At 44.3% G+C, this 72,089-nt stretch overlaps 2 pseudogenes; both read left to right on the forward strand.

The window, feature by feature from the left end:
• The first annotated feature begins 7,310 nt into the window (after window positions 1–7,310).
• On the forward strand, window positions 7,311–49,503 carry LOC115478295 (annotated as a pseudogene).
• A 13,345-nt stretch (window positions 49,504–62,848) lies between these two features.
• LOC115463087 lies at window positions 62,849–71,888 on the forward strand (annotated as a pseudogene).
• Window positions 71,889–72,089: the final 201 nt, after the last annotated feature.

The following is a 72,089-nucleotide window of genomic DNA, read 5'->3' on the forward strand; positions in this document are numbered from 1 at the left end:
GGGTTTGTGCTGAGCAGGTAGGAGACTGGCAGGTGGTGGGCAGCAGGGGATGCAGTGCCAGGCAATGCCACACACACACACACACACACGCCTGGCACTGCTCAATCCATTCCCTGCTGTAGCCCCTCAGGCTCTTCTTCCTCATTCTCCTCCCCTCACTGGCAGGAGGTGGGCAGCAGGGAATGCAGTGCCAGGCAATGCCACACACACAGAAAGCTTTTCTTCCTCATTCTCCTCCCCTCACACTGGCAGGAGGTGGGCAGCAGGGGATGCAGTGCCAGGCAATGCCACACACACTGCTCAATCCATTCCCTGCTGTAGCCCTCAGGCTCTTCCTGATTCTCCTCCCCTTACACAGCAGCTGCTGCTCTTCTTCCTGATTCTCCTCCCCTCACTGGCAGGAGGTGGGCAGCAGGGGATGCAGTGCCAGGCAATGCCACACACACACAAGAAGAAATGAGCCTGGCACTGCTCAATCCATTCCCTGCTGTAGCTCCTCAGGCTCTTCTTCCTCATTCTCCTCCCCTCACTGGCAGGAGGTGGGCAGCAGGGGATGCAGTGCCAGGCAATGCCACACACACACAAGAAGAAATGAGCCTGGCACTGCTCAATCCATTCCCTGCTGTAGCCCCTCAGGCTCTTCTTCCTCATTCTCCTTCCCTCACTGGCAGGAGGTGGGCAGCAGGGGATGCAGTGCCAGGCAATGCCACACACACACAAGAAGAAATGAGCCTGGCATTGCTCAATCCATTCCCTGCTGTAGCTCCTCAGGCTCTTCTTCCTCATTCTCCTCCCCTCACTGGCAGGAGGTGGGCAGCAGGGGATGCAGTGCCAGGCAATGCCACACACACAAGAAAAAATGAGCCTGGCACTGCTCAATCCATTCCCTGCTGTAGCCCCTCAGGCTCTTCTTCCTCATTCTCCTCCCCTCACTGGCAGGAGGTGGGCAGCAGGGGATGCAGTGCCAAGCAATGCCACACACACACAAGAAGAAATGAGCCTGGCACTTCCCTTTCTTCCCTGCCTGTGTTCCGCCCTCGCCGACGTTACGTCACACAAGGGCGGGACACAGGCAGAGAAGGAAAGCCGACGGGAGCTCAGCTGATCTGTGTGCTACCTGCGTTTTGCCGATGTAAGTTCAATACCGAAGAGAGGGGCTGGGTGCAGGGGGAGGGGCAGCAGCGAGGGGAGGGTGCCTTGCCAAAACCCCATACTAGCCCGTTTTAACGAGCTCAACGGCTAGTGAGAAGAGAGTTGACATTTGGTGTTACAGAAGGATGTTGGATTGCATGGTAATGGAATACATGATAGTAATATAATAGAAGGCATTGTTAACATTTCTGGATATATGTATGAGTTTCACATGATTTTTTCTTTGTGGTATATCTTGTCAAAGAGATGGGTCTTTAGTAGTTTACGGAAGTTGGTCATGCAATCTATTAACTTCTGGGTATCTGCATATAGTCCTTAATTAAATTATTAACAAGACTCAGATTTTAGGAGGAAGTGACGTCAGCTCCTGGAGATGGCTGTTTAGCTAAATTGAAGTGATCTGTCTTCAGATAACGAAATCGCAAGCGCTATGGCGGCGAAGAAGAAGCTGGCCAAATTCAAATTCGCGTCCGAGGCTCCGAAACCGAGCGGGAGTGCAGGAGCGCGAACGATGACACGAGGCTCCAAAATGGCGGTCGAGGACTACGAATCTGACCCGGACCTCGAGGAGAACGGGGCAAGTGACACAGAAATCTGCAAACAGGATTTTGTAAGGTGGTTTAAAGAGATAAAGACTGAACTGGTAACAACTAGGCGCAGCCTGCACACAGCAGTTGCGGAGTTGCGGGAGGAAATGAAAGAGGTCGGTAACCGGCTGGCAGAGGCGGAGGAAAAGACTGAAGCTGTCTCAGCAGAGGTTCGGGATTTGCAGAAGTCTCTTAAATTGGAACAGCAATCTAAGCTAGAGATGGAGATGTTGCTGGAGGACTTGGAGAATCGCTCACGGCGGTGCAATTTGAGATTCAAGGGGGTTCCGGAGGAAGACCAATTTAAGGACGCGGCCCAGACGGTTAAGGATATATGCGCCTTCTTATTACAGCAGGACACCAGCTCTGAAGAAGAAGTAAGGGGGGAGCCGGTGGAAATCGAGAGGGCCCATAGGAGTCTGGGGCCCCAACGAGGTGGAATGCCGAGAGACATAGTAGCTTGCTTTCACAAGTTTACTGTGAAGGAAGCGGTGTGGCGGAAAGCGAGAAATATGGGAGAAATAGAATGGAAAAATGGGAAAATCAAAGTGTTCCAGGATTTGGCAAAGAAAACACTACAAAGGAGGAGAGACTTCAAAGAAGTCACGACATACCTTCAGAAGGCTGGTCTGAGGTATCGGTGGTTACATCCCTTTGGAATACAAATTACTGTTGGGAATAACACCTGCAGACTACAAACTCATCTGGGGGCATGGAAACTCCTGCGTGACATGGGGTGTACAGATTTGCCGAGAGAGGTGGAGGATACACAGCTGCAGAAGCCGCGTAGCCCGGCTCGAAAGGAGCAGAATGGATGGCAGAAGGTTACCAGACAGAAGGAATATCGATCACAGTCCGTGGGGCGATCAGAGCTTGAAAATGAAGATGGTACCTGAAGAAAGTCAAGTACAGACTTTTAGGTTTGAACTTTGGTCTGAAGACAGACAAGCGGGGTGACCTGCAGGTTGTTATTGGTTGTTGTATTATGGGATAGAGTTGCAGGGGGGGAAGAAAGGTCGGGGAATGCTGATGATTGAGTTAATGGTTACTAAGCTGACCTCTGGGGAGGGCTCACTTCCTGAGGGGCAAAACTGGCAGACGGGGGTGATGGCCAGTTGAGGGCAAGGCCCATAATTGGGAGGACGGGTTGAGGGGGGTTAAGGGTGGGGTCATGGAATATAAACGGTTTGAACATTATTTTTAGGGAGCTGCACAGAATGAGCTGGGACATAGTTTTCCTACAAGAAACACACATTAGGTCACAAGATACACATTTAATACTCAACAAAGGTATGGGAGAAGGCTTCACGCTGGCGGACCCCAAGGGGAGCAAAACGGGGGGGTTGGCAATTTTTGTGAAGGATCATTTGCAATTTGTTAAAGAGGACATCTATAAAGAAGGGGAAGGGAGATGCATCGCCATTAAGGGGAGAACAAATGAGGGCCCACTCACACTTATCAATGTTTATGCACCCAATGCAGGTCAGGGGAGGTTTTATGATCATCTCAGGCAAGAATTAGCGAATTTCGTGGAGGGTAAGATTCTCCTGGGGGGGGATTTTAATTATACGGTAGAAGAGATTGACCATTCTAAAAGGGGAGTGGGTGGGGGGGGGGGGGAGCTAATCGATGTATGCTGCGTAAATTGATGAGGGACTTAGATCTAATCGATGTGTGGCGACTCCAGCACCCAGCCCAAAGAACATATACCCATTACTCTCATGCTCAGAGCTCCTATGCACGAATTGATATGATATGGTGTAGTAGGGAGCTATGGGGCGCAATCCATCAGACAGAGATTGAGAGCATTCATGCCTCAGATCATGCCCCAGTCTGGATCGCACTGAAGGGGATGGGACGTAAGGGTATGGGAAAGCTGTGGCGCCTTAACGAAACTTTACTAGATCAAACGGCAGACTGTCAGGAAATTCGAGAAGCCATTAAAGAATATCTAGAATTTAATGACAACGGAGAGGTGGGGGTGGGAACTTTGTGGGATGCACTGAAGGTGGTGACCCGGGGACACCTTATTCGAAAAGGGGCTTTTAGGAAAAAGGAACGAGAACAACATGAACTACAGGTGCGGAAAGAGGTGGCAAGACAGGAAGTTAGACACCAGAGGGTTGGGGGAGATCAGTATTTGGAAGAACTCCTTAAGTGGAGAACGGAATTACAGACTATTCAGATGAAAAAGATGGAGTTCCATAGAAGTTTAATGCAACAGAATTTTTTTGAATTTAGTAATAGGGCGGGAAACATGCTAGCAAGGAGGCTTAGGGAACGAAGGATAAAAAATACAATTGTAAAAATTAAGGGGGTAAATGATGTGCTCCACTATCAGGATGACGAAATTAGAGAACAATTCGTGAACTTCTATGCTAAATTGTATGCTAAGGGAGCAGGGACTCAGAAACATGATATCCATGAGTTCTTACAGGAATTAGACCTACCAAAGATAACAGCTTTCAGTCATAAGAGGTTTGAAGAGTGGGAAGTCACCTGGATTGGACGGTTATACTGCTAAATTCTATAAGATCTTTCAGCAGGAATTAGGGCCGCTTTTGGTAAGGGTAGGGAATGTATGTTTTGTTGAAGGCAATCCGCCACTGAGCATGCGGGAGGCAGGGATCTCAGTACTACTAAAACAGGGACGAGACCCTACGGTTTGTGGGTCATATAGACCGATATCCCTGCTTAACGTTGATGTTAAGATCCTAGCAAAGGTAATAGCGGAGCGATTGAAGGTATTGCTTCCCTCGCTTATACATACAGATCAGTCAGGTTTCATAATGCATCGACAAGTGAGCGATAACATAAGGCGAACTCTAAATATCATTTGGGGAGCACAGAAAAGGGGGGACTCTTTGGCACTGCTCACAGTCGATGCTGAGAAAGCTTTTGACAGAGTCGAATGGGAGTATTTATGGGAGGTAATGCTGGAAATGGGGCTAGGAAACCTGTTTGTGGGGTGGGTGAAAGGGCTGTATACGACACCGGTGGCCCGGATCAAAGTTAATGGGGGCTGGTCAAATTCATTTGCCATTCAAAGAGGAACGCGGCAGGGCTGCCCCCTCTCTCCGTTGTTATTTGCTATTTCTATAGAGCCACTCGCACAAAGAATTAGAAAGCTAAGAGATGCTAAAGGGGTCCGAATGGGGGGGGAGAGACCACAAAATGGCATTATTTGCCGACGACATATTGTTTTATGTGGGCTACCCGCTCCTGACGTTACCTATAATAGTGAGGGAATTGAAATCCTTTGGAATCCTATCGGGCTTTAAGGTAAATTTGGATAAGTCCGAATTAATGGGCATCACGATATCAGATCCAGAGATGGAACAGTTGGGGAGTAACTTTGATTTCAGGGTGACAGCCACTAGCTTTAAATATCTAGGTATTAACATCTCGAGAGATCTTAATAGTTTATATATGCTGAATTATTTACCCCTCTTTAGAGAAATCAGAAAGGACTTACGTAGATGGAAGCAGGGTTGGTTGTCCTGGTGGGGTAGGATAGCAGCCATAAAAATGAACATCCTTCCCCGGCTGCTATTCCTGTTTCAGACATTGCCTATTCTAGTCCCTAAAGGGGAGATGTGTAAATTGCAAGCGGAGCTGGGTGGATTTGTATGGGGTGGGAAACAGGCCCGTTTGTCTAGGAAGCTCATGTGGCGGACTGTGGAACAGGGAGGAAGGGGCATGCCGAATATCCTTTGGTACTATTGGGCAGCCCAATTGCAGCAGATAGGATTGTGGAGTAAAGTGGACCTCTCACCAATAACCAATTTGGAGCAGATCTTTGTACGGGGGGAAATTTGGATGCGCTTCTGTGGGGTTCTACCCCGGATGTAGAGTATAAGAGGATGGCCTTGAATCCCTTTGTATCCCATTTGCAGAGATTATGGGGAGTTCTTAAGAAAAGATTGAGGAAAACCCGGAATAGATCCACATATGCTTGGATAACACAAGAGCCAGGGTTTTTGGGAGGGAAAGAAAATCGGGTGCTCCTCACATGGTTTCAAAAGGGGCTGATTCGGTTTCGGGAACTCCTGGAAAATGGGGCGATCAAAAGTTTTGAGGTACTTAGGAGGGAATATGATCTACCTGCGTCAGACATATTTGCATATATGCAGGTGAAGGATTATATGTGGAGGGAGATAGGGATGAAAGAGGATCCAACCATAACTGAAAAATTTGAAAATTTGTGGGGTATCATAGATCTACAGGGGAGAGGGATTTCTAAACTTTATGATTATATTAGGGGAGGGGACTTTGTAAAATTACCGTACATGAAGGCGTGGGAGAGGGATCTGGATACTGAATTGACTGAAATAGAATGGAGGCGAATTTGCTTAGAGGCCAAGAAAGCATCTATATGTGTTCTTATTAAGGAGAATGCATATAAGGTACTAAGCAGATGGTACTTCACACTGGATAAAATAAAAGCAATGTTTCCAGATGCCTCAGACACATGTTGGAGATGTAAGAATGGGAGGGGAACATATTTCCTTATTTGGTGGGAGTGCCCGGTACTACAGGTATTTTGGGGGGAAGTAACTGGCTTGCTAACTACAATGTTGGGCAATACGGTTCCATGTGATCCTAAGTGGTGCTTGTTGGGTTGGGGCAATAGGAGGGGGAAGAGATGGCAATGCAGAATAAAACAAATGGGTATGGCTGCGGCGAAAACCATTGTGGCCTTAAATTGGAAACAAACAAAGGGTCCTACGGGGAAGGATTGGGTGGAGAGGCTTAAGATAATAGCGGCTATGGAAAAGATGATGGACAGACGGAGATATTGTTCCACTGCAGACGAATGGATGCAATTGGAGATACTCTTTACTGGGAACATAGAGAGTAGGGCTGGTTAAGCTACAGTTTTGAAGGGTGGGAAGGATGGGGGGGGAGGGGGAAAACACTTGTGGAACTTGATTGAATTTTGACGTTGGAAAGTTGTGGGAGTCATGGGCTCCAAACTGTTGTTATATTGATTGATGTTCAATAAAAATTTATAAATTAAAAAAAAAAAAGACTCAGATTTGATTACTTACAACACGTGATGCACCTGATAATTCTACAGTGTTTCAGTTTGAAAATGAATCAATTCCTATATCGTTCTGTTGAGATAGAAGTAAGGTTTGTTACATTGCTGGTTTACCAGAATAAGTTGCCAATGCGAATAAGAAATATTAAAGAATTTAAAAAAGAGCTCGGGACATGGGTATTTATGCCGACTTACAGCTGGGATGATGAATGATGGTCTAGTACTTGTTTCAGTATTTTGTGTTTGAAGATATCTTGTAATTTTGTATGTAATTTTAAATTTGCCTTTAAATTACGTATTGTAGATAAAGCAATTTTTTTAAATATGTGCAGCTACAATCCCGAAACAAAGGCATGAGGGAGGTAACATGTCAGGAGCTGAAATCTAATGCATTCTGAGCACCTTTCTGTGTCCCTGAGTGTGTTTCTGGTTTGTGTTTCAGATGCGGGTGACGTTTGAGGACATCACTGTCTCTTTCTCCCAGGAGGAGTGGGAGTATTTAGATGAAGGGCAGAAGGAACTTTACAGGGAGGTGATGAAGGAGAATTATGAGACTCTGATTTCTCTAGGTAAGGATTTCCTCTTATTCCCCCTGTTAAAATCCCTTCTCAATCACATTAAGGAGTGACTGTCAGTGGGTGAGTCTCAATGCAGGATGCCTTGGGTGACATAATGAGCGATGGCGAGGTGACCCACTCTATATACAATGCAAGCGAGCAAGAGGAAGTCAGCAACAGAAACCAAATGGCCTAGTGGTTAGAGTGGTAGACTTTGGTCCTGGGGAACTGGATTCGATTCCCACTGCAGGCACAAGCAGCTCCTTGTGACTCTGGGCAAGTCACTTAACCCTCCATTGCCCCATGTAAGCCGCATTGAGCCTGCTATGAATGAGAAAGCACGGGGTACAAATGTAATAAAAAAAAAAATACAAGTGGACCATGGATGGACCTGACAGGCGAAGCCTTAGGCAGAAGGAAGCAAAGTTTATTGAAGGACCTGGCACGGCCTGTGTTTCAGCAAAGTGTATTCATCTGGGGTCTATACATACAAATAAAGCATTAACACTATTAGTACAGAAAATATATAGTAAAAACTTACATATTAATTGTAAAAAATAAAAAGTCACAATACAATAAATGAAATGTGGATTACATTTATTCAAACACGGCAAGACCCGAGCAACCACAACATGACGCCCACCACGGAAGCCTAAGAGAACGTAAAAAGGTTGTTTTACCTGCAGCGCATAAATAAGCCTTGGACTGTACCAGAGGATGTGGTGAAAGGAACTACGATAGACGGGTTCAAAAGAGGAAAATCCATAAAAGCATTTTTAGTCAGGTAGACTTGGCAGAGCCATTGCTCGTCTGTGGAAAATGAACCATGAGAAATAGATCCACTTTTTGGGATCTGCCAGGCACTTGTGACCAGACTGGCCACCATTGGAGATAGGATCAGGACTCCGATGGCTGTTATACCGATGTGGAAAGACCAATAAGGAGCTTTTACTTGAGGGAGATCATGTACTCTATCTGCATCTCTGGTGATATGTTGTATTTTCTGCATCGAGGGAATGTAAAGGGGTCTGTGTATTACTAAGGGGGCATTATACTACTACTACTATAAATCATTTTTATAGCGCTACCAGTCGTACGCAGCGCTTCACAATTGAACATGAAGAAAAGACAGTCCCTGCTCCAAAGAGCTTACAATCTAAATCAGGACGGACAGACAGGACCAATAAGGGACAAGGGTAGGACAGAAGGACACATAGGGAAAGGGACTATTGAAGAGACGAAGACAAGGTTACGAGCAAGTGACAAGTTAGGAGTCAAAAGCAGCAGCAAACAGGCCTTTAGCCCGGATTTGAAGGCGGCCAGGGATGGAGCTAGACGTAATGGCTCAGGAAGCCTATTCCAGGGATAAGGTTTTACATTTTACAAATGTAAGTGGCGCTCGGTAGTGTGGGCGTGTACATGTAGTAAAAACAGTTAGTTTAGCGGGGTTTAAGAAAGGTTTGCACAGCTTCCGAAAGAAAAAGTCCGTAGACCATTATTAAAATGGACTCGGGGAAAACTCACGGCTTATTTCTAGGATAAGCAGCATAAAATGTTTTTTACTTTTTTGGGATCTTGCCAGGTATTTGTGACCTGGATTGGCCACTGTTGGAAACAGGATGCTGGGCTTGATGGATCTTTGGTCTGTCCCAGTATGGTAATACTTATGTACTTATGAGAATGTGGTAAAGGCGGTTATTTATTTATTGCATTTGTATCCCACGTTTTCCCACCTCTTTGCAGGCTCAATGTGGCTTACAATACATCGTGAATAGTAGAAATATAGAAGAAAATATACATTTAGTATTCTAAAAGGATCTTGAGTAACATGATAACTAAAAAAAACATAATGTTAGTTTAACAAGCAAGTGTTGTAAGGTAATTCTGGATATACGTTAAGGAGTTCATATTTGTTGATCTTTGTGGTGTGTCTTGTTATAGAGATGAGTCTTCAGTAGTTTGCGGAAGTTAGTTCATAGGTTGTTTTTAAGTTGCGCGGCAGCGCATTCCAGAATTGTGTGCTCAGGTATGAGAAGGTTGGGGAAGTGAAGATTAAGGAATGTGCGGGATTACGTTTTAGCATTCTTGGCTGGTAAGTCTATCAGGTCTGACATGTATGCTGGGGCGTCTCCATGAATGATTTTGTGAACTAGGGTGCGTATTTTGAACGTGATCCGTTCTTTGAGTGGGAGCCAGTGTAGCTTTTCTCTCAGGGGTTTAGCACTTTCATATTTTGTTTTACCGAATATGAGTCTAGCTGCAGTGTTCTGAGCTGTTTGAAGTTTCTTGATTATTTGCTCTTTGCAGCCAGCGTAGAGTGCATTGCAGTAATCTAGATGACTTGAGTACCATTGATTGTACCAGGTTGTGGAAGACGGCCCTTGAGAAGAAAGGTTTTACTCTTTTTAATTTCCACATTGAATGGAACATCTTCTTGGTTGTGTTTTTCGTGTGACTCTCGAGTGTTAGGTGTCGATCAACGGTATTTCCAAGAATTTTTAGGGTGTCCGAAATTGGAAGATTCAGTTTTGGTGTGTTAATGGTGGTGAATTTGTTCGTGTTATGTTGCGAGGTGAGTATTAGGCATTGGGTTTTTTCTGCATTGAGTTTCAGCTGAAAAGCATCCGCCCATGTGTGCATGATATGTAGGCTTTGGTTGATGTCATTGGAAATTTCCTTTAAATCTTGTTTGAATGGGATGAAGATCGTTACGTCGTCTGCGTATATGTATGGGTTAAGGTTTTGGTTTGATAGTAGTTTTGCCAATGGTATCATCATTAAGTTGAATAAGGTCGGTGAGAGGGGTGATCCCTGTGGAACTCCGCATTCGGGTATCCATGTAGCTGATGTAGTCGAATTAGCTGTCACTTGGTATGATCATGTGGTTAGGAACCCCTTGAACCAATTGAGAATGTTGCCTCCAATTCCGAAGTACTCGAGGATGTGAAATAGTATTCCATGGTCAACCATGTCAAAGGCGCTAGACATATCAAATTGTAGAAGTAGTATGTTCTTGCTAGTTGCAATCGTTTGTTTAAATTTATTCATGAGAGTAACTACCGTGTTTCCCCGAATATAAGACACTGTCTTATATTAATTTTTCCTACCCAAGACCCGCTAGGTCTTATTTTCAGGGGAGGTCTTATTTTTTGGGGGGAAACATCGGGGTCGCCCCCCCCACCCGAGGTTGCCGGGCCCCCCCTCCGTCGCTCCCAACCTGAAACGCCTCCTTTCACCTTCCTTCGCAAGTTCGGAGCAAGCAGCAGCAGGGCAAACCTCACCTTCCTTCTGTGCCCCGCCTTCGCCTGACGTTACTTTACGTCAGGCGAGGGTGGGACACGGAAGGCTGAATCCAGAGGTCAATATTCTATCCTCATTCTTCTTGATCTTTCCGCTGCTTTTGACACTGTCAATCACAGCATACTTCTCGATACCCTATCCTCACTTGGATTCCAGGGCTCTGTCCTTTCCTGGTTCTCTTCCTACCTCTCCCTCCGCACCTTTAGTGTTCACTCTGGTGGATCCTCTTCTACTTCTATCCTTCTGCCTGTCGGCGTACCTCATGGTTCTGTTCTTGGTCCCCTCCTCTTTTCTATCTACACTTCTTCCCTTGGTTCATTAATCTCATCCCATGGCTTTTCCTACCATCTCTATGCTGATGACTCCCAAGTCTACTTTCCTACCCCTGATATCTCACCTTGCATCCAAACCAAAGTTTCAACGTGCTTGTCTGACATTGCTGTCTGGATGTCTCAACGCCACCTAAAATTAAATATGACCAAAACCGAGCTTCTCATTTTCCCCCCCAACCCCACCTCCCCACTCCCCCCGTTTTCTATTTCTGTTGATGGCTCTCTCATTCTCCCTGTCTCCTCAGCTCGAAACCTTTGGGTCATCTTTGACTCTCATATCCAGCAGATTGCCAAGACCTGTCGTTTCTTTCTTTCAACATCCGTAAAATCCGCCCCTTTCTTTCCGAGCACTCTACCAAAACCCTCATCCACACCCTTGTCACCTCTCGTTTAGACTACTGCAATCTGCTTCTTGCTGGCCTCCCACTTAGTCACCTCTCCCCTCTCCAGAGTTCAAAACTCTGCTGCCCGTCTCGTCTTCCGCCAGGGTCGCTTTACTCATACTACCCCTCTCCTCAAGACCCTTCACTGGCTCCCTATCCGCCAAAGGGCGGTTTCAGGAAGCCCGTCGGTATCGCCCGGGCAAGTCGGGCTCCTCTGCCCCCTCTTCCTTCAAGAGGAACTTCTCCCCCAAACAACATTCCTTTCTCAGAGACCGCCGTCCCGGAGGTGCGTCCTCCGGTCCTCCCCCAGGGTCTCGTACCCAATGACAGGGTCCTGGTCCATGGCCCAGAGCAGATTGGAGGACGCCTGTCCTCGTTTCTGGGCGAGTGGACCAGGGTAACTTCAGACGCTTGGGTGCTGGAAGTCATCAGAGACGGCTACAAGCTAGAGTTCTGCCGACCCTTAAGAGACGGGTTTGTACACTCTCCCTGCAAGTCTCCGGTCAAAGCTGTGGCAGTGCAGCAGACTTTGGACAATCTGATCCACCTGGGTGCGGTCGTTCCGGTGCCAGAAGATCAGCTTGGCAAGGGACGTTACTCCATTTACTTTGTGGTTCCAAAGAAAGGAGGTTCTGTACGGCCTATCCTCGACCTCAAAGGGGTCAATCGGGCCTTAACAGTTCGGCACTTCAGAATGGAGACTCTCCGCTCTGTTATAGAGGCAGTGAAGGCAGGGGAGTACCTGGCATCCTTGGACATCAAGGAAGCTTACTTGCATATTCCCATCTGGCCTCCTCATCAACGCTTTCTGCGTTTTGCAGTCCTGGGCCGACACTTCCAGTTCAGAGCCCTCCCGTTCCGGTTGGCTACTGTTCCACGGACCTTCTCCAAAGTAATGGTGGTCATCGAGGCCTTCCTACGAAAGGAAGGAGTACAAGTTCATCCTTATCTGGGCGACTGGTTGATCCAAGCCCCCTGTTATGCAGAGTGCGGCAAAGCTGTGGATCGGGTGATTGCTCTTTTGAGCTCCCTGGGGTGGATCATCAACTGGGAGAAAAGCCAGCTGCGCCCGACTCAGTCCCTGGAGTATCTGGGAGTTCGATTCGACACCTAAGTGGGCAGAGTGTTCCTGCCAGACAATTGGATTGTCAAGCTTCAGGCTCAGGTGGACTAGTTCCTAGCAGCCTCTCCTCTTCGGGCTTGGGACTATGTGCAGCTGTTGGGCTGTATGACGGCCACGATGGAAGTAGTGCCCTGGGCCAGGGCTCATATGAGACCACTACAACACTCTCTGCTGCAGCGTTGGACTCCAGTGTCGGAGGATTATGCTGTGCGCCTTCCCTTGGACCCAGCGGTGCGCAAGGCGCTGAGCTGGTGGCTGAGGACAGACAGGTTGTCTGCAGCAATGTAGTTACGACGGACGCCTCTTTGTCGGGCTGGGGAGCCCACTGCTTGGGAAGGACAGCGCAGGGGCTCTGGTCTCCTGCAGAGGCAAAGTGGTCTATCAACCTCCTGGAACTCAGAGCCATTCGGTTGGCGCTTTTGGAGTTTCTCCTGGTACTAGCGTTGAAGCCAGTACGGGTCCTGTCGGACAATGCCACGGCTGTGGCCTATGTCAATCGCCAGGGCGGTACCAAGAGTGCCCCTCTAGCCAAGGAGGCCATGAATCTATGCCAGTGGGCGGAAGCGAACCTGGAACAGCTGTCGGCGGCCCACATTGCAGGAGTCATGAATGTCAAGGCAGACTTTCTCAGTCGCCATACCTTGGATCCCGGAGAGTGGCAATTATCGGCTCAGGCGTTCTTGGACATCACGAAGCGCTGGGGCCAGCCGAGCCTAGATCTGATGGCGTCTTCGGCCAATTGCCAAGTGCTGCGCTTTTTCAGCAGAGGACGGGACCCTCGATCTCTGGGAGTAGATGCTCTTCTCCAACAGTGGCCGACACAGGAGCTTCTCTATGTGTTCCCGCCCTGGCCCATGTTGGGCAGGGTACTAGACAGGGTGGCAAAGCATCCGGGCCGGATAATCCTGGTGGGTCCGGACTGGCCCAGACGTCCCTGGTATGCGGACTTGATCAGGCTCTCAGTGGACGACCCTCTGCGGCTGCCAGTGGAGCAGGGCCTGTTGCATCAGGGTCCCGTGGTGATGAAGGATCCCTCCCCCTTTGGTCTTACGGCCTGGCTATTGAGCGGCAGCGTCTGAGGAAGAAGGGCTTCTCAGACAAGGTCATCGCCACTATGCTGAGAGCGAGGAAGCGTTCCTTTGCAGCGTGGTGTGAGGCAGGCTCACTTTCTCCCTTCACTGCTCCAATTTCTTCAGTGTTGGCGTTCCTGCAAGAAGGTCTGGAGAAAGGCCTGTCGCTCAGTTCCCTTAAAGTCCAGGTAGCGGCTCTGGCTTGCTTCAGGGGCCGCCTGAAGGGTGCTTCCCTGGCTTCGCAGCCAGATGTGGTGCGTTTTCTCAAGGGAGTTAATCACCTGCACCCTCCTCTGCACTCAGTGGTGCCTGCGTGAAATCTCAATCTGGTGCTAAGAGCCTTGCAGAAGCCGCCTTTTGAACCCTTGTCGAGGGCATCTCTGAAAGACCTGATGTTGAAAGCAGTCTTTTTGGTGGCTATCACTTCAGCCAGAAGAGTTTCCGAGCTCCAGGCGCTATCATGTCGAGAGCCTTTTCTGCAGTTCACTGAGGCAGGAGTGTCTATTCACACAGTGCCTTCCTGCCCAAGATTGTTTCTCGCTTCCATGTGAATCAGCAGCTCTGTCTCCCATCCTTTCATAGGGAGGACTACCCAGAGGAGTACTCTGCTCTCAAATATCTAGATGTGAGACGAGTCATCATCAGATACTTGGAAGTGACCAATGATTTCCGGAAGTCGGATCATCTGTTTGTCCTGTTTGCAGGTCCTCGTAAGGGTCTGCAGGCTGCTAAGCTTACAGTGGCAAGATGGGTCAAGGAAGCCATTGCAGCTTCAGTGTTGCGGTCAGGGATTTCAATGTCCCGCCCTCGGGTGAGTACTGCTTCGGTACATCCCAGCAGTCTATGGATTGATCAGCATGATGATATGGAAGGTAAAATTATGTATCATACCTGATAATTTTCTTTCCATTAATCATAGCTGATCCATCCATAGCCCCTCCCAGATATCTGTACTGTTTATATTCTGGTTGTATTTCAGGTTCAAGTTTAGTCTTCAGTTCCTGTTCAGGAGGACTTCGTGTTCAAGTTTTTTCAATTGGATTCTTCAAGAGTTGAGATGAGTTTGTGTTACAGTGAGCTGCTGCATTCCTCTCCGTTTTACGGGGCTGGATTGAGACCTAAATTCTGCCGGCGCTCCCTCCCGCTTCGTGTGGCTGTAGGGCAGCTTTGTACCCCTCCCGCTTCGGCGGTGTTAGGGTCAGTCAGCTCCTCGGTTGCGGTTGCAGGATAAGCCAGATCCCCCCGCATCGGCGGGTGTGGTGTCCCTCCCCCGCTCCGCGGGGATGAGCTGGACGGATTCCCCTCCCCCACTTGTGTGGGGATGAGCTGGGTTAATTCCCCTCCCCCGTTTCGGCGGTGGTGAGCTGGGCAGAGTGTCCCTTTGTGGGTGTAATTCTCTAAGTGCTGAGTCCTGCGGATGGAGCTTTGATAGCGACATACTGAGGAGTTTCCGGCAGCACATGACCACATATAGGGAGGCAAAAGGATTGCTCTCTATCTCCACCTGCTGGTAGATGGACACAACCCACCAGTCTATGGATTGATCAGCTATGATTAATGGAAAGAAAATTATCAGGTATGATACATAATTTTACCTTTCGACATTCAGGAGTAAAATTATAAATTGTAAAATGGACAAACAATCCCCCTAAAGATAAACACAAATAAAGGGGTATAAGAATCTTCTTACAATACTCTATGCACATAACTAAGAACTAAAAACACATAACCTCTCCCCCCCCCCCCCCAAAAAAAAAAAAACAAATATACAGTGCAATCTGCTTAAGTGCAAGGGTCTGGGACCAAAGAAATACATGCAGTTAACCAGAGCGTGCACTTGTGACCCAAAGAAGCTTGACATCTGATAAACATATGTACAGTACTGTTTATTATACTTACAGTATACAGTCTCCGTTAACTGACATTAGGCTTACTTGAAGTAATCAGTTATAGTCAGTAGTAAATAAAAGCGAAATCATCACAGACTGGATCACATCAGAGAACCTAGATCTACTTTTCATCACAGAAACCTGGATCCGTCAATCAGAAGATCCTATCATAAACGAACTATGTCCTCCGGGCTACAAAATATCACACTTGCCCAGAAAAGACAAAAGAGGAGGAGGAATTGCACTCATCTACAGATCACACTTCTCCGTAGAACCTACCTCAGAGTCCATCTCAACTCTACTCGAAATAGCCTCTATAAAACTATATAGCCCCATGCTATACGATCATTTAACCTGCATACTGTTATACAGACCTCCTAATAATTGGAACCATAACCAAACCGCATTCATGGACTTTATATCAAATGCATGCGTCAACAACTCCATTATACTACTACTAGGGGACCTAAACCTCCATTTAGAAGACTCCAACTCTGCCCACACCCGGGACTGTATAGACTTCCTCTAATAGTACCAAACCATAATAAAGGCCACTCACTCGTTATCTTCACACACAAACGTTCTACAGATCAAAACTTCCTCCTATCAGACATCCACTGGGTCGCCTCTCCCTGGTCCGACTACCACAAAGCAACCCTATCTGTACAATGGTGGAAAAAAGATCAACCCAAACCACCGGAACCCACAACAGTTATAACCAGAGGACGAATCGAAAAAGATACATTTTGGCAACTTATCTACGACAACAATTGGACGGTAGACCCAAATACAAACCACTTCCTTGCTGATTTGGACCACAGATGCAAACTTATTTTAGATGAAATTGCTCCGCCACACTCCAAAACCCTACATACAAAGAAAAAACCCTCTCCATGGTTCAACGAGGAATTAAAAAAACTAAAGAAAGAAACCAGAAAACTAGAAAAAACTTGGAGCAAATCAAAAGACGATCTAACCCTGAATACGTGGAAACAAACACACAAAAAAAAAATACAAGAATGAAATTAAACGAGCCAAAAGAACATACTATACAAAACAAATCACAGCCACCGGAACAGACATAAAAAAACAATACAAAATCATAAAATCATAAAAAATCTTCTTAACACGAACCCAGTAACAACTTCACCTTCAAACTGTTCATCTGCCAACCAGCTGGCCAAATACTTCAATGATAAAATCACTAATCTGTGCAACACAGTTCCCCATGATGATACCAATATTGACACTTTCCTTGACGAACTGGACCCTGACTCTGAAGAGATCCCAGCAGATCGCTACTGGACAAATTTCACCCCCCTCAGCACTAAGGAAGTCTCCTCAGCACTATCCAAACTCTCCAAGTCTCACTGCCACCTGGACCCATGCCCCAATTATCTTATGAAAAATGTCCCAGAACGATTCATTACTGAACTCACCACCCACTTAAATTTCCTACTTCAACAAGGGAATTGTGAGACTAAAAGATACAACAAAACGCTATGTAGAAAATGATGAAGAAAAAGCCAATTTGCTAAATAGATACTTTTGTTCTGTTTTCACTGAAGAAAACCCTGGGGAAGGACCGAGAGGGACTGGCAAAAGTACACCTGAGAATGAGGTGGATAGAGCGCCGTTCACAGAAGAGAGTGTGTATCAACAACTTGGAAAGCTAAAGGTGGACAAAGCCATGGGGCCGGACGGGATCCACCCCAGAATACTGAGGGAGCTCAGAGAGGTTCTTGCGGGTCCTCTTAAAGACTTGTTTAATAAATCCTTGGAGACGGGAGAGGTTCCGAGGGATTGGAGAACGGCGGAGGTGGTCCCTCTTCACAAAAGTGGGGATAGGGAAGAAGCTGGAAACTACAGGCCGGTAAGCCTCACTTCGGTTATTGGAAAAGTAATGGAAGCCATGCTGAAGGATAGGATAGTGAATTTCCTGGAAGCCAATAAGTTGCAAGATCCGAGACAACATGGTTTCACCAAAGGGAAATCGTGCCAAACGAATCTCATTGAATTCTTTGACTGGGTGACAGGAGAATTAAATCAAGGACGTGCTATGGACGTCATCTACTTAGATTTCAGCAAAGCTTTTGACACGGTTCCCCACAGAAGGCTCTTAAATAAACTAGACGGCCTGAAGATAGGACCCGAAGTGGTGAACTGGATTAGGAACTGGTTGACGGACAGACGCCAGAGGGTGGTGGTGAATGGAGTTCGCTCGGAGGAGGGAAAGGTGAGTAGTGGAGTGCCTCAGGGATCGGTGCTGGGGCCCATTCTGTTCAATATATTTGTGAGTGACATTGCCGAAGGGTTACAAAGTAAAGTTTGCCTTTTTGCGGATGACACCAAGATTTCCAACAGAGTGGACACCCCGGAGGGAGTGGAAAACATGAAAAAAGATCTGAAGAAGCTAGAAGAATGGTCTAACGTTTGGCAATTAAAATTCAATGCGAAGAAATGCAAAGTGATGCACTTAGGGAGTAGAAATCCAAGGGAGACGTATGTGTTAGGCGGGGAGAGTCTGATAGGCACGGACGGGGAGAGGGATCTTGGGGTGATAGTATCTGAGGACCTGAAGGCGACGTAACAGTGCGACAAGGCGGTGGCCGTAGCTAGAAGATTGCTAGGCTGTATAGAGAGAGGAGTGACCAGCAGAAGAAAGGAGGTTTTAATGCCCCTGTATAAGACGTTGGTGAGGCCCCACCTGGAGTATTGTGTTCAGTTTTGGAGGCCGTATCTTGCGAAGGATGTTAAAAAAATGGAAGCGGTGCAAAGAAAAGCTATGAGGATGGTATGGGATTTACGTTCCAAGACGTATGAAGAGAGGCTTGCTGACCTGAACATGTACACCCTGGAGGAAAGGAGGAACAGGGGTGATATGATACAGACGTTCAAATATTTGAAAGGTATTAATCCGCAAATGAATCTTTTCTGGAGATGGGAAGGCGGTAGAACGAGAGGACATGAAATGAGATTGAAGGGGGGGCAGACTCAGGAAAGATATCAGGAAGTATTTTTTCACAGAGAGGGTGGTAGACACTTGGAATGCCTTCCCGCGGGAGGTGGTGGAGATGAAAAGGGTAACGGAGTTCAAACATGCGTGGGATATGCATAGAGAAATCCTGTGCAGAAGGAATGGATCCTCAGAAGCTTAGCTGAAATTGGGTGGCGGAGCAGGTGGGGGGAAGAGGGGGTGGTGGTTGGGAGGCGAGGATAGGGGAGGGCAGACTTATAAGGTCTGTACCAGAGCCAGTGATGGGAGGCGGGACTGGTGGTTGGGAGGCGGGAAATACTGCTGGGCAGACTTCTATGGTCTGTGCCCTGAAAAGGACAGGTACAAATTCAAGGTAAGGTATACACATATGAGTTTGTCTTGGGCAGACTGGATGGACCATGCAGGTTTTTTTCTGCCGTCATCTACTATGTTACTATGTTAAGGCTCCTTCCCTTCCGAACACGGCAATATTCTACTTACACCAATACCAAAAAACCCCAAGAAACCAACGAGTGACATCACTAATTATCGACCTGTGGCCTCCATCCCTCTTCTAATCAAACTGATGGAAAATAGAGTGACCTCCCAACTTAACGAATTCACTCAAAAGTTCTCCATATTACATGAATCACAATCGGGCTTCTGACCTGCACACAGCACAGAAACAGTACTGCTCACCTTGATTTCAAACAGGAAATTTCAATTGGCAACAAAATACTTCTTCTGCAGTTCGACCTATCCAGTGCATTTGACATGGTAGACCATACTATTCTTACAAAATTACTGGACAAACTAGGGATCAGCGGAAACATAAGTACTAAGCACTGCCACGCTGGGAAAAGACCAAAGGTCCATCAAGCCCAGCACTCCGTCTCTGACAGCGGCCAATCCAGGCCCCAAGAACCTGGCAAAACGCCAAAATTTAATAATGATCAATGGACTTTTCCTTCAGGAATCTGTCCAGACCCCCTTTAAACTCAGGAAGGCCGGTTGCCGTCACTACCTTCTCCGGCAATGAGTTCCAGAGTCTAACCACGCGCTGAGTAAAGAAAAACTTTCTCCAATTTGTTTTAAACCTACCACATTCTAATTTCATCTTGTGTCCCCTAGTTCTGTTATTGTTAGAAAGCGTAAACAAATGCTTCACATCTGTCCGCTCTACCCCACTCATGATTTTGTAGACCTCTATCATATCACCCCTCAGCCGCCTTTTCTCCAGGCTAAAGAGTCCTAGCCGTCTTAACCTCTCCTCATAAGGTAGTCATCCCATCCCTTTTATCATTTTCGTTGCCCTTCTCTGCACCTTCTCCAATTCCTTTATATCTTTTTTGAGATGAGGCAACCAGAACTGAACACAATACTCCAGGTGCGGTTGCACCATGGAGCGATATAACGGCATTATAACATCCTCATGCTTGTTTTCTATCCCTTTTCTAATAATACTCAACATTCTGTTCGCCTTCTTGGCCGCCGCAGCACATTGAGTGGAAGATTTGAACGTCCTATCCACGATGACTCCCAGATCCCTTTCTTGGTCCGTAACTCCTAAAGCAGAACCTTGCATGACATAGCCGTAATTCGGGTTCCTCCTTCCCACGTGCATCACTTTGCACTTGTCAACGTCGAACTTCATCTGCCATTTGGACGCCCAATCCCCCAGTCTCACGAGGTCCTCTTGTAATCTTTCACACTCCTTCCGCGACGAGACGATCCTGGATAACTTTACTCCCATCTCAAGGTCATTTATAAATATGTTAAAAAGCAGCGGTCCCAGCACAGACCCCTGAGGGACCCCACTAACTACCCTTCTCCATCGAGAATAATGACCATTCAACCCTACTCTCTGCTTCCTATCTTTTAACCAGCTCTTAGTCCACATCATTAAGTGGATAAAAAGTTTCATCACCACCAGATCATATGAGGTCAAATCAATCTCATCAATATTGCCTGCGTGGTCATCAAAATGTGGAGCCCCCCCAAGGCTCACCTCTATCCCAAATCCTCTTCAACCTTATGATGATTGCTCTGGCCAAATCCCTATCCAAATCCGGCCTTAACCCCTTCATCTACGCTGATGACGTCACAATATTCATCCCTTTCCAATCCAACCTTACAGAAATCTCAGAGAAAATAATCACTGCCATGAGCATCCTAGCATCCTGGGCCAACGCTTTCAAGATGAAAATGAACAAAGAAAAAACTCAATGCCTAATCCTTTCATCGCAACACGCTACTCTGCTCCCAACCACCCTGATCACCCCCGACGTTACAATCCCAATATCTGACAATCTAAAAATCCTAGGAGTAACATTAGACAACCACCTAACTTTGGAAACTCATGCAAAAGCCACGACGAAGAAGATGTTCAACATGATGTGGGTACTGAAAAGAGTAAAACCATTCCTTCCACAGAAAACTTTCCACAACCTAGTACAATCTACAGTACTCACCCATGCCGACTACTGCAACAGCATCTTCATCGGTTGCAAATCATGAAAACTCCAAACCGCTCAAAACACAGCAGTCAGACTCATTTTTGGCAAATCACGATTTGAAAGTGCAACACCACTTCGTGAAAAACTTCACTGGCTCCCTATCAAGGAACGCATAAACTTCAAAGCCCACACAATGATCCACAAGATCCTCCATGGCGAATCTCCAAGCTACACGACCAACATGATTGATCTTCCAGCCACGTACATATCTCAATCTTCATCTTCCCAATTGCAAAGGCCTCAAATAAAAAACCTACTATGCATCCAACTTCTCCGTTATAGGCAGCCAACTCTGGAACGCAATACCTCGACACATCCGAACAACAAATGAACACCTACCCTTCCGAAAGCTGCTGAAAACTTACCTCTTCAAACAAGCTTACCCAAACAACCCAACTTAATTCTTGAACTTAATACACACCACTAGCATTACCCATACTCCAATCCTCTCCCCCACATCTCTTCCTATTGTCCTACTCTTTATAACTGGATCATCTCCTGACACTTTGTACCATACTTTGTGTTATCTCTGTGATACTTTGTACCATACCTGTACCATACTTTATGTTATCTCTGTGATACTTGTACCATACCTTGTAAGCCGCACTGAACCTGCTATTGAGCGGGAAAGAACAGGGTATAAATGCTATAAATAAATACACTATTGGGTCTGTGAGTTCCGTAGACTACGTCTGCCAGACGGTAAAAACGGTCATAGCACTGATATCCAGTGGCCTCCAGATAGGCCCGCACGGTGTTGAGACTCTCCAGCACTCTTGCAAAAGTGACAGGAGGAGGTTGTTGAATTTCGTCAGCATGTGCCTCGCTGCTCATTTCATCATCTGTTTCATCATCAGCCGTTGTTGCCTGTGTGTAGGCGCATATCTCGACATCAGTGCTGTCTTCAGCTGTTTGTAGCTCGCAATCAACAGCTACGTAGCGATCAAACTCCTCTTCAGTAACACTGGCTGGAATGTCAATAACCTGTTCATCTGACACCTTTGCAAGAGCTGCACCTGTTTCGTCCCTCTCCACATCCTTAACAAAGCTTGCCCGCTTGTAGCAGTTCACAATGGTTGCCTGTGTATCATGATTCCAGGCTTCTGTCTGCATATGTAGGGAATCCAACAGTGATAGATTACGAGCCAGTTCAACAGCACGTTTATCCTTGCCAGTCTGGTCATCCATAACGCTCATCAGATGACGTAATGTTGTTTGAAATTGGCTATTATGCCCTGATCCATAGGTTGGATCAGAGAGGTAGTGTTTGGTGGCAGGAAGACCACCTTGACGTTAGACAGCCTGACATCATCTCTGTGTGCAGCATAATTATCACAAAGTAACAAAATCTGCTGCTTTTGTGCCCGCATTCTAGTGTCTAATTTCTTTAGCCATTGCTTCCAAATTTCCCCAGTCATCCATGAATTTGCATTAGCCTCGTATGACACAGGAAGTCGCTTAACTTTCTTGAAACAACAGGGCTGATTGCTCTTTCCAATGACGATGGGTTCCAACTTCTCACTCCCATCCATATTGCAGCAAAGGAGGATCGTCAGTCAGTCCTTCGATGTTTTACCTCCAGTAGTTTCGGCATGTTTGAATGCAAGTGTTCCATCAGGAATCGCTCACCAGTGCAAAATGCCACGAGGTGCAAACTCGTTCAAGATGGTAGGAAGAACTGAAACAGCCCAATTTTCAGCACCAAAGTCATCAGCATCTTGTTTCTCACCATGCTGTTTATTGAATTTTTTATGTTGTTCCTCTCCTTCCATCTTTCCAACCATCCAACAGTGGCTTTGAATTCAGTTAGTCCAAGACTTTCAGCCAGCTAGTTAGCTTTCTCCATAAGCAGTGGACCACTGACAGGAAACTGTCTGCTCCTGACTCGAGAAAACCACTGAAGAAGAGCATCTTCTACTTTCTCAGCTTTTCCCGCCCGTTTCCGTTTCCTGTGTGGATTTGTATTGTTTTGCCAGTCTTCCAGAAGCTGATCTTTCTGCTTCAAGACACGTGAAATTTGACTGGGATTGACACCATATTCTTTAGCAATAGATGCTTGACTTTGTTTTTTTAAATTTTTAAGAACTTCTATTCGTTCAGCCAGTGTTAAAGTCTTACAGTTCCGCCACGGTGACGTTGACAGCTCCTGTTTACACTCTAACAACATTCTTTTGCTTATTCTGCCTATGGCAGTTAAAGGGGTGGTAAATTTGAAATCTCGTTGGTTGTCAGGCGCCAATTGGCTTCCATATTCTGTGCGCGCGCTTATGTGGAGTCTTTCCTGCAGAGCAGCAGTCTTGAACCATGCATATAAGCAAATCTTGCACTTATCAGTGGTGCGCTAAACCGAAGTTTGTCCCCATAGAAATTGATGGCGCCAAAAGCGGGACCGAAGTACGGCATGCAGTTAAACAGAGCATGCGCTTATCCGACGTGCTCTTAAATAGTGTGCACTGTATATATAAAATATGTACCTAGGTAGCTTTAGATGGATTGTTTGTCCATTTACTGACTCATCATTGCTGCTTTTATGCCTATGATACGTTTGGATTGTAGCTTTGTTTTTTATGTCTTTTAATGCTGTTTTTTTCTTTAGAAAAAGAGGAGCCTGAAAATAGTAATACAGAGAAGGTCAGTGAGAAGCCTGAAGGGGAAAAGATGTTATCAGAAAGAGAGAACGAGCAGACTTATTCCTGTTCTGACTGGGGAGAAAAGGGAAACAATCAAAATAAACAAAAACCTTCACCAGGAGGCTCAGCTCTGTGTGAAAACAGTACCAGTAATCTCAATCAGACAGGGGAAGAGGAAAGAAACCAGACAAGAGATCAAAGCTGTTCCTGTGATCTTTGTGAGATATTCCTCCGCAATCTTGTCGATCTAAAATCACATCACAGATCTGATACTGAAGAGAGACCGTCTACATGTACGGACAGTGGGAAAAATGTCAGTCAAAAGAGAGAACTAAAGGGACAACAGAAAACAGTCATAAAAGAGAAACATTTTACAGGTTCTGAATGTGGGAAAGGTTTCAGTAGGAAGAAACAGCTAATGCAACCCAAGAAAACTAATAAAGAAACTAGAATGTGTACAAGTACAGAGCATGGGAAAAGCTTTACAAACAAAGCAGACATTTTAAAATATAAGAAAAACATCACTGATGAGAGAACATCTTCATGTCCTCGAAGTGAGAAAAACTGCAAGAAGGAAGAACATTTTATAAAAAATGCAAAATTCCACCAAGGACAGAGATCAGTTTCAAGTGCTGAATGTCAGAAAAGCTTTAGTCAAGAGGAAGCAGCCACAGATCATCAAAAAACTCAAACGGGTGAGGAATCGGACACTTCTACTAAATCTGGAAAAATATTTTGCAGGAAGGCAACACTCTCAAAATACCAGGAAATCAGAAATGAGAGATTATATAGTTGTGCTGACAGCAGTAAAAGTGCTTGTTGGGAAGGAAACCTCACAATGCACAAGAGACTTCATTCAGCAGTGAAACCATTTACCTCTACTATGTGTGGTAAAAGCTTCACTACAGACAGTCTCAGAGACCACCCGAAAACTGACACTGGAATGAAACCATTTACCTGTACTGACTGTAATAAATGCTTCAGTCAGAAAGAACACCTCACAACACACAAGAGAATCCACAGCATTGAGCTATTTCCATGTAGTGAGTGTGGTAAAAGCTTTATTGAGAAGGGAGTACTGAACAGACACCAGAGACAACACACAGGAGAGAAACCATTTACATGTAGTAAGTGTGGTAAAATCTTTAGTAGAAAGGGAAGACTGATCACACACCAGAAAATCCATACAGGAGAGAAGCCATTCACATGTAGTGAGTGTGGTAAAATCTTTAGTAGAAAGGGATATTTGACTATACACAACAGAATCCACACAGGAGAGAAGCCATTCACATGTAGTGAGTGTGGTAAAACCTTTAGTACAAAGGGATATTTGACTATACACAACAGAATCCACACAGGAGAAAAACTATTTACATGTAGTGAGTGTGGTAAAAGCTTTATTGAGAAGGGAACACTGAACAGACACCAGAAAATCCATACAGGAGAGAAGCCATTTAAATGTAGTGAGTGTGGTAAAAGCTTTATTGAGAAGGGAACACTGACCAAACACCAGAAAGTCCACACAGGAGAGAAACCATTTAAATGTAGTGAGTGTGGTAAAAGCTTTATTGAGAAGGGAACACTGACCAAACACCAGAAAGTCCACACAGGAGAGAAACCATTTACATGTAGTGAGTGTGGTAAAAGCTTTAGTAAAAAGGGAAGACTGATCACACACCAGAGAATCCACACAGGAGAGAAGCCATTTAAATGTAGTGAGTGTGGTAAAAGCTTTATTGGGAAAGGAACACTGAACAAACACCAGAAAGTCCACACAGGAGAGAAACCATTTACATGTACTGAGTGTGGTAAAAGGTTTATTGAGAAGGGAGTACTGACCAAACACCAGAGACTCCACACAGGAGGGAAGCCATTTACATGTAGTGAATGTGGTAAAAACTTTATTGACAAGGGAGCACTGACCATGCACCAGAGAGTCCACACAGGAGAGAAACCATTTGCATGTAGTCAGTGTGGTAAAAGCTTTACTAGTAAGGGAGCACTGACCAGACACCAGATGTTCCACACAGGAGAGAAACTATTTACATGTAGTGAGTGTGGTAAAAGCTTTTTCGAGCAGGGAGCGCTGAACAGACACCAGAGACAACACACAGGAGAGAAACCATTTACATGTAGAGAGCGTGGTAAAGGCTTTACTGTGAAGGGAACACTGACCAAACACCAGAGAATCCACACAGGAGAGAAACCATTTATATGTAGAGAGTGTGGTAAATGCTTTACTGTGAAGGGAACACTGAACAGACACCAGAGAATCCACACAGAAGAGAAGTGATTTCTATGTTATTCATGCAGAATCTTTAGTAGGAAGCAAACACTGACCACACACTTCAGAAAACCCACACAGGACTGAAACAACTTACAGGTACTGAGTGTGGTAAAAGCTTCACTGGGAAAGGAAAACATATAAAACACCAGAAAATCCAATTACCCTGTGAATCGTATGGAGAGACAGAAGATCCTGAGGCAGGAACAAATGCAGTCCAAGAACAAGAACATGTGGCAGAAGAATCCAGGCCTATTTTCCATCATGTTGAGAGCTACAGGCTTCATCGAAAAGAATTTCCAACCACACCTGCATAGGCTGCCTGTACATGTTATATTTTATGAACCCCAAAAGGAAGCTCTCTATAGTATGATGGAAGTTCTACAGCGAATGTTAGCAGTAAACTTGAGATCCTACTCCACATACCCTGGCCTAGGAGTGAGGTTCATTCCTGTCATAGTATGTGGAAAAGTAACTCATCTGGAGAAATTGCCATGAGTGAAACTATATGTATGTACTGAGTGTGGTAAAAACTTTAGCTAGAAGTGCACTAATTTAGAGCGTGTTAACTGCTCATGCCCACTATATTCCTAGGGGCATTTTAGCATTTAGCACGCGCTTAAATCCAGTAGTGCACCTTAGTAAAGGAACCCCTAAATGTATTAACCCCCCCCCCCCCATTTACAAATCTGCCTGGCAATATAGATCCAGTCCATTCAAAGTGAATGGGCTGTGTCGGTATTACTACACCGACAGCCGCTAGCTCGGCTTTCTAAATGGGGGTAAATGTGGTAAAGGCTTCAGCTAGAAAGTATACTTCACAGTGCAGAAGTCATTCATGAGTGAAACCATGTACATGCACTGAATGTGGTAAAGCCTTCTTTCGGAATGCTCAAATAGAGTGGGAAAGATAAGTGTTACTCCAGGAAATGTACAGGGATCAAGCCCGGACACATGAGTAGTTAAGGAGAGGAGAACTGAAAACTATGGATGAGAGATTGATAGCTGCAGCCCAGGACGGTGGATTATGGACTAGATGGTTCACAGCGAGTAGAGAGAAAACACTGGTACAATTGACATCTCATAGCTGGCTGTGAAGTGCTGGTGGCAGAAACGTTTTATACAGAAAGGCATAGCAAGGTGGCACATCTCATTCACTGACAACTCTGTAAAATCTTGAGTTTTTGTTTCCTTTGCTTATTTTTTATTTTTATTTTTTAATGACTTTATGTAAACTGCCTAGAAGCATCACTTTGCAATGGACTATTCAATTCTTATAAATATATAAAATTACAAGATAAATGTACCAGAAAAGCATCGGAATCATGATCCTGAAAAAATTTGAGGAAAACAAAGAGGTTATGATAACCTGGAATATCCCCATCCTGACCAATAAAAAACATTGATTATGGAGGTGTCAGTCCTGAGCGATTACTTTATGAATTGAATGGAGAGAGAGAAGATCCTCCAGTATCAAGAAATGCAGAGAGAAACCAAGAAAATGTGGCAATAAGATATAGAAATATTTCCCATCGCTTGATTGAAAGAAATGTTCAAACACAGCTTGATAAGTTGCCCGTACATGTCCCCTTTTATCAAGCCATTCCAGAGGCTGTGTGTAAACCTGTCCCTTGCCCCTGGGGAGGGGAAAACACTTTAGCCCTAGAGGCTGGAATAAGAGAGACAATCAGACTTAGATATAGGCGCAACCAGTAAAAATCTTTATTGGTATCTCACTAAGCCAATACAAAATAATTGTTCTCTCTGGAGCAGGTTGTCACCCAGTAGCCAGACGCACAGACTGAACTTGTAAGCCGCACTGAACCTGCTATCGAGCGGGGTATAAATGCTATAAATAAATAAATAACAAAACTGCTCAGCAAAAACCTTCCTAGCCATCACATATATACTGTTGTAAGTTTCGTTTCTCCTAAATCATGTGATTTCTCCTAAACTAACTTGGGATCATATATGGATTTTCCTGTAATATTCTGTTATTTTTTATATGTATACATAAATGGCAATTTCCTACATTGTATCATCCTCTCGTCTTGTGTTCAAATGCATACTTTGTGGCAATTGGCTAATTACGTGATCACAGCGTGGAAAACCAGCTAACAAATAAATAGTATGAAACACCTGGTGTCCTTCTTCTCTGAACACATATATCTGTTGGAACATCTTGGAGTCTGCAGAGTCCTCAGTCTTTCATCACCACCAAGGTTATATCCATGTGTATCTGCCATATATGGGCCGCATAACCTCAGTTCCTCCTAAGAGTCACCTTGATATGTAACATGTACTTTACATTTACTGAGAAAGCACTGTAGCTTACATGCAGCTGCAGGAAGGAACTAAAAATATGCTGACGACAGCAGAGCCACATTACAGGCCTAGTATAGTAAGGAATATACAGCTGCCTCATAGTGAATGAGCTTTGTCGGCATTACCACGGCTTGATAAAATGGGGCCTTAGTGAATCAACTTTTAAAGGAAGGAACATGCATGTTCAATTAGGTTATATTGTGTTAACCCCTTTATTGAAGGGACCAACATTAGATTCTAAACAGTGCTTAAATTATAGACCTGAGGCAGTACTTGGGATACAATTACAGGATTATTTACACCAGCATCATCTATTAGACAGTTGAGTCTCCGCCTTGACTTTAACACAGAAACAGTTATATTAGCATTATTGACAGACCTAAGATGTAATTTAGACAAAGGCAGTTAGATCTGTCAGTGGCTTTTGACTTAGTAAATCATGACACTCTTTTGATTTGATTATCTTATTTGGGAGTGTCAGATACTTTCTATAAGTGGCTTGCAGGGTTTTTGCAACACCATAATCTACAGGTAGCTTGGAATGGATCTCTTTCTTACTCATGGAATATTGACCAGGGTGTTCCTCAGGTTCCCCATTGTCCCCTATCCTAGTTAATGTCTTCTTGAGTGAGTTGCATCAGTTATTGTCCTCGTCTGAGATAAATTACTTTTCTTATGCTGTTGATGTTGGTATTTCCTGTGATAATATACTTTTCAAGAGACTGTGTAATGGAAGTGAATTTTAAAGATTGTTTTTTCAACTCTGTCTTTGACAGAAAGTAACTTTTCTTGTAAATACAAAAATAAGTTGGAATGCAGAAGATAAGACACAGCTCTAACTAATTTGGTATGTGAAAGGGAGGATGGCACTTATTTCCCAGGTCCAGCTTGGCCACCTGGACTTGGGAAAGGATGTGACCACGTTCCCACAGACCTAAGCAGAGAAACATTCTTTGCTTAGAATTTTCCTTAGAAATATTCTGTAACTTTCCTTAGCTCTGGACATGAGCTAAGAGCCTAATAAAAAGGGAGGGCTTGTCACAGCAGAGTCGGGGTTCATCTGTGAGCAGACGTGCTGTGCAGAGGGTTTGTTCCTGGTTGTAAGGAGACTTTGAGCCTTGGCTGTAACGGACCTCCCGGCTGATGAGATAAGGGCCTGAGCTTCCTGACCAGTGATGTTGTATGTATAGTGTATGTATTATTTCTTTCCTGGTCTAAGAACTCTTGGCATTGCTTAGATGAAGAGACCAGTGATGTAATGATTGTTTATACAGCTAATCATTGTGTGTGTCTTAACCATTGTATATATCCTAATCATTGTAGAATTTAGCTCCTCTAATAAAAGTTTTCATTTACTTATTACGAATCCAAAAGAATCCACGGTAATTATTAAGCAGTCTGTGTTGGTGAGACAGGCTGTAAATCCATAGCAGTTCAGACTGCCGCATCGATGACATCTTTCATCATATCTCTCGATAGATGCTAGTGAACAATTTCAAGATTTATCCCGGTAAAATTAATATTTTGTGGGTTGGGGGCAAAGATGTGGTGATACCAGGTATGACAATATAATTGTCAGATGCTGAAATTTCACTTCAGAGTAGTATCAAAATCTTGGGGGGTAACACTGGACTCTACTTTGAGCATGAAAGCACTTATTATTATTATTAGCATATATCAGATCTGAGTACACTAATTAGAGCTGTGTACATGTTTGGGATGTTTTGTGTGATTGCAGAAGTGGGGTTGGGGTCTTGGTAACTGTAATTGTAGTATTGAACATGTTACTGCCTTTATTTCCTTTGTAACTTATCACAAAGTGTATTTAACACGTTGCACTAGTTTTATTTAATATTTTTTTTCTTGTCAAATCCCTTGGCTGCATGGAGTTTATTTGGGAACCCTATTTGAATCTGTGACATTTCTATATATTTATTTCTTTAATTATTGTAATTTACCAGCTCCACGACTAGGGGGTTTACACTAACTAACTAAATATGTACAAGGTATACAATACAGATGGCCAAATTTCAGTGAGGATATCCTGTTTCCTGATGGGTTCATCTTAAATGTTGTTGTAATCTGCTTTGGGAAGTCTGGTGTTATAAAGATGATGGAATATATTGAAATTAAATGGAAGTTGAATTAAACTCTCCTTTCATTGGGCCCGGGCAGTGGTGTGCTGGAGCAGGCTCTCACAGGCTCGCAAGAGCTGGTTGTTAAGTTTTTAAGAATTTTGGGAGCTGGTTGTTAAAGTAGGGCCCTCCATGGCTACTTTAACAACTGGCTCCCAAAATGTGGGCTTGGGCCCCCTGCTGAATTCTCTTTTACTTTGCTGGTGGGGATGCTGAGCCCTGCCAGCCAAGTAAATAGACTACTGCTGCTCCCCGCTCCTTGTTTCCAGCTCTGAGCAGCAGGCTGGGACTTCTCGAGCATGTGAGAGAAGTTCCAGCAAGCTGCTCAGAGCAAGACATTGGGAGTGGTGGTAGTCCATTTATTGGCTGCCAGCAAAGGTATGCCTAGCATGCTCGCACGAAGTGAGGAGAGAGAGGCAAGTGTTGCTCCCCCACCCCACCCCCCCCGGCCACCCCTGGCCCTTCCAACTGCAGAGCTGGCTACATCCAGAGAAAGAGCCTGTTGTTAAAAATTTACCAGAACACCCCTGGGTCCAGGGCACATGGAATCACATCTTCATCTGTTTTGTAGAACTTTACCTTTTAGATACACAACTGGATTATTCTGTTGTTTGATCATGTTTCAAGGACAAGTGGTTTATAAGTCAAAACAAAAATAAATATTTTGTTTCATGTAGATCTCTTTTGGTTAAACAGAAATGGGCTAAAGGCCCCTAACGGAATTCGAACATGCGTGGGACATAGGTGGTCGGTGGCCCAAATGTTTGGGGAGGCTAAAGGGGGCGGGGTTAGGGGTGGGGCCAGGGGTGGAGCTTACGTCCATAATTGTCTAACACAGAAAAAAAATAAGTAAAAATAAAATAGTCACAATTAATACCATTTATTAAATTTAGATATTAGATATGTATCATATGTCAAATAATAAAGTGGTTGCTCAAAGCATATACTAACCACAATCGCTCAACTGCAAAACACTGTGCACAACTTTGTGCAAAAACACACTCAGAACCTTACTGTACCATAAATATTACACTGGGCAGAACCTAATACACCAATATACCACCCATACGGAAAATGCAGACCGTCAACAATATGAAACAAGGGATCATATCACAATTCTCATGTACAGCCACAAAACATCCTTTTAGGGTGGATAGTATTCACAAAGAGCTCCTTTTATTAATGACCAGATAGAGAAGAATTTTCAAATTTCAATTTTGGCACAGTATGTCATCACAAAAAAAATATAAGAAAACCAATGGACTGCTAAACAAAAGAGATCTGCATGAAAGAAAATATTTCTTTTTTATTTTGACTAATAATATAAAACTAAGCCTGCCTCAGAGTCAGCACCTCTCCTCCTGAAATCCAACGTATGTGCGGCATGCCCTCAGAATAAGAACTGTAACCATCGGAGCCAACTTTTCAACATTTTTGGGGGTGCTAAGCCCAGTGGAAATAATCCTTCTTTGGACACATACAAGGAATATTCTCAATATTGGGGGTGCTCAAGCTCCTATGACTGTAACTCATGCAAACTCAATAATAAAGATTTTAGTAAGCTTAGTTGCAGGAAGGAAGGGTGATCAGAATATATCTAAAATTCAATTACATAGATCATTTCATTTGGACTGCAGGCTGGGATTAGAGAAACAGCTTCCTTGTGTTATCCAGATCCGGGGCTATTTCCCCACCATGCAATTTACAGGTAACTTAAGTTTTGTAGTTTCTTGCTAGACCAAAAGCAACTTTTCAGCAGTCTACAACATCCTCGTTTTACTGGGGAAAAATGAAGGAGCAGGAATTTTAAAATAATTTGTTACCTACCCCCCCCCCCCCCCTACACACACACATACACACTTGCTGTCTCTCTCTTTTTTGTTTTTTTAATCCGCCTTCCATGGACGTCCCATGGCCAGTTAACTCTGAACTATGGCTAGAACCATTTATTCCAAACATCTTTGTTCGATTTCCTTTGGTTTCTGTGGGTGCGCCTCCTGTTAGATACTAGGAATTATGTCTGTGAATTGTTAGTGAACACCCTGACCACAGTTTGAAAGGCAGTGGAACTGAGGCTTGGCTAAAAATACCATTAATTGGAAATGTGATAAATTTTATTTAATCTAAGATGATTGTTCTTTCGTGGCCTCTGCATTGCAGCTTATATTCTGGTATTTCACTTCCTGGAACCTTGTCTAAAAAAATAAAAATAATTGAATTTTTAAGAAATGGATTTCTATGACATTTGAATTGGTTCTGTTATTTTACAAAAAGCAATTTAACTAGAGCATTTCTTTTGTTCAACAACTTACTGAAGGGTCCCAGACCAGACACTCTGTCTCTCTTCTTGTTCTTCCCTACGTGAGGCCCATCCCGCACGTTCACGCCTATGCGGAGGGACGGGAGCGAGCGCTCGTAGTAGGGAAAGCTGACTCCTGATTGGCTGCCTGAGGGTGAGGGGCAGGGCGAGGAGAAGAAGCACTGCAGAGGTACAGGACCGTGGCGTGCCGGATCTCGACAACTGGGCTGATGATGGGATGGGCGTGTGGTTGCGTCGTCGGTCCAAAACAGATCCTGGCTGTGGCTGGGCTGAGCGGCAAGCTCTGGGGGGGGGGGGGGGGCGGAACTGGGTTGTGTGGGCGTCGCCGTCATCGCGCAAAACTACTGATGTCATCGACATCGATCCTTCGGCTGCGGAGGCTTAGCCTCCCCAAGCCTCTAATACCGGGTGCCTATGGCGTGGGATAAACATAAAGGAAACCTGTGCAGAAGGAATGGATCCTCAGGAGCTTAGTCGAGATCGGGTGGCAGAGCCAGTGGGGGAGGTGGGGCTGGTGGTTGGGAGGCAGGGATAGTGCTGGGCACACTTATACGGTCTGTGCCAGAGCCAGTGGTGGAAGGCGGGGCTGGTGGTTGGGAGGCGGGGATAGTGCTGGGCGCACTTGTACGGTCTGTGCCCTGGGGAGGACGAGTATGGATCAGGGTGGGGTATACACAAAAGTAGCACATATGAGTTTGTCTTGTTGGGCGGACTGGATGGACCGTGCAGGTCTTTTTCTGCCATCATCTACTATGTTACTATGTAATGCAGTCCATCGTGTTCTTGTGATGACATATTGTGCCAAAACTGAAAACTCTTATCTCTGTCTGGCGATAATAAAAGGAGCTCATTGTAAACACTGTCCACCCTAAAAGGTTGTTTTGTGGCTGTACATGAAGAATCGTGACATTGAATAAACATTGTATGTTTGTGTCCCAAGTCATGCATCCTAAGTTTATGTAATCCTTTCAAGAAATCCAGTAAATCATTTAACATTAGTGAAACATAGCCACAGAGGCATGGTATGGTCACATTTTCAATATGGTAATACTAGGGCCCAGCTAAGGAACAGGTTATTTTGAGTTAGTCTTCACGGGACCAAACTTGCTTTCCTTGTGCCATCACTATCCAGCAGGTAGGCAGTGTCTTAAAAGGTGGAGGATACAGCAGGGGCGTAGCCAGACAACAGATTTTGGGTGGGCCTAGGCAAGAATTGGGTGGGCACCAAGTGTTCTCCCCCCCACCCCCCAAAAAATAAAATTCTCTAAGCTGGTGGGAAAATGCTTCTTTCCACCTTGACAGCAGACATGCACTGAAAACTGAGCAGGTGCCGGTGTCATGGAGAGTAGCATTTTCGTTACCATCGTTACCATCAGGGAAAAATCTTCAGCTGGCGGAGCTTGGGATTCCCACCAGTTACCACTAAACATATGCTACTGTTGGGTGGGCCTGAGCCATAAATGGGTGGGCCAAGCCCACCTGTGGCTACGCCACTGGGATACAGGATTTTAAAAAAACAAAACCATTTATATCACACATTAGCCCAAGAAAAGTCAGGTTCAATGTGGCTTAGATTTGGAAATACAGTGAGACAGAATAATAGAATTTACTTATATCATGGGAACAAATAGATGGATATGTCTGAAACGTTTAACAAAGTTGAGGTTTATTTATTTATTTATGCCATTTATATCCCACATTATCCCAAATAAGTTTGAGTTCAATGTGGCTTACATAACAAAGAATAATACATAGTAACATAGTAGATGACGGTAGAAAAAGACCTGCATGGTCCATCCAGTCTGCCCAAGACAAACTCATATGTGTATACCTTACCTTGAATTTGTACCTGTCCTTTTCAGGGCACAGACCATATAAGTCTGCCCAGCAGTATTTCCCACCTCCCAACCACCAGTCCCGCCTCCCATCACTGTCTCTGGTACAGACCGTATAAGTCTGCCCTCCCCTATCCTCGCCTCCCAACCACCAACCCCTCTTCCCCCCACCTGCTCCGCCACCCAATTTCAGCTAAGCTTCTGAGGATCCATTCCTTCTGCACAGGATTCCTCTATGCATATCCCACGCATGTTTGAACTCCGTTACCGTTTTCATCTCCACCACCTCCCGCGGGAGGGCATTCCAAGCGTCCACCACCCTCTCCGTGAAGAAATACTTCCTGACATCTTTCCTGAGTCTGCCCCCCTTCAATCTCATTTCATGTCCTCTCGTTCTACCGCCTTCCCATCTCCGGAAAAGGTTCGTTTGCGGATTAATACCTTTCAAATATTTGAACGTCTGTATCATATCACCCCTGTTCCTCCTTTCCTCCAGGGTGTACAAGTTCAGGTCAGCAAGCCTCTCTTCATACGTCTTGGAACGTAAATCCCATACCATATATACCCAACTGGGCATTTAAAAGTTTGTCCTTTAATGATACCACATGTTCAGAAATCCATAGCCATTAGTTATTCAAAGATTATCACATGTGCATCCATCACATTGCAAAAGTAAACAACTTCTACAGAGTACATCCAAAATTTAATGTTTATTTCATTTCTAGCTTCCAAAATTCCAGACAGTAGATGTACAGATCCGTATATTGCACAAGCCGGCATGTCTGAAAATATAGTGAGATTAATAAAAATGCAAAAAGCAATAAAGAAGGACAATTTGGATGCATAGGTTTACTTGCTTTGAGTGTACGGGAATGACGACTACGCGGGGAAGGGGAAACTTAGATTATCCTAAGTGCCTTCAACCTTTTGACGTCACTTGGTCTCCTACCTATTAAACCTCCTTGGTGCTGCCTTTCTCTGCACTCATTTACTGCATGTGCCGCCCAGGAAGTGACTCTAGGATGTAACTCACAAGGAGATTAGACTGAGAACACAGCACGCAAGTAGAGGGGAAACCACGCCCCTCTCATTGATTGGTCACAAGACTCTGAGGCAGGGGGAGAGGAGGACAAGATCCCGCCCCTCTGACACTGTGATTTGTCACGTTCCACCTAGGGTGGTCCTAAGGTCCAGGGATTCCTTCCTGCTTCTCTCCACCAGGAGACCCTGATTCCCTTTTCCCAGCACTGACCCAACAAAGCCCAGATCTGCCCCAGGGATGAAGGGCAGGAGGATGGCTCTTGGGGTTTGGGCTGAGCAGGTAGGAGACTGGCAGGAGGTGGGCAGCAGGGGATGCAGTGCCAGGCAATGCCACACACACACAAGAAGAAATGAGCCTGGCACTGCTCAATCCATTCCCTGCTGTAGCCCCTCAGGCTCTTCTTCCTCATTCTCCTCCCCTCACTGGCAGGAGGTGGGCAGCAGGGGATGCAGTGCCAGGCAATGCCACACACACACACACACGCCTGGCACTGCTCAATCCATTCCCTGCTGTAGCCCCTCAGGCTCTTCTTCCTCATTCTCCTCCCCTCACACAGCAGCTGCTGCTCTTCTTCCTCATTCTCCTCCCCTCACTGGCAGGAGGTGGGCAGCAGGGGATGCAGTGCCAGGCAATGCCACACACACACAAGAAGAAATGAGCCTGGCACTGCTCAATCCATTCCCTGCTGTAGCTCCTCAGGCTCTTCTTCCTCATTCTCCTCCCCTCACACAGCAGCTGCTGCTCTTCTTCCTCATTCTCCTCCCCTCACTGGCAGGAGGTGGGCAGCAGGGGATGCAGTGCCAGGCAATGCCACACACACAGAAGAAGAAGTGAGCCTGGCACTGCCCAATCCATTCCCTCTCTCTTGTCATTTTCTGCTTCCTGACATCTCTTTACATTCTCCTTTCTCTCTCCCTCTTCCCTTCCTTTCCCTCCCTCTGGCTCTGCTTCCTGATTCTCCTCCTGCTTTACCAGACTTTCACATTCTGCTTGTGGAATGGGTAGAGGTGAAATGTCCTCTATCCAAAATTACCAGGACTACGGGGTACGCAATGAATCTACTAAGTACTAAATTTAAAACAAATTGGAGAAATCATTTCTTCACTTAACTTGTAATTAAAGTCTGGAATTCGTTGCCAGAGAATGTGGTAAAAGCAGTTAGCTTAGGGGCGGAGCAAGATGGCGGCTTTGACAATGCTCCACGAGTAGCTCCGGAGATTTGAGCGGTTGAACCCTTCTCTTCGAGGTTTTTTTTCTTCAGGAAACATTTCTTCTGTGAATATAGTATGCCGCATATGAAGAGGAAGGGTTTGGTTAGAGCCAAGACCCAACCGGCACTAACTTCGACACCGAACCAGCCCACTCTGGAGACCTACCTCGTGTGCTCCTCACTTACAGCGGCAGGAGGTCCTGCTGAGTTGCCGGACCAGGAAGAGTCCGAACTCTTGGGACAGGACGTTTCATTGTCCCCTCCACCGCATTACCCTCCGCCGCAGCCAGCAGAACCCGACAGCAGGGGTGCTTCTAGTCCTCGCGAGAGCGAAGAAAGAAACACACGAACGGGGCCTGCAGTTGGGGTTCCTGCTGAGGTCCCTTTTTCAGCTGGGACTCTTCATTCAACAATGCAGAACCCATGTAAGGGTTCCACTGCGTCGGTTACCCTTGAGGCGATTTGAGAAACGCTACAGACTGTTCAGGCATCAACGTGCAAGATGGAAGGTTTGGTGAGCAATGTTCAGGATTTAACTGTCTCATTTGCATCGATGAAAGACGAACTAACTGATAAGATTAACCATCTAACAGCAGAAAATGCAAAATTGAAAGAAATTTCTACTAAGCTGATAAAAGATACAAATACCATAAACAACAAATTGGAGTACTTTGAGAATTATAACAGGAGGTTAAACTTTCGCTTATTAAATTTTCCCTGTACACCAGTGTATTCTCCATTGGAGATATTTAAGAAATATTTGGTGGAAAACTTGAAATTTTCTTCTGATAATATACCTCCTGTGAATAAAATGTATTACCTACCTACAAAAAAAGAATAGTGACATTCAACCACAAGGCGATTTGAATGTTACAGACTTACTAGAATCCTCTATTACATCTACAACGGAGAGAAAAACTTTATTGATATCTTGTATATTTCAACAAGATTTGGATTTAGTGAGAAAGATGGCCTTAAGAAACTTACAGGCTCCCTTTTATGGAGGGAAAATCTGGGTATTCCCAGACGTAACAAAACAAACTCAGGCCAGAAGAAAGGACTTTCTTGCAGTGAGACCTGATGTCTTGGCATTAGGCGCAGTCTTTAATTTAAACTATCCATGCAAATGTAATATAAAATATTTGGGTGTAAAATATGTTTTCTTTTTTCCCCTGAGCATTTAAAACAATTTATAGACCAAAAAAAATATTGTAATGTCGGTCTGTGTCATACAGACTGAGCACTTCCGAATGGGTAATTTATGGAAAAGGCAAGTATGGAGTATAATTAGCTTTCTTTAAATAATATGTAAGAATCTTATCTTCCAAGTTAATAACGGCTCATGTCCTCCTAATGTGGTGGTCTAATTTAAGTCATTCATCTTACTTTCAAACTATGTTACTTTAAGACTTTCTGACTGTTTTTTCTCTTATTGAAGTAGTAATTGCTTGTAAATTTTTGAAAATTGATAAATTAAAAAAAATTAAAAAAAAAAAGCAGTTAGCTTAGCAGGGTTGAAAAAAGGTTTGGATAATTTCCTAAAAGAAAAGTCCAGAAGCCATTATTAAGATGGATTTGGGAAGATCCGCTGCTTATTTCTAGGATAAGCAGCATTAAATTTACTTCAATTCTTTGAAGGAGTAAACAAACGTGGACAAAGGGGAGCCGGTTGATATTGTGTATCTGGATTTTCAAAAGGCGTTTGACAAGGTACCTCATGAAAGGCTACAGAGGAAATTGGAGGGTCATGGGATAGGAGGAAATGTCCTATTGTGGATTAAAAACTGGTTGAAGGATAGGAAACAGAGAGTGGGGTTAAATGGGCAGTATTCACAATGGAGAAGGGTAGTTAGTGGGGTTCCTCAGGGGTCTGTGCTAGGACCGCTGCTTTTTAATATATTTATAAACGATTTAGAGATGGGAGTAACTAGCGAGGTAATTAAATTTGCTGATGACACAAAGTTATTGAAAGTCGTTAACTCGCGACAGGATTGTGAAAAATTACAAGAGGACCTTACGAGACTGGGAGACTGGGCGGCTAAATGGCAGATGACGTTTAATGTGAGCAAGTGCAAGGTGATGCATGTGGGAAAAAAGAACCCGAATTATAGCTACGTCATGCAAGGTTCCACGTTAGGAGTTACGGACCAAGAAAGGGATCTGGGTGTCGTCATCGATAACACACTGAAACCTTCTGCTCAGTGTGCTGCTGCGGCTAAGAAAGCGAATAGAATGTTGGGTATTATTAGGAAAGGTATGGAAAACAGGTGTGAGGATGTTATAATGCTGTTGTATCGCTCCATGGTGCGACCGCACCTTGAGTATTGTGTTCAATTCTGGTCGCCGCATCTCAAGAAAGATATAGTAGAATTGGAAAAGGTGCAGCGAAGGGCGACTAAAATGATAGCGGGGATGGGACGACTTCCCTATGAAGAAAGACTAAGGAGGCTAGGGCTATTCAGCTTGGAGAAGAGACGGCTGAGGGGAGACATGATAGAGGTATATAAAATAATGAGTGGAGTGGAACAGGTGGATGTGAAGCGTCTGTTCACGCTTTCCAAAAATACTAGGACTAGGGGGCATGCGATGAAACTACAGTGTAGTAAATTTAAAACAAATCGGAGAAAATGTTTCTTCACCCAACGTGTAATTAAACTCTGGAATTCATTGCCGGAAAATGTGGTGAAGGCGGTTAGCTTAGCAGAGTTTAAAAAGTCCATAAACCGCTACTAAACGGACTCGGAAAAATCCAAAATCCCAGGAATAACATGTATAGAATGTTTGTACGTTTGGGAAGCTCGACAGGTGCCCTTGGCCTGGATTGGCTGCTGTCGTGGACAAGATGCTGGGCTCGATGGACCCTTGGTCTTTTCCCAGTATGGCATTACTTATGTACTTATGTAAATCTGTTTTACTGTTCTGGGATCTTCCCAGGTACTTGTGACCTGGATTGGGCACTCTGAAAAAACCGGATACGGGGCTTGAAGGACCTTTGATCTGTCCCAGTGCTGTAAGTTTAGCTTATGTTATGTACAGAATTGTCTGACTGTGGATGGTGATAGTAAGATTGAAATGAGAGAAATGTTTATTGCTCAGGACATAAATCTCTGACAGTAACACTTCATTTTTGTGGATTTACATAAGATTTTGGATCCTAATCAATTTGGTTTTCGTTCCTTTCATGATACAGAGACTTTGTTATCATCATTGTTTGATGTGACACGTACTGTAATGGGCAACGTTTTGGTTGGTATTTTAGAATGTTTTAGCAGCATTTGATACCACCGATCATGTCATTCTGATAAACCAGATTGAAATCTATTGGAATATGGGGTACGGTATTGAAATGGAACGTAGAGGCTTTTGTGTTATACAGGGTAATGATGTGTCAGAATCAAGTCTTTAATAACTGGTGTCTCTTCTGTTCTTTAATACCTCTTAGTCGGTTGCTTAATTGTTTTGGTGTACAATTCAGACTATATGTAGACAAGATAGTTTGATTCCATTGGAGAAAAGTGTTGGAGATACATTTGCCAGATTCAGATTAATAATGCAATCTGTTAACGTCTGGGTGTCTGCAAATAGTCCGAAATTAAATTGTTAACAAGACTCAGATTTGATTACTTACAACACGTGATGCACCTGATAATTCTACAGTGTTTCAGTTTGAAAATGAATCAATTCCTATATCGTTCTGTTGAGATAGAAGTAAGATTTGTTACATTGCTGGTTTACCAGAACAAGTTGCCAATGCGAATAAGAAATATTAAAGAATTGAAAAAAGAGCTCGGGACATGGGTATTTATGCCGACTTACAGCTGGGATGATGAATTTTATTTGTAGCATTTGTATCCCACATTTTCCCACCAATTTGCAGGTTGAGTGATGGTCTAGTACTTATTTCAGTATTTTGAGTTTGAAGATATTTTGTAAATTTGTTCGGAATTTCAAGTTTGCCTTTAAATTACGTATGTGATTAAGTAATCTGCCGAGAACCTTGGAGCTAGTTTTTTAAATTAATAAAGACGTAAACGTCTTCCTTTTCTTCTCTGGCAGTAACAGAAGTGAGTGTGAGGTGCACCATCTTATTCCTGAGGAAATTCTGCACGGGGTGAAGCCGGTGCTGAAACTGTCAATGTTGATTCCCCCAGAACTCACAAACTGAATCCTTCTCGCTCCCCCCACCAAGTAACGCACCTGCCCTCCTGTGGCACCACCCTCGTGTTCCATTTAATTTCTTGTCCTCTACTTCTCTGACACTCACCACAAACAGAGGGGAAGGAGGAGAACATTTGCATGTTGAGTTATGTCCTGCTCCTCTGCTGCCCTGGCTCTGATGGCTGAATTTGAACCATGGTTCAAATTTAGCAGTCAAAGTCAGCTGACGAGCAGGATCTGGCATGCAGCACTTGTGTAGGGCATCGGGGAAGGAGGGAATTAAGAGATAATGAATGGGTCAAGTCAAGCAGTACTGCTTAGGGAGTGAGAGAGGGGATGGAAATGGCAAGCTGAGGAGGGGTGTAAACACTGAAAGTGTGGATAGGGAGAAGGAGGGCAAGCCGGGGGGGTGCCATGGGTGAAATATGTGAGTGCAGTACCGTGGCTGAATTTGGGGGATTCCATAGGTGGGGGGAGTAGTTGGGTGTAGGTGGATGTATGTACCGAGGGAGGGAGACAGAGAGCAGAGATGTATTGGCAGCATTCAGAAAGAGCTGCGGGGGTCTGTGTGCGTTAGGGTGGGTTTGGGACGGCTAGGATGCTGGAGAGGTTGAGAGAGCTGTGGTGGGTTGTGAGCAGGGGGCTGTGTGGGGTGGGGGGTATTCTGAGGTATGCTGGGGGCAACAGGGATTTCAGAAGGAGAACTAGTGTATGGATGCAATGGGGAAGATATGAGAGAGAGCTCTGGGTATCTTTACTGTGTGTGTGTGTGGTGGGGGGACGACAGATTGACAGAGAGTCATGGGATGTGTGCGCACTGGGCGGAATGGTGAAAGACCTGGCAGAGTAGGTGGGGATGCTGGAATGAGGTAAAAGAGAAATAAAGCTGGGGGTCTTATCCTTCTTAGGGAGGGGTTCATACTAGTTGGAGACTGAGAATGCTGGGGGGGGGGGGGGGGGGGCGGGATTCAAGCCTCAGCTGGGAGACAGCTTAGGTGGAATCAGTCCCAGAGCATAGAAGAGCCGAGTGTTTATGCCGGAAGAATTCTACACAAAACATATTATAGATAAAGCAATTCTTTTTAATATGTGCAGCTACAACCCAAAACAAAGGCAAGAGGGAGGTAACATGTCAGGAGCTGAAATCTAATGCATTCTGAGCACCTCCCTGTGTCCCTGACTATGTTTCTGGTTTGTGTTTCAGATGCGGGTGACGTTTGAGGACATCACTGTCTCTTTCTCCCAGGAGGAGTGGGAGTATTTAGATGAAGGGCAGAAGGAGCTTTGGAGGGAGGTGATGAAGGAGAATTATGAGACTCTGATGTCTCTAGGTAAGGATTTCCTCTTATTCCCCCTGTTAAAATCCCTTCTCAATCACATTAAGGAGTGACTGGCAGTGGGTGAGTCTCAGTGCAGGATGCCTTGGGTGACCTAATGAGCGATGGCGAGGTGACCCACTCTATATACAATGCAAGCAAGCAAGAGGGAGTCAGCAACAGAAACCAAACAACACAACAGAAGTCAAATGGACCATGGATGGACCTGACAGGCAAAGCCTTAGGCAGAAGGAAGCAAAGTTTATTGAAGGACCTGGCACGGCCTGTGTTTCAGCAAAGTGTCTGCGTCTGGGGTCTATACATACAAATAAAGCATTAACACTATTAGTACAGAAAATATAAATTATATAGTAAAAACTTACATATTAATTGTAAAAAATAAAAACATAAAAATAAAAAGTCACAGTACAATAAATGAAACGTCGATTACATTTATTCAAACACGGCAAGACCAGAACAACCACAACAGGACGCCCACCACGGAAGCCTAAGAGAACGTAAAAAGGTTGTTTTACCCGCAGCGCATAATTAAACTGTGCATTGCACCAGAGGATGTGATCAAAGGAACTACGATAGACGGGTTCAAAAGAGGAAAATCCATAAAAACATTTTTAGTCAGGTAGACTTGGCAGAGCCATTGCTCGTCTGTGGACAATGAACCATGAGAAATAGATCCACTTTTTGGGATCTGCCAGGCACTTGTGACCAGACTGGCCACCGTTGGAGACAGAATCAGGACTCGATGGCTATTCTTACGCCTATGTGGAAAGACCAAAAGGAGCTTTTAAATATCAACTTGAGTGAGATCATGTATTCTATCTGCATCTCTGGTGATATGTTGTATTTTCTGCATCGAGGGAATGTAAAGGGGTCTGTGTATTACTAAGGGGGCATTTTACAAATGTAAGTAGCGCTCGGTAGTGTGGGCGTGTAAATGTAGTAAAAACAGTTAGTTTAGCGGGGTTTAAGAAAGGTTTGCACAGCTTCCGAAAGAAAAAGTCCGTAGACCATTGTTAAAATGGACTTGGGGAAAACCCGTGGCTTATTACTAGGATAAGCAGCATAAAATGTTTTATACTTTTTTGGGATCTTGCCAGGTATTTGTGACCCGGATTGGCCACTGTTGGAAACAGGATGCGGGGCTTGATGGACCTTTGGTCTGTCCCAGTATGGCAATACTTATCTTCTCTGTATGTAAAAGGCACCTCCAACGTTCTAATTGAAGCCTCCAGCCGGAAACTTGAGGTGGCAGAGATATCCGGTTTGGCACCTGGAGTGGTTGCCCTGGGTGATTAACAAGTAACAAGGTCAGCTGGGGTGCACTCTCTCTCAAACATACACACTCTGAGGAAAACCTTGCTAGCGCCCGTTTCATTTGTCAGAAACGGGCCTTTTTTACTAGTGTAGTTATAATACCTTTCAAGTATGAGGAGGCAGTAATTGTTTCTTAAAATCGTTTAAGAAATCCAAACAGCCTTATAAGTAGTGGAAACTCTATGTCCAAAGTACTTTTTCTATTAGTTCGTCAGCCCAACATGTTTTGACATTCAGGAGTAAAATTATAAATTGTAAAAAGGACAAACAATCCCCTTAAAGATAAACACAAATAAAGGGATATAAGGATCTTCTTACAATACCCTATGCACATAACTAAGAACAAAACACATAACCTCTCCCGCACCACCACCCCCCCCCCCAAAAAAAATATATATACAGTGCAATCCGCTTAAGTGCAAGGGTCTGGGACCAAAGAAATGCATGCAGTTAACTGGAGCGTGCACTTAACCATTGTTACCCAAAGAAGCTAGACATCTGATAAACATATGTACAGTACTGACGTTATACAGTCTCCGTTAACTGACGTAAGGCTTACTTGAAGTAATCAGTTATAGTCCTCTGTATGCTATTGGGTCTGTAAATTCCGTAGACTGCGTCTGCCAGACAGTAAAAGCTGTCATAGCACTGACATCCAGTGGCCTCCAGATAGGCCAGCACGGTGTTGAGACTCTTCAGCTCTCTTGCAAAAGTGACAGGAGGAGGTTGTTGAATTTCGTCAGCATGTGCCTCGCTGCTCATTTCATCTGTTTCTTCATCAGCTGTTGTTGCCTGCATGTAGGCGCATATCTCGACACCAGTGCTGTCTTCAGCTGTTTGTAGATTGTGCGTAGCGATGAAACTCCTCTTCAGTAACACCGGCTGGGATGTCAATAACCTGTTCATCTGACGTGTTTGCAACAGCTGCACCTGTTTCGTCCCTCTCCACATCCTTAACAAAACTTGCCCGCTTGTAGCAGTTCACAATGGTTGCCTATGTATCATGATTCCAGGCTTCTGTCTGCATATGTAGGAAATCCAACAGTCAGTGGCGTAGGAAGGGGGGGGGGCGGTGGGGCGGTCCGCCCCGGGTGCACGCCGCTGGGGAGGGGGGGGTGTCAGCTCGCTGGTTCCCTGCTCTTTCTGCCCCGGAACAGGTTACTTCCTGTTCCCGGGCAGAGAAAGCAGAGAAGCAGCAGAGCCGACGCAGCTCCCAGTGACGTGCACTGGGGCGGATCGGTCCTCCCGCCTGCCCCCTGCTGCAAGGTAAGGGTGCGTTTCGGGGGGGAGAGAGAGTGTGTTTCGGGGGGGGGGGGGGTGCGCTCCGGAGGGGGGGGTGCGCCGTGCCCTGCACCCGGGGGGGGGGGTACGCAGTGGCGACCCGCCCCGGGTGTCAGGCACCCTCGCTACAGCACTGCCAACAGTGATAGATTACGAGCCAGTTCAAGAGCACGTTTATCCTTGCCAGTCTGGTCATCCATAACGCTCAGCAGACGACGTAATGTTGTTTGAAATTGGCTATTATTCCCTGATCCATAGGTTGGATCAGAGAGGTAGTGTTTGGTGGCAGGAAGACCACCTTGACGTTAGACAGCCTGACATCATCCCTGTGTGCAACACAATTATCACAAAGCAACAAAATCTGATGCTTTTGTGCCCGCATTCTAGTGTCTAACTTCTTTAGCCATTGTTTCCAAATTTCCCCAGTCATCCATGAATTTGCATTAGCCTCGTATGACACAGGAAGTCGCTTAACTTTCTTGAAGCAACGGGGCTGTTTGCTCTTTCCAATGACGAGGGGTTCCAACTTCTCACTCCCATCCATATTGCAGCAAAGGAGGATCGTCAGTCGGTCCTTCAACGTTTTTCCTCCAGTAGTTTTGGCATGTTTGAATGCAAGTGTTCCATCAGGAATCGCTTGCCAGTAGAGACCTTTTTCGTCAGCACTGAAAATGTCACGAGGTGCAAACTCGTTCAAGATGGTAGGAAGAACTGAAACAACCCAATTTTCAGCACCAAAGTCATCTTGTTTCTCACCAAGCTGTTTCTTGAATTTTATGTTGTTCCTCTCCTGCCATCTTTCCAACCATCCAACAGTGGCTTTGAATTCAGTTAGTCCAAGACTTTCAGCTAGCTGGTTAGCTTTCTCCATAAGCAGTGGACCACTGACAGGAAACTGTCTGCTCCTGACTCGAGAAAACCACCGAAGAAGAGCATCTTTTACCTCTTCAGCTTTTCCCGCCCGTTTACGTTTCCTGTGTGGATTTGTATTGTTTTGGCAGTCTTCCAGAAGCTGATCTTTTTGCTTCAAGACACGTGAAATTTGACTGGGATTGACATCAAAGTACAGCAAGCAGTGAAACCGAGCATGCGCTTATCCGACGTGCACTTAAATGGAGTGCACTGTATATATAAAATATGTACCTAGGTGGCTTTAGGTGGATTGTTTGTCCATTTACTGACTCATCATTGCTGCTTTTGTTCCTATGATACGTTTGGATTGTAGCTTTGTTTTTTATGTCTTTTAATGCTGTTTTTTTCTTTAGAAAAAGAGGAGCCTGAAAATAGTAATACAGAGACACATAACTGGAAGGTCAGTGAGAAGCCTGAAGGGGAAAAGATGTTATCAGAAAGAGAGAATGAGCAGACTTATTCCTGTTCTGACTGGGGAGAAAAGGGAAACAATCAAAATAAACAAAAACCTTCACCAGGAGGCTCAGCTCTGTGTGAAAAAGGTACAAGTAATATCATAGAGACAGGGGAAGAGGAGAGAAACCAGACGAGAAATCCAAGCTGTTCCTTTGATATTTGTGAGATATTCCTCAGCAATCATGTCGATCTAAAATCACATCACAGATCTGATACTGAAGAGAGACCGTCTACATCTACGGACAGTGGGAAAAATGTCAGTCAAAAGAGAGAACTACAGGGACAACAGAAAACAGACTTAAAAGGGAAACATTTTACAAGTTCTGAATGTGGGAAAGGTTTCAGTAGGAAGAAACAGCTAATGCAACCCAAGAAAACTAATAAAGAAAGTAGAATGTGTACAAGTACAGAACATGGGAAAAGCTTTACAAACAAAGCAGACATTTTAAAATATAAGAAAAACATCACTGATCAGAGAACATCTTCATGTCCTGGAAGTGAGAAAAACTCCAAGAAGGAAGAACATTTTACAAAAAATGCAAAATTCCACCAAGGACAGAGTTCAGTTTCAAGTGCTGAACGTCAGAAAAGCTTTAGTCAAGAGGAAGCAGTCACAGATCATCAAAAAACTCAAACGGGTGAGGAATCAGACACTTATACAGCTTGTTGGGAAGGAAACCTCACAATTCGCAAGAAACTTTATTCAGCAGTGAAACCATTTATATCTACTGAGCTTGGTAAAAGCTTCACTACAGACAGTCTCAGAGACCACCCGAAAACTGACATTGAAATGAAACAATTTACCTGTACAGACTGTAATAAAAGCTTCAGTCAGAAAGAACACTTCACAAAACACAAGAGAATCCACACCATTGAGCTATTTCCATGTAGTGAGTGTGGTAAAAGCTTTAGTAAAAAGGGAAGACTGATCACACATCAGAAAATCCATACAGGAGAGAAGCCATTTAAATGTAGTGAGTGTGGTAAAAGCTTTACTGAGAAAGGAACACTGAACAGACACCAGAGAATCCACACAGGAGATAAACCATTTACATGTATTGAGTGTGGTAAAAGCTTTATTGAGAAGGGAGTACTGACCAAACACCAGAGACTCCACACAGGAGAGAAGCCATTTAAATGTAGTGTGTGTGGTAAAATCTTTAGTAGAAAGGGATATCTGACTGTACACAACAGAATCCACACAGGAGAGAAGCCATTTAAATACAGTGAGTGTGGTAAAATCTTTAGTAGAAAGGGATATTTGACCGTAAACCACAGAATCCACACAGGAGAGAAGCCATTCACATGTGAGTGTGGTAAAAGCTTTACTCAGAAGGGAACACTGACCAAACACCAGAGACAACACACGGGAGAGAAACCATTTACATGTACTGAGTGTGGTAAAAGCTTTAGTAAAAAGGGAACACTGACCATACACCAGAGAATCCATGCAGGAGAGAAGCCATTTAAATGTAGTGAGTGTGGTAAAATCTTTAGTAGAAAGGGATATTTGACCGTACACCACAGAATCCACACAGGAGAAAAGCCATTCACATGTAGTGAGTGTGGTAAAAGATTTATTGAGAAGGGAGCACTGACCAAACACCAGAGACTCCACACAGGAGAGAAACCATTTACATGTAGTGAGTGTGGCAAAAGCTTTACTGAGAAGGGAGCACTGACCAATCACCAGAGAGTCTACACTGGAGAGAAACCATTTACATGTAGTGAGTGTGGTAAAAGCTTTACTGAGAAGGGAGCACTGAACAGACACCAGAGACAACACACGGGAGAGAAACCATTTACATGTAGTGAGTGTGGTAAAAGCTTTACTGAGAAGGGAAAACTGACCAATCACCAGAGAGTCCACACTGGAGAGAAACCATTTACATGTAGTGAGTGTGGTAAAAGCTTTACTGAGAAGGGAAAACTGACCAATCACCAGAGACTCCACATGGGAGAGAAACCATTTACATGTAGTGAGTGTAGCAAAAGCTTTAGTTCAAAGGGAGGACTGATCACACACCAGAAAATCCATACAGGAGAGAAGCCATATACATGTACTGAGTGTGGTAAAAGCTTTACTGAGAAGAGAACACGGACCAATCATCAGACAGTCCACACAGGAGAGAAACCATTTACATGTAGTGAGTGTGGCAAAATCTTTAGTAGAAAGGAAACATTGACCACACACCAGAGAGTCCACACAGGAGAGAAACCATTTACATGTAATGAGTGTGGTAAAAGCTTTATTGAGAAGGGAGCACTGACCATACATCAGAGACTCCACACAGGAGAGAAGCCATATACATGTACTGAGTGTGGTAAAAGCTTTAGTAGAAAGGGATATCTGACCATACACCAGAGAATCCACACAGGAGAGAAGCCATTTAAATGTAGTGAGTGTGGTAAAATCTTTAGTAGAAAGGGATATCTGACTGTACACAACAGAATCCACACAGGAGATAAGCCATTTCAATGTAGTGAGTGTGGTGATAGCTTTATTGAGAAGAGAATACTGAACAGACACCAGAGACAACACACGGGAGAGAAACCATTTACATGTGGTGAGTGTGGTAAAAGCTTTACTGAGAAGGGAACGCTGACCAATCACCAGCGATGCCACACAGGAGAGAAACCATTTACGTGTAGTGAGTGTGGTAAAAGTTTCATTCAGAAAGCAAAACTTATAAGACACCAAAACAACCATTTAGGAGTGAAACCATTTTCATGCACTGAGTGTGGTAAAAGTTTTAATGAGAAGGGAGCACTGACCAAACACCAGAGAATCCACACAGGAGAGAAGTGATTTCTATGTTATTCATGGCAAAAGCTTTAGTAGAAAGCAAACTCTGACCACACACTTCAGAAAACCCACACAGGACTGAAACAACTTACAGGTACTGAGTGTGGTAAAAGCTTCACTGGGAAAGACACCAGAAAATCCAATTACCCTGTGAATCATATGGAGAGACAGAAGATCCTGAGGCAGGAACAAATGCAGTCCGAGAACAAGAAAATGTGGCAGAAGAATCCAGACCTATTTTTTATCATGTTGAGAGCTACAGGGTTCATCGAAAAGAATTTCCAACCACACCTGCATAGGCTGCCTGTACATGTTACATTTTATGAACCCCGAAAGGAAGCTCTCTGTAGTATGATGGAAGTTCTACAGTGAATGTTAGCAGTAAACTTGAGATCCTACTCCACATACCCTGGCCTAGGAGTGAGGTTCATTCCTGTCATAGTATGTGGAAAACTAACTCATCTGGAGAAATTGCCATGAGTGAAACTATATGTATGTACTGAGTGTGGTAAAAACTTTAGCTAGAAGTGCACTAATTTAGAACTTGTTAAATGCTCATGCCCATTATATTCCTAGGGGCATTTTAGCATTTAGCACGCACTGAAATCCAGTAGTGCACCTTAGTAAAGGAACCCCTAAATGTATTAACCCCCCCCCTCCTCCATTTACAAATATGCCTGGCAATATAGATCCAGCCCATTTTTTTACTACACCGACAGCCGCTACCTCGACTTTGTAAACGGGGGTAAGTGTGGTAAAGGCTTCAGCTAGAAAGTATACTTCACAGTGCAGAAGCCATTCAGGAGTGAAACCATGTACATGCACTGAATGTGGTAAAGCCTTCTTTCGGAATGTTCAAATAGAGTGGGAAAGATAAGTGTTACTCCAGGAAATGTACAGGGATCAAGCCCGGACACATGAATAGTTAAGGAGAGGAGAACTGAAAGCTATGGATGAGAGATTGATAGCTGCAGCCCAGGACGGCGGATTATGGACTAGATGGTTCACAGCGAGTAGAGAGAAAAAACTGGTACAATTGACATCTCATAGCTGGCTGTGAAGTGCTGGTGGCAGTAATGTTTTATACAGAAAGGCATAGCAAGGTGGCACATCTCATTCACTGGCAACTCTGTAAAATCTTGAGTTTTTGTTTCCTTTGCTTATTTTTTATTTTTATTTTTTAATGATTTTATGTAAACTGCCTAGAAGCATCACTGTGCAATGGACTATTAAATTCTTATAAATATATAAAATTACAAGATAAATGTACCAGAAAAGCATCGGAATCATGATCCTGAAAAAAATTGAGGAAAACAGAGGTTATGATAACCTGGAATATCCCCATCCTGACCAATAAAAAACATTAACATTGATTATAGAGGTGTCAGTCCTGAGCGATTACTTTATGAATTGCATGGAGAGAGCGAAGATCCTCCAGTATCAAGAAATGCAGACAGAAACCAAGAAAATGTGACAAGCTATAGAAATATTTCCCATCGCTTGATTGAAAGAAATGTTCAAACACAGCTTGATAAGTTGCCTGTACGTGCCCCCCTTTTATCAAGCCATTCTCTGGAGCAGGTTGTCACCCAGTAGCCAGCCGCACTGAACCTGCTATCGAGCGGGGTATAAATGCTATAAATAAATAAATAACAAAACTGCTCAGCAAAAACCTTCCTAGCCATCACATATATACTGTTGTAAGTTTCGTTTCTCCTAAATCATGTGATTTCTCCTAAACTAACTTGGGATCATATATGGATTTTCCTGTAATATTCTGTTATTTTTTATATGTATACATAAATGGCAATTTCCTACATTGTATCATCCTCTCGTCTTGTGTTCACATGCACACGTTGTGGCAATTGGCTAATTCCGTGATCACAGCGTGGAAAACCGGCTAACAAATAAATAGTATGAAACACCTGGTGTCCTTCCTCTCTGAACACATATTTCTGTTGGAACATCTTGGAGTCTGCAGAGTCCTCAGTCTTTCATCACCACCAAGGTTATATCCATGTGTATCTGCCATATATGGGCCGCATAACCTCAGTTCCTCCTAAGAGTCACCTTATTATGTAACATGTACTTTGCATTTACTGAGAAAGCACTGTAGCTTACATGCAGCTGCAGGAAGGAACTAAAAATATGCTGATGCCAGCAGAGCCACATTACAGGCCTAGTATAGGAAGGAATATACAGCTGCCTCACAGCAATGCCGACAGAACACATTCAAAGTGAATGAGCTTTGTCAGCATTACCGCGGCTTGATAAAAGGGGGCCTTAGTGAATCAACTTTTAAAGGAAGGAACATGCATGTTCAATTAGTTTATATTGTGTAAACCCCTTTATTAAAGGGACCAACATTAGATTCTAAACAATACTTAAATTATAGACCTGAGGCATTACTTGGGATACAATTACAGGATTATTTACACCAGCATCATCTATTAGACAGTTGGGTTTCCGCCTTGACTTTAACACAGAAACAGTGCTATTAGCATTATTGACAGACCTAAGATGTAATTTAGACAAAGGCAGTTAGATCTGTTTGACTTAGTAAATCATGACACTCTTTTGATTTGATTATCTTATTTGGGAGTGTCAGATACTTTCTATAAGTGGTTTGCAGGGTTTTGCAACACCATAATCTACAGGTAGCTTGGAATGGATCTCTTTCTTACTCATAGAATATTGACCAGGGTGTCCCTCAGGTTCCCCATTGTCCCCTATCCTAGTTAATGTCTACTTGAGTGAGTTGCATCAGTTATTGTCCTCGGCTGAGATAAATTACTTTTCTTATGCTGTTGATGTTGGTAATTCCTGTGATAATATACTCTTCAAGAGACTGTGTAATGGAAGTGAATTTTAAAGATTGTTTTTCAACTCCGTCTTTGACCAAAATTAACTTTTCTTGTAAATACAAAAATAAGTTGGAATGCAGAAGATAAGACACAGCTCTAACTAATTTGGTATGTGAAGGGGAGGATGGCACTTATTTCCCAGGCCCAGCTTGGCCACCTGGACTTGGGAAAGCATGTAGCCACGTTCCCACAGACCTAAGCAGAGAAGCATTCTGTAATTTTCCTTAGAAGCATTCTGTAACTTTCCTTAGCTCTGGACATGAGCTAAGAGCCTAATAAAAAGGGAGGGCTTGTCACAGCAGAGTCAGGGTTCATCTGTGAGCAGATGTGCTGTGCAGAGGGTTTGTTCCTGGTTGTAAGGAGACTTTGAGCCTTGGCTGTAACGGACCTCCCGGCTGAAGAGATAAGGGCCTGAGCTTCCTGACCAGTGATGTTGTATGTATAGTGTATGTATTATTTCTTTCCTGGTCTAAGAACTCTTGGCATTGCTTAGATGAAGAGACCAGTGATGTAATGATTGTTTATATAGCTAATCATTGTGTGTATACAGCTAATCGTTGTATATGTCAACCATTGTATATATCCTAATCATTGTAGAATTTAGCTCCTCTAATAAAGGTTTTCATTTACTTATTACAAATCCAAAAGACTCCACAGTAATTATTGAGCAGTCTGTGTTAGTGAGACAGGCTGTAAATCCAATGCAGTTCAGACTGCCGCATTGATGACATCTTTCATCATATCTCTCGATGGATGCTAGTGAACAATTTAAAGATTTATCCCGGTAAAATTAGTATTTTGTGGGTTGGGGGCAAAGATGTGGTGATACCAGGCATGACAATATAATTGTCAGATGCTGAGATTTCACTTCAGAGCAGTATCAAAATCTTTGGGGTAACACTGGACTCTACTTTGAGCATGAAAACACATATTATTATTATTAGCATTTATATAGCACTACCAGACGCACGCAGCACTGAACACCTGACACAAAGAGACAGTCCCTGCTCAAAAGAGCTTACAATTTAAATGATACAGACAGACAAGACAGTTACGGGTGAGGGAAGTAATGGGTGAAATTGTTCAGAAATCTTTTTTAAAACTCAAACATCTCCATAGAATTAAGCCTTTTCTGGAACAGTCACATTGAAGAACGGTATTGCAGGCTACAATAACGCATCGAGTAGACTACTGTAATATAGTCTTGCTTGGATTACCTGATTCTTCAGTGCAAAATGCAGCTGCCAAGTTGATTTGTGGAGGCAAATTCACTGACCACGCCATACGTTATTTGATTTAAATTGCACTGGTCTCCAGTTCAAGCTAGAATTCATTTTAAGCTGTTATTATTTGTTCACAATTTTTTACATGAGTTGGACCCCGAGTCCCTTTCTCATGGGGTTTCATTCTACTCCATTTCTAGTACTCTAAGTTCAGTGCAAGAAACGAGGTTGAAGATTCCACGTTTGTTTATTTGTCGTAAGATAATTATCAGATATAGAACAATAATTGGTAGAAGAGCAGAGTTACGGAACAAATTACCTAGAGATATTAGAAATATTACATGCTGTACTACATTTAGAAAGGCTTTGAAAACTATTCTGTTTACTCAATATCTGAAGGATTTTCTAGTCTGATGTAGGTCTGTTGACTAAATGGATTCATTGTTTATTCAATGGAATTTGTCCCATTGTTTACAATCTGTAATCTGCCTTGAGCCTTTTCAGGTAAAGCAGAAAGAAATGCCTACATTAGAATAGATGTGCAAAGTTGCCCCATAACTGAAACTATTTACATGTAGTAAGTGTGGTATAGCTTTGATGAGAGGAGCAGCTTAATGGTTAGTTCAGCAGTCTTTGATCCTCCATTGTCCCTGGTACAGAAACTTAGATTCCGAGCCCTTTAAGGACAAAGAAACTACCTGCATATGATATGTACAGCACTGGCTACATCCAGTTGCACTATAGAAATGGGAACAGGAACTTGAAGAGAAGGCTTCCGGGGCAGACCGAAAGCAGCGTGTACATTGCTACGGCTGCCAGGAGCACAGAAAGGTTGAAGAAGACTGCTGCCTGCGCCGGAGGGAGGGAGGAAGAGAGGGGGTAAACGGAGTCACGATCCTGGACCTCGTGGGGGGGGGGCAGCAGAGGGAAGATGGATGGAGGAGGGGTGGGGAGCAGAGGGAAGATGGATGGGACTGGGAGGGGTGGGGAGCAGAGGGAAGGACCAGGAGATGGATGGGACTGGGAGAGGAGGTGAGCAGAGGGAAGGCGCAGGAGATGGATGGGACTGGGAGCGGTGGGGAGCAAAGGGAAGGCGCAGGAGATGGATGGGACTGGGAGAGGAGGGGAGCAGAGGGAAGGCGCAGGAGATGGATGGGACTGGGAGGGGTATGGAGCAGAGGGAAGGAGCAGATGGATGGGACTGGGAGGGTGGGGAGCAGAGGGAAGATGGATAGGACTGGGAGGGGTGGGGAGCAGAGGGAAGATGGATGGGACTGGGAGAGGTGGGGAGCAGAGGGAAGGAGCAAGAGATGGATGGGACTGGGAGAGGAGGGGAGCAGAGGGAAGGAGCAGGAGATGGATGGGACTGGGAGAGGAGGGGAGCAGAGGGAAGGAGCAGGAGATGGATGGGACTGGGAGGAGTGGGGAGCAGAGGGAAGGAGCAAGAGATGGATGGGACTGGGAGGGGTGGGGAGCAGAGGGAAGATGGATGGGACTGGGAGAGGTGGGGAGCAGAGGGAAGATGGATGGGACTGGGAGGGGTGGGGAGCAGAGGGCTGGACCAGGAGATGGATGGGATTGGGAGAGGTCAGGCACAACAGATGGATGGGTCAGGGGGATTGTGAGCAGAGGGAAGGAACAGAAGATGGATGGGACTGGGAGGGGTGGGGAGCAGAGGGAAGATGGATGGGACTGGGAGGGGTGGGGAGCAGAGTGAAGGAGCAAGAGATGGATGGGATTGGGAGGGTTGGGAAGCAGAGGGAAGGCGCAGGAGATGGATGGGACTGGGAGAGGAGGGGAGCAGAGGGAAGGCGCAGGAGATGGATGGGACTGGGAGGGGTGGGGAGCAGAGGGAAGGAGCAGGAGATGGATGGGACTGGGAGGGTGGGGAGCAGAGGGAAGATGGATGGGACTGGGAGGGGTGGGGAGCAGAGGGAAGGAGCAAGAGATGGATGGGACTTGGAGGGGTGGGGAGCAGAGGGAAGGCGCAGGAGATGGATGGGACTGGGAGGGGTGGGGAGCAGAGGGAAGGCGCAGGAGATGGATGGGACTGGGAGAGGAGGGGAGCAGAGGGAAGGCGCAGGAGATGGATGGGACTGGGAGGGGTGGGGAGCAGAGGGAAGGAGCAGGAGATGGATGGGACTGGGAGGGTTGGGAGCAGAGGGAAGATGGATGGGACTGGGAGGGGTGGGAGCAGAGGGAAGGAGCAAGAGATGGATGGGACTGGGAGGGGTACGGAGCAGAGGGAAGGCGCAGGAGATGGATGGGACTGGGAGAGGAGGGGAGCAGAGGGAAGGCGCAGGAGATGGATGGGACTGGGAGGGGTGGGGAGCAGAGGGAAGGCGCAGGAGATGGATGGGACTGGGAGAGGAGGGGAGCAGAGGGAAGGCGCAGGATATGGATGGGACTGGGAGGGGTGGGGAGCAGAGGGAAGGAGCAGGAGATGGATGGGACTGGGAGGGTGGGGAGCAGAGGGAAGATGGATGGGACTGGGAGGGGTGGGGAGCAGAGGGAAGGAGCAAGAGATGGATGGGACTGGGAGAGGAGGTGAGCAGAGGGAAGGAGCAGGAGATGGATGGGACTGGGAGAGGAGGGGAGCAGAGGGAAGGAGCAGGAGATGGATGGGACTGGGAGGGGTGGGGAGCAGAGGGAAGGAGCAGGAGATGGATGGGACTGGGAGGGTGGGGAGCAGAGGGAAGCCTACTGGAAAGAAGACACTGCATAAAACAGAAGACACTGGGACCAAAGCGAATAGAAAAACGGAATGATCAGACAACAAAGGTAGAAAACATTATTTTATTCAGAATTTATTAATTGAAATATGTCAGCTTTTTGAAATGTGCATCTGTGATATTTTGCCTGTAAATTTCAATTCCTTCCTCCATATTAGCATATTCATTTGCATATGTATATATGCAAATGAATATGCTAATATGCTCCGCCCCCATCCTTTGCCCCCCCCCCCCCCCCCCCCCCCCCCCCCCCCAAAATGAAACAGTCAAACTACGCCTATGGCATGGATCATGACTGAATAGATAGGGATGGGCTAGAGTGTAAATTTTAAGGGGCTTCGACGTTAGTCAGAACTTGTAGTACAAGAACAGTGCTGGGCAGACTTCTATGGTCTGTGCCCTGAGAATTGCAAGGACAAATCAAACTCGAGTATACGTATAAAGTATCGCATCCAATGTAAAATGAGTTTACCTTGGGCAGACTGGATGGACCGTACAGGCCTTTATCTGCCATCATTTACTAGGTTACATTTTACTTACACAAATGGATTAATTTATTTTAGTTACATTTGTACCCCGCGCTTTCCCACTCATGGCAGGCTCAACGTGGCTTACATATTGTATACAGATACTTATTTGTACCTGGGGCAATGGAGGGTGACATGACTTGCCCAGAATCACAAGGAGCTGCCTGTGCCTGAAGTGGGAATCAAACTCAGTTCCTCAGGATCAGAGTCCACCACCCTAACCACTAGGCCACTCTGTTTTTAGGCATGTTTCAGGTCTACAAAATTTTGAGTGGGGTAGAGCGGACAGATGTGAAGCGTTTGTTTACGCTTTCTAACAACAATAGAACTAGGGGACACGATGAAATTAGAATGTGGTAGGTTTAAAACAAATTGGAGAAGCTTTTCTTTACTCAGCGCGTGGTTAGACTCTGGAACTCATTGCCGGAGAAGGTAGTGATGGCAGCTGGCCTTGCTGAGTTTAAAGGGGGTCTGGACAGATTCCTGAAGGAAAAGTCCATCGATCATTATTAAATTTTGGGGTTTTGCCAGGTTCTTGGGGCCTGGATTGGCCGCTGTCGGAGACAGAGTGCTGGGCTTGATGGACCTTTGGTCTTTTTCCCAGCATGGCAGTGCTTATGTACTTATGACAATTGGTTTTATAAGTCAAAATAAAAATATTTTGTTTCATGCAGATCTCTTTTGTTTAAACATAACTAAATGGGCTCAAGGCCCCTAATGCAGTCCATTGGTTTTCTTATATTTTGTTCTTGTGATGACTTCTACTGTGCCCAAACTGAAAACTCTTATTTCTATTGGGTCGATAATAAAAGGAGCTCATTGTGAACACTAGCCACCCTAAAAGTTTGTTTTGTAGCTGTACATGAGGATTTGTGATATTGAATAAATAAGTGTATGTTTGTGTGTCTAGTCGTGCATCCAAAGGTTATATAATCCTTTCAAGAAATCCAGTTAATCGTTTAACTTATTAGTGGAACATAACCACAGAGGCATGTTATGGTCACATTTTCAATATGGTAATACAAGGGCCCAGCTAAGGAACAGATTATTTTGAGTTAGTATTCAATGGACCAAACTTGCATTCCTTACGCCATCACCATCCAGCGGGATAGGCAGTGTCTTAAAAGATGGAGGATAAAGGAGGTTTTTTTGCATTTATATCACACATTATCCTAAGCAAAGTCAGGTTCAATGTGGCTTACATTTGAAAATACAGGGAGACAGAATAACAGAATTCAGTTATATCGTGGGAGCAAGTACATGGATATGTCTGAATCATTTAACAAAGATGAGATTACCATATATACCCAGCTGTGCATTTAAAAGTCTGTCCTTTAATGATGCCACATGTTCAGAAATCATAGCCATAAGTATAGACAGTTATTAAAATAGTTTCAAATGTATTACACCAGAATATGCATTCATACATACATTGCAAAATTAACAACTTCTACAGAGTACATCCAAAATTTAATGTTTATTTCATTTCTAGCTTCCAAAATTCCAGACAGTAGATGTACAGATCCGTATATTGCACAAGCCGGCATGTCTGAAAATATAGTGAGATTAATAAAAATGCCACAAGCAATAAAGAAGGACAATTTGAATGCAGAAGCTCATAGGTTTACTTGCTTTGAGTGTACGGGGATGACGACTGCGCGGGGAAGGGGAAACTTAGATTGTCCTAACTGGCTTCAACCTTTTGACGTCACTTGGTCTCCTACCTATTAAACCTCCTTGGTGCTGCCTTTCTCTGCACTCATTCACTGCATGTGCCGCCCAGGAAGTGACTCTATGATGTAACTCACAAGGAGGTTAGACTGAGAACACAGCATGCAAGTAGAGGGGAAACCACGCCCCTCCCATTGATTGGTCACAAGACTCTGAGGCAGGGGGAGTGGAGGACAAGATCCCGCCCCTCTGACACTGTGATTTGTCACCTTCCGCCTAGGGTGGTCCTATTGCTCCAGGGGTTCCTTCCTGCTTCTCTCCACGTGGAGACCCTGATTCCCATTTCCCAGCACTGACCCAACAAAGCCCAGATCTGCCCCCAGGGATGAAGGGCAGGAGGATGGCTGTTGGGGTTTGTGCTGAGCAGGTAGGAGACTGGCAGGAGGTGGGCATCAGGGGATGCAGTGCCAGGCAATGCCACACACACAGAAGTGAGCCTGGCACTGCTCAATCCATTCCCTCCTGTAGCCCCTCAGGCTCTTCTTCCTCATTCTCCTCCCCTCACTGGCAGGAGGTGGGCAGCAGGGGATGCAGTGCCAGGCAATGCCACACACACAGAAGAAGAAGTGAGCCTGGCACTGCCCAATCCATTCCCTCTCTCTTGTCATTTTCTGCTTCCTGACATCTCTTTACATTCTCCTTTCTCTCTCCCTCTTCCCTTCCTTTCCCTCCCTCTGGCTCTGCTTCCTGATTCTCCTCCTGCTTTACCAGACTTTCACATTCTGCTTGTGGAATGGGTAGAGGTGAAATGTCCTCTATCCAAACGTACCAGGACTACGGGGTACGCAATTAATCTACTAAGTACTAAATTTAAAACAAATTGGAGAAAACATTTCTTCACTTAACTTGTATTTAAAGTCTGGAATTCGTTGCCAGAGAATGTGGTAAAAGCAGTTAGCTTAGCAGGGTTGAAAAAAGGTTTGGATAATTTCCTAAAAGAAAAGTCCAGAAGCCATTATTAAGATGGATTTGGGAAGATCCGCTGCTTATTTCTAGGATAAGCAGCATTAAATCTGTTTTACTGTTCTGGGACCTTCACAGGTACTTGTGACCTGGATTGGGCACTCTGAAAAAACCGGATACGGGGCTTGAAGGACCTTTGATCTGGCCCAGTGCTGTAAGTTTAGCTTATGTTATGTACAGAATTGTCTGATTGTGGATGGTAATAGTAAGATTGAAATGAGAGAAATGTTTATTGCTCAGGACATAAATCTCTGACAGTAACACTTCATTTTTGTGGATTTACATAAGATTTTGGATCCTAATCAATTTGGTTTTCGTTCCTTTCATGATACAGAGACTTTGTTATCATCATTGTTTGATGTGACACGTACTGTAATGGGCAACGTTTTGGTTGGTATTTTAGGATGTTTTAGCAGCATTTGATACATCGATCATGTCATTCTGATAAACCAGATTGAAATCTATTGGAATATGGGGTACGGTATTGAAATGGAACGTAGATGTTTTTGTGTTATACAGGGCAATGATGTGTCAGAATCAAGTCTTTAATAACTGGTGTCTCTTCTGTTCTTTAATACCTCTTAGTCGGTTGTTTAATTGTTTTGGTGTACAATTCAGACTATATGTAGACAAGATAGTTTGATTCCATTGGAGAAAAGTGTTGGAGATATGTTTGCTAGATTGAGGTTAATAATGCAATCTATTAACTTCTGGGTGTCTTCAAATAGTCCGAAATTAAATTATTAACAAGACTCAGATTTTATTACTTACAACACGTGATGCACCTGATAATTCTACAGTGTTTCATTTTGAAAATGAATCAATTCCTATATCGTTCTGTTGAGATAGAAGTAAGATTTGTTACATTGCTGGTTTACCAGAACAAGTTGCCAATGGGAATAAGAAATATTAAAGAATTTAAAAAAGAGCTCAAGACATGGGTATTTATGCCGACTTACAGCTGGGATGATGAGTGGCCTAGTGGTTAGGGTGGTGGACTTTGGTCCTGGCGAACTGAGTTGGATTCCCACTTCAGGCACAGGCAGCTCCTTGTGACTCTGGGCAAGTCACTTAACCCTTCATTGAGCCTGCCATGAGTGGGAAAGCGCGGGGTACAAATGTAACAAAAAAAATGATGGTCTAGTTAGTACTTGTTTCAGTATTTTGAGTTTGAAGATATTTTGTAAATTTGTTCGGAATTTCAAGTTTGCCTTTAAATTACGTATGTGATTATGTAATCTGCCGAGAACCTTGGAGCTGGTTTTTTTTAAATTAATAAAGACGTAAACGTCTTCCTTTTCTTCTCTGGCAGTAACAGAAGTGAGTGTGAGGTGCATCATCTTATTCCTGAGGAAATTCTGCACGGGGTGAAGCCGGTGCTGAAATTGTCAATGTCGATTCCCCCAGAACTCACAAACTGAATCCTTCTCGCTCCCCCCACCAAGTAACGCACCTGCTCTCCTGTGGCACCACCCTCGTGTTCCATTTAATTTCTTGTCCTCTACTTCTCTGACACTCACCACAAAGAGAGGGGAAGGAGGAGAACATTTGCATGTTGAGTTATGTCCTGCTCCTCTGCTACCCTGGCTCTGATGGCTGAATTTGAACCATGGTTCAAATTTAGCAGTCAAAGTCAGCTGACGAGCAGGATCTGGCATGCAGCACTTGTGTAGGGCATCGGGGAAGGAGGGAATTAAGAGATAATGAATGGGTCAAGTCAAGCAGTACTGCTTAGGGAGTGAGAGAGGGGATGGAAATGGCAAGCTGAGGAGGGGTGTAAACACTGAAAGTGTGGATAGGGAGAAGGAGGGCAAGCCGGGGGGTGCCATGGGTGAAATATGTGAGTGCAGTACCGTGGCTGAATTTGGGGGATTCCATAGGTGGGGGGAGTAGTTGGGTGTAGGTGGATGTATGTACCGAGGGAGGGAGACAGAGAGCAGAGATGTATTGGCAGCATTCAAAAAGAGCTGCGGGGGTCTGTGTGCGTTAGGGTGGGTTTGGGACGGCTAGGATGCTGTGAGTGCTGGAGAGGTTGAGAGAGCTGTGGCAGGTTGTGAGCAGGGGGCTGTGTGAGGTGGGGGGTATTTTGAGATAACTGTGGAACTATGTTTGCTGGGGAGAAGAGGGATTTCAGAAGGAGAATTAGTGTATATATGCAATGGGGTAGATATGAGAGAGAGCTCTGCACATTTTTACTGTGAGTGGGGGGGGGGACAGATTGACAGAGAGTCATGGGATGTGTGCGCACTGGGCGGAATGGCGAAAGACCTGGCAGAGGAGGTGGGGATTGTAGGATTATTTCCATGTGTGTCTCACCTGGCGGGCCTTGGCCTATATAATCTTATGACAGCAAAATGGAGGCTGTAAACTCTGACGGCACATCTCTGTGTCAGCAAGAAACAACTTTGCAGCTTGTGGAAAATTACAGCAGAAGCTCAACACCAAGGACATGCTGTGGGCAAACCAGGCCCCCTTATCTCCCTGAGAGGCTGGCCCCAGCAAGGCGGGTGAGAAACAGAAAATGCATACCAAAATGTAACAACTTGAAGGTCAAAAACAACGGACTGTTCTTGCCAGGCAGTGAGCCGAGAAAGATCCAGATTGGTTCCTGCAGCCACCGGACCAAGAGGTACTGGGAAGAGCGGGAACAAGAAGGGAGTTAGTCGGAAACCTTGGAAGAAGGTGGAGGTGGAAAGAAGACCAGTGAGACCTAATAAGGTCCACCAACTGATGAACTGTGTATCTGGAGGAAGGTATCGTGGTTCAGCTGTACCTGCCCTGAGTGACCTGTGCCCTCTTTGTCTGCTGCAGAGTTCCAGTCCTAGCTCTGACTAAGACTCGCTGCCATATCAGCTTGAGTCTGTGAGGTGTCCCGTGCCAGCTCCCGAGAGAGAGACGACCCTGAGGTCTCAGCCTGGTGATTCATTTCCTGTTAGTCGGGGGCTAGTTAGTTACCTGAGCAGAAGGCTGGTGGCGTCATACTTGTGATCAGGAGAAGCTGCTAATAACTGTACAACCTCGTAACATAGTGTGACTGATCAGTGGTGTAATTTTATCTGGTAACCAGTAAGAATTAGTGTTTAGTAGTGTGACGTATGAGTGTAATTTTTATCAGCCAGTAATTTTGTATTCAGCCAAAGCTTTGCAGAGTTCTATTGTGTATACCTTAGCTTTATTTTCTTACCTGATATACCATAATAAATCTAATATATATATATATATATATATATATATATATATATATATATCAGCCTGCGTTCTCAGCTGCAGTTCTTTCTAACGGACATATTTGGCTAGGTTCCAAGGTTCCCACCCCTAGATCTAGTACAGGATTATTTGCTTGATAGTTCTGCTTGGGGAACCTGGAAACAGGTAATTTATTATCTGTGATTATCTTACAGGATGCTGGAATGAGGGAAAAGAGAAATAAAGCTGGGGGGTTTATCCTTCTTAGGGGAGGGGTTCATACTAGTTGGAGACTGAGAATGCTGGGGGGGGGGGGGATTCAAGCCTCAGCTGGGAGACAGCTTAGGTGGAATCAGTCCCAGAGCAAAGAAGAGCCGAGTGTTTATGCTGGAAGAATTCTACACAAAACATATTATAGATAAAGCAATTCTTTTTAATATTTGCAGCTACAACCCCAAAACAAAGGCACGAGAGAGGTAACATGTCAGGAGCTGAAATCTAATGCATTCTGAGCACCTCCCTGTGTCCCTGACTGTGTTTCTGGTTTGTGTTTCAGATGCGGGTGACGTTTGAGGACATCACTGTCTCTTTCTCCCAGGAGGAGTGGGAGTATTTAGATGAAGGGCAGAAGGAGCTTTGGAGGGAGGTGATGAAGGAGAATTATGAGACTCTGATGTCTCTAGGTAAGGATTTCCTCTTATTCCCCCTGTTAAAATCCCTTCTCAATCACATTAAGGAGTGACTGGCAGTGGGTGAGTCTCAGTGCAGGATGCCTTGGGTGACCTAATGAGCGATGGCGAGGTGACCCACTCTATATACAATGCAAGCGAGCAAGAGGGAGTCAGCAACAGAAACCAAACAACACAACAGAAGTGAAGTGGACCATGGATGGACCTGACAGGCAAAGCCTTAGGCAGAAGGAAGCAAAGTTTATTGAAGGACCTGGCACGGCCTGTGTTTCAGCAAAGTGTCTGCGTCTGGGGTCTATACATACAAATAAAGCATTAACACTATTAGTACAGAAAATATAAATTATATAGTAAAAACTTACATATTAATTGTAAAAAATAAAAACATAAAAATAAAAAGTCACAGTACAATAAATGAAACGTCGATTACATTTATTCAAACACGGCAAGACCCGAACAACCACAACAGGACGCCCACCACGGAAGCCTAAGAGAACGTAAAAAGGTTGTTTTACCCGCAGCGCATAATTAAACTGTGCATTGCACCAGAGGATGTGGTCAAAGGAACTACGATAGATGGGTTCGAAAGAGGAAATTCCATAAAAACATTTTAGTCAGGTAGACTTGGCAGAGCCATTGCTCGTCTGTGGAAAATGAACCATGAGAAATAGATCCACTTTTTGGGATCTGCCAGGCACTTGTGACCAGACTGGCCACCGTTGGAGACAGAATCAGGACTCAATGGCTATTCTTACGCCTATGTGGGAAGACCAAAAGGAGCTTTTAAATATCAACTTGAGTGAGATCATGTATTCTATCTGCATCTCTGGTGATATGTTGTATTTTCTGCATCGAGGGAATGTAAAGGGGTCTGTGTATTACTAAGGGGGCATTTTACAAATGTAAGTAGCGCTCGGTACTGTGGGCGTGTAAATGTAGTAAAAACAGTTAGTTTAGCGGGGTTTAAGAAAGGTTTGCACAGCTTCCGAAAGAAAAAGTCCGTAGACCATTGTTAAAATGGACTTGGGGAAAACTCACGGCTTATTTCTAGGATAAGCAGCATAAAATGTTTTATACTTTTTTGGGATCTTGCCAGGTATTTGTGACCTGGATTGGCCACTGTTGGAAACAGGATGCGGGGCTTGATGGACCTTTGGTCTGTCCCAGTATGGCAATACTTATCTTCTCTATATGTAAAAGGCACCTCCAACGTTCTAATTGAAGCCTCCAGCTGGAAACTTGAGGTGGCAGAGATATCCGGTTTGGCACCTGGAGTGGTTGCCCTGGATGATTAACAAGGTCAGCTGGGGTGCACTCTCTCTCAAACATACACACTCCGAGGAAAACCTTGCTAGCGCCCGTTTCATTTGTCAGAAACGGGCCTTTTTTACTAGTGTAGTTATAATACCTTTCAAGTATGACGAGGCAGTAATTGTTTCTTAAAATCCTTTAAGAAATCCAAACAGCCTTATAAGTAGTGGAAACTCTATGTCCAAAGTTCGTCAGCCCAACATGTTTTGACATTCAGGAGTAAAATTATAAATTGTAAAAAGGACAAACAATCCCCTTAAAGATAAACACAAATAAAGGGATATAAGGATCTTCTTACAATACCCTATGCACATAACTAAGAACAAAACACATAACCTCTCCCCTACCCCCCCCCCCAAAAAAATATATATACAGTGCAATCCGCTTAAGTGCAAGGGTCTGGGACCAAAGAAATGCATGCAGTTAACCGGAGCGTGCACTTAACCGTTGTTACCCAAAGAAGCTAGACATCTGATAAACATATGTACAGTACTGACGTTATATAGTCTCCGTTAACTGACGTTAGGCTTACTTGAAGTAATCAGTTATAGTCCTCTGTACACTATTGGGTCTGTGAGTTCCGTAGACTACGTCTGCCAGATGGTAAAAACTGTCATAGCACTGACATCCAGTGGCCTCCAGATAGGCCCGCATGGTGTTGAGACTCTTCAACGCTCTTGCAAAAGTGACAGGAGGAGGTTGTTGAATTTCGTCAGCATGTGCCTCACTGCTCATTTCATCTGTTTCATCATCAGCCGTTGTTGCCTGCGTGTAGGCGCATATCTCGACACCAGTGCTGTCTTCATCTGTTTGTAGATTGTAATCAACAGCTACGTAGCGATGAAAGTCTTCTTCAGTAACACCGGCTGGGATGTCAATAACCTGTCCATCTGACGCGTTTTAACAGCTGCACCTCTCCACATCCTTAACAAAGCTTGCCCGCTTGTAGCAGTTCACAATGGTTGCCTGTGTTACATGATTCCAGGCTTCTGTCTGCATATGTAGGGAATCCAACAGTGATAGATTACGAGCCAGTTCAAGAGCACGTTTATCCTTGCCAGTCTGGTCATCCATAACGCTCAGCAGACGACGTAATGTTGTTTGAAATTGGCTATTATTCCCTGATCCATAGGTTGGATCAGAGAGGTAGTGTTTGGTGGCAGGAAGACCACCTTGACGTTAGACAGCCTGACATCATCCCTGTGTGCAGCATAATTATCACAAAGTAACAAAATCTGATGCTTTTGTGCCCGCATTCTAGTGTCTAACTTCTTTAGCCATTGTTTCCAAATTTCCCCAGTCATCCATGAATTTGCATTAGCCTCGTATGACACAGGAAGTCGCTTAACTTTCTTGAAGCAACGGGGCTGTTTGCTCTTTCCAATGACGAGGGGTTCCAACTTCTCACTCTCAGCCATATTGCAGCAAAGGAGGATTGTCAGTCGGTCCTTCGACGGTTTTCCTCCAGTAGTTTCGGCATGTTTGAATGCAAGTGTTCCATCAGGAATCGCTCGCCAGTAGAGACCTTTTTCGTCAGCATTGAAAATGTGATGAGGTGCAAACTCGTTCAAGATGGTAGAAAGAGAAACAACCCAATTTTCAGCACCAAAGTCATCAGTGTCTTGTTTCTCACCATGCTGTTTCTTGAATTTTATGTTGTTCCTCTCCTGCCATCTTTCCAACCATCCAACAGTGGCTTTGAATTCAGTTAGTCCAAGACTTTCAGCTAGCTGGTTAGCTTTCTCCATAAGCAGTGGACCACTGACAGGAAACTGTCTGCTCCTGACTCGAGAAAACCACCAAAGAAGAGCATCTTTTACCTCCTCAGCTTTTCCCACCCGTTTACGTTTCCTGTGTGGATTTGTATTGTTTTGCCAGTCTTCCAGAAGCTGATCTTTTTGCTTCAAGACATGTGAAATTTGACTGGGATTGACACCATATTCTTTAGCAATAGATGCTTGACTTTGTTTGTTTTCTAATTTTTTAAGAACTTCTATTCGTTCAGCCAGTGTTAAAGTCTTACAGTTCCGCTGCAGTGACGACGACGGCTCCAGTGTACACTCTAACAACATTCTTTTGCTTATTCTGCCTGTGGCAGTTGAAGGGGCGATAAATTTGAAATCTCGTTAGTTGTCAGGCACCAATCGGCCTCCATATTCCTTGTGCGCGCTTATGCAGAGTCTTTCCTGCAGAGAAGCAGTCTTGAACCATCCATATAAGCGAATCTTGCACTTATCAGTGGTGCGCTAAACCGAAGTTTGTCCCCATAGAAACTGATGGCGCCAAAAACGGGACCAAAGTACAGCATGCAGTTAAACCGAGCATGCGCTTATCCGACGTGCACTTAAATGGAGTGCATATATATAAAATATGTACCTAGGTGGCTTTAGGTGGATTGTTTGTCCATTTACTGACTCATTATTGCTGCTTTTATGCCTATGATACGTTTGGATTGTAGCTTTGTTTTTTATGTCTTTTAATGCTGTTTTTTTCTTTAGAAAAAGAGGAGCCTGAAAATAGTAATACAGAGAAGGTCAGTGAGAAGCCTGAAGGGGAAAAGATGTTATCAGAAAGAGAGAACGAGCAGACTTATTCCTGTTCTGACTGGGGAGAAAAGGGAAACAATCAAAATAAACAAAAACCTTCACCAGGAGGCTCAGCTCTGTGTGAAAACAGTACCAGTAATCTCAAACAGACAGGGGAAGAGGAGAGAAACCAGACCAGAGATCAAAGCTGTTCCTGTGATCTTTTTGAGATATTCCTCCGCAATCATGTCGATCTAAAATCACATCACAGATCTGATACTGAAGAGAGACCGTGTACATGTACGGACAGTGGAAAAAATGTCAGTCAAAAGAGAGAACTACAGGGACAACAGAAAACAGTCATAAAAGAGAAACATTTTACAAGTTCTGAATGTGAGAAAGGTTTCAGTTGGAAGAAACAGCTAATGCAACCCAAGAAAACTAATAAAGAAACTACAATGTGTACAGGTACAGAACATGGGAAAAGCTTTATCAATAAAACAGACATTACAAAATACAAGAAAAACATCACTGGTGAGAGAATATCTTCATCTCCTGGATGTGAGAAAAGCGCCAACAAGGAAGAAAATTTTACAAAGAATGCAAAATTCCACCAAGGACAGAGATCAGTTTCAAGTGCTGAATGTCAGAAACGCTTTAGTCAAGAGGAAGCAGCCACAGATCATCAAAAAACTCAAACGGGTGAGGAATCAGACACTTATACAGCTTGTTGGGAAGGAAACCTCACAAATTGCAAGAGACTTCATTCAGCAGTGAAACCATTTACATCTACTGAGCTTAGTAAAAGCTTCACTACAGACAGTCTCAGAGACCAGCCGAAAACTGACAGTGGAATGAAACCATTTACCTGTACTGACTGTAATAAAAGCTTCAGTCAGAAAGAACAATTCACAAAACACAAGAGAATCCACACCATTGAGCTATTTCCATGTAATGAGTGTGGTAAAAGCTTTAGTAGAAAGGGAAGACTGATCACACACCATAAAATCCATACAGGAGAGAAGCTATTTAAATGTAGTGAGTGTGGTAAAAGCTTTACTGAGAAGAGAGCACTGACCATACACCAGAGAATCCACACAGGAGAGAAACCATTTACATGTAGTGAGTGTGGTAAAAGCTTTATTGAGAAGGGAACACTGAACAGACACCAGAGACAACACACAGGAGAGAAACCATTTACATGTAGTGAGTGTGGTAAAAGCTTTACTGAGAAGGGAGCACTGACCAATCACCAGAGAGTCCACACAGGAGAGAAACCATTTACATGTAGTGAGTGTGGTAAAAGCTTTATTGAGAAAGGAACACTGACCATACACCAGAGAATCCACACAGGAGAGAAACCATTTACATGTAGTGAGTGTGGTAAAAGCTTTAGTAGAAAGGGAAGACTGATCACACACCATAAAATCCATACAGGAGAGAAGCCATTTAAATGTAGTGAGTGTGGTAAAAGCTTTAATGAGAAGAGAGTACTGACCATACACCAGAGAATCCACACAGGAGAGAAACCATTTACATGTAGTGAGTGTGGCAAAAGCTTTAGTAGAAAGGAAAGACTGATCACACACCAGAAAATCCATACAGGAGAGAAGCCATTTAAATGTAGTGAGTGTGGTAAAAGCTTTATTGGGAAGGGAGCACTGACCAAACACCAGAGACTCCACACAGGAGAGAAACTGTTTACGTGTAGTGAGTGTGATAAAAGCTTTATTGAGAAGGGAGCACTGACCATACACCAGAGACAACACACGGGTGAGAAACCATTTACATGTAGTGAGTGTGGTAAAAGCTTTACTGAGAAGAGAACACTGACCAATCATCTGAGAGTCCACACAGAAGAGAAACCATTTATATATAGTGAGTGTGGCAAAATCTTTAGTAGAAAGGAACAATTGACCACATACCAGAGACGCCAAACAGCAGTGACCAATCACCAGAGATTCCACACAGGAGAGAAACCATTTACATGTAGTGAGTGTGGTAAAATCTTTATTGAGAAAGGAACACTGACCATACACCAGAGAATCCACACAGGAGAGAAACCATTTACATGTACTGAGTGTGGCAAAAGCTTTAGTAGAAAGGGAAGACTGATCACACACCATAAAATCCATACAGGAGAGAAGCCATTTAAATGTAGTGAGTGTGGTAAAAGCTTTACTGAGAAGAGAGCACTGACCATACACCAGAGAATCCACACAGGAGAGAAACCATTTATATGTAGTGAGTGTGGCAAAAGCTTTAGTAGAAAGGAAAGACTGATCACACACCAGAAAATCCATACAGGAGAGAAGCCATTTAAATGTAGTGAGTGTGGTAAAAGCTTTATTGGGAAGGGAGCACTGACCAAACACCAGAGACTCCACACAGGAGAGAAACTGTTTACATGTAGTGAGTGTGATAAAAGCTTTCTTGAGAAGGGAGCACTGACCATACACCAGAGACAACACACGGGAGAGAAACCATTTACATGTAGTGAGTGTGGTAAAAGCTTTACTGAGAAGAGAACACTGACCAATCATCTGAGAGTCCACACAGAAGAGAAACCATTTATATATAGTGAGTGTGGCAAAATCTTTAGTAGAAAGGAACAATTGACCACATACCAGAGACGCCAAACAGCAGAGAAGCCATATACATGTACTGAGTGTGGTAAAAGCTTTAGCGTAAATGGAAAGCTGATCATACACCAGAGAATCCACACAGGAGAGAAGCCATTTAAATGTAGTGGTTGTGGTAAAATCTTTAGTAGCAAGGGATATCTGACTGTACACAACAGAATCCACACAGGAGAAAAGCCATTTAAATGTAGTGAGTGTGGTAAAATCTTTAGTAGAAAGGGAAAATTGACTACACACCAGAGACTCCACACAGGAGAGAAACCATTTAAATGTAGTTAGTGTGGTAAAAGCTTTATTGAGAAGGGAGCACTGAATAGACACCAGAGACAACACACGGGAGAGAAACCATTTACATGTAGTGAGTGTGGTAAAAGCTTTACTGAGAAGGGAACCCTGACCAATCACCAGAGACTCCACATAGGAGAGAAACCATTTACATGTAGTGAGTGTAGCAAAAGCTTTAGTACAAAGGGAAGACTGATCACACACCAGAAAATCCATACAGGAGAGAAGCCATATACATGTACTGAGTGTGGTAAAATCTTTATTAGTAAGGGATATCTGACTGTACACATCAGAATCCACACAGGAGAAAAGCCATTTAAATGTACTGAGTGTGGTAAAATCTTTAGTAGAAAGGAAACATTGACCATACACCAGAGAGTCCACACAGGAGAGAAACCATTTACATGTAATGAGTGTGGTAAAAGCTTTATTGAGAAGGGAGCACTGACCATACATCAGAGACTCCACACAGGAGAGAAGCCATATACATGTACTGAGTGTGGTAAAAGCTTTAGCGTAAATGGAAAGCTGACCATACACCAGAGAATCCACACAGGAGAGAAGCCATTTAAATGTAGTGAGTGTGGTAAAATCTTTAGTAGAAAGGAATATCTGACTGTACACAACAGAATCCACACAGGAGAGAAGCCATTTCAATGTAGTGAGTGTGGTGAAAGCTTTATTGAGAAGAGAACACTGAACAGACACCAGAGACAACACACGGGAGAGAAACCATTTACATGTGGTGAGTGTGGTAAAAGCTTTACTGAGAAGGGAACACTGACCAAACACCAGAGATGCCACACAGGGGAGAAACCATTTACATGTAGTGAGTGTGGTAAAAGTTTCATTCAGAAAGCAAAACTTATAAGACACCAAAACAACCATTTAGGAGTGAAACCATTTTCATGCCCTGTGTGTGGTAAAAGTTTTATTGAGAAGGGAGCACTGACCAAACACCAGAGAATCCACACAGGAGAGAAATGATTTCTATGTTATTCATGGCAAAAACTTTAGTAGAAAGCAAACTCTGACCACACACTTCAGAAAACCCACACAGGACTGAAAAACTTACAGGTACTGAGTGTGGTAAAAGCTTCACTGGGAAAGGAAAACATATAAGACACCAGAAAATCCAATTACTCTGTGAATCGTATGGAGAGACAGAAGATCCTGAGGCAGGAACAAATGCAGTCCGAGAACAAGAACATGTGGCAGAAGAATCCAGACCTATTTTCCATCATGTTGAGAGCTACAGGCTTCATCGAAAAGAATTTCCAACCACACCTGCATAGGCTGCCTGTACATGTTACATTTTATGAACCCCAAAAGGAAGCTCTCTGTAGTATGATGGAAGTTCTACAGCGAATGTTAGCAGTAAACTTGAGATCCTACTCCACATACCCTGGCCTAGGAGTGAGGTTCATTCCTGTCATAGTATGCGGAAAACTAACTCATCTGGAGAAATTGCCATGAGTGAAACTATATGTATGTACTGAGTGTGGTAAAAACTTTAGCTAGAAGTGCACTAATTTAGAGCGTGTTAACTGCTCATGCCCATTATATTCCTAGGGGCATTTTAGCATTTAGCACGCGCTGAAATCCAGTAGTGCACCTTAGTAAAGGAACCCCTAAATGTATTAACCCCCACCCCCCATTTACAAATCTGCCTGGCAATATAGATCCAGCCCATTCAAAGTGAATGGGCTGTGTTGGTATTACTACACCGACAGCCGCTAGCTCGGCTTTGTAAACGGGGGTAAGTGTGGTAAAGGCTTCAGCTAGAAAGTATACTTCACAGTGCAGAAGTCATTCATGAGAGAAACCATGTACATGCACTGAATGTGGTAAAGCCTTCTTTCGGAATGCTCAAATAGAGTGGGAAAGATAAGTGTTACTCCAGGAAATGTACAGGGATCAAGCCCGGACACATGAATAGTTAAGGAGAGGAGAACTGAAAACTATGGATGAGAGATTGATAGCTGCAGCCCAGGACAGCGGATTATGGACTAGATGGTTCACAGCGAGTAGAGAGAAAAAACTGGTACAATTGACATCTCATAGCTGGCTGTGAAGTGCTGGTGGCAGTAATGTTTTATACAGAAAGGCATAGCAAGGTGGCACATCTCATTCACTGGCAACTCTGTAAAATCTTGAGTTTTTCTTTCCTTTGCTTATTTTCTATTTTTATTTTTTAATGATTTTATGTAAACTGCCTAGAAGCATCACTTTGCAATGGACTATTAAATTCTTATAAATATATAAAATTACAAGATAAATGTACCAGAAAAGCATCGGAATCATGATCCTGAAAAAATTTGAGGAAAACAGAGGTTATGATAACCTGGAATATCCCCATCCTGACCAATAAAAAACATTAACATTGATTATAGAGGTGTCAGTCCTGAGCGATTACTTTATGAATTGCATGGAGAG

This window comes from Microcaecilia unicolor, chromosome 1, assembly GCF_901765095.1.
Source record: "Microcaecilia unicolor chromosome 1, aMicUni1.1, whole genome shotgun sequence".
In the NCBI taxonomy this organism is placed as follows: domain Eukaryota; kingdom Metazoa; phylum Chordata; class Amphibia; order Gymnophiona; family Siphonopidae; genus Microcaecilia; species Microcaecilia unicolor.